The sequence below is a fragment of the Camelus bactrianus genome, chromosome 19, assembly GCF_048773025.1.
Source record: "Camelus bactrianus isolate YW-2024 breed Bactrian camel chromosome 19, ASM4877302v1, whole genome shotgun sequence".
Lineage (NCBI taxonomy): Eukaryota > Metazoa > Chordata > Mammalia > Artiodactyla > Camelidae > Camelus > Camelus bactrianus.
In genome coordinates, this window is record NC_133557.1 from 11,110,918 (window position 1) to 11,171,264 (window position 60,347).

General features: G+C 53.5%; 3 protein-coding genes across 6 annotated transcripts; all 3 read left to right on the plus strand.

The window, feature by feature from the left end:
• Positions 1–647: 647 nt before the first annotated feature.
• Positions 648–18,707, plus strand: BPIFB2 (BPI fold containing family B member 2). Its single transcript, XM_074347138.1, has 16 exons — positions 648–787; positions 1,578–1,711; positions 4,101–4,194; positions 5,284–5,388; positions 6,276–6,422; positions 7,875–7,935; positions 9,211–9,271; positions 12,949–13,040; positions 13,317–13,502; positions 13,709–13,762; positions 14,325–14,495; positions 14,994–15,061; positions 15,226–15,271; positions 15,986–16,049; positions 16,407–16,483; positions 18,424–18,707. Exons 2-16 carry the CDS (start codon positions 1,606–1,608, stop codon positions 18,463–18,465), a joined length of 1,374 nt encoding a protein of 457 aa, XP_074203239.1. The 5' UTR covers positions 648–787; positions 1,578–1,605; the 3' UTR covers positions 18,466–18,707.
• A 139-nt stretch (positions 18,708–18,846) lies between these two features.
• BPIFB6 (BPI fold containing family B member 6) lies at positions 18,847–37,048 on the plus strand. Of its 4 annotated transcripts, none has more exons than XM_074347135.1 (16): positions 18,847–20,179; positions 20,939–24,928; positions 26,181–26,280; positions 27,324–27,428; positions 27,914–28,063; positions 28,223–28,286; positions 28,738–28,798; positions 29,579–29,670; positions 30,488–30,664; positions 31,475–31,528; positions 31,890–32,063; positions 32,851–32,918; positions 34,335–34,380; positions 35,622–35,685; positions 36,096–36,172; positions 36,835–37,047. In XM_074347135.1, the coding sequence occupies exons 2-16, from the start codon at positions 24,829–24,831 to the stop codon at positions 36,976–36,978; spliced, it is 1,476 nt and encodes a 491-aa protein (XP_074203236.1). In that variant the 5' UTR covers positions 18,847–20,179; positions 20,939–24,828; the 3' UTR covers positions 36,979–37,047. The 4 variants fall into 4 exon arrangements, with proteins under 4 accessions (XP_074203236.1, XP_074203237.1, XP_010959258.2 ...); XM_074347136.1 differs by having other exon boundaries at positions 18,847–19,195; positions 20,047–24,928; XM_010960956.3 differs by having other exon boundaries at positions 18,847–24,928.
• A 7,052-nt stretch (positions 37,049–44,100) lies between these two features.
• On the plus strand, positions 44,101–58,698 carry BPIFB3 (BPI fold containing family B member 3). The gene is made up of 15 exons (XM_010960862.3): positions 44,101–44,218; positions 44,765–44,921; positions 46,426–46,530; positions 46,947–47,087; positions 48,544–48,607; positions 50,377–50,437; positions 51,219–51,310; positions 51,443–51,622; positions 52,851–52,904; positions 53,812–53,982; positions 54,848–54,915; positions 56,128–56,170; positions 56,957–57,020; positions 57,547–57,623; positions 58,443–58,698. Exons 1-15 carry the CDS (start codon positions 44,104–44,106, stop codon positions 58,470–58,472), a joined length of 1,422 nt encoding a protein of 473 aa, XP_010959164.2. The 5' UTR covers positions 44,101–44,103; the 3' UTR covers positions 58,473–58,698.
• Positions 58,699–60,347: the final 1,649 nt, after the last annotated feature.

Consider the following 60,347-nt stretch of genomic DNA (forward strand, 5'->3'; position numbering starts at 1 on the left):
CACATGTGGACGCATGACTGTGCACACACCACACACACACATAAACAACATACAACCCTCAGACACACACGCATATACACACCCCTTCAGGGGCACGCACAGTTCCCTGGGCCCCCACTAGCCAGGGTGGGAAGAGATGCTGGGCTCAGTCCTTTGTGAGTGGGATGTGCGTTGGGAGAGAGACTGAGGGTTAAGTAGAGGGACTGGGTCCTCCACACCCTCTCATCTGTCACCCTTTGGGTTAGGTCTCCATGTCTGCTGCAGGCTCAGTATGTGACAAGGGTCAGGGCTCAGTGTGCGACCCAGAACAGGGCTCAGTCAATGACTGGGGATGGGGCTCAGGTGGCTTCCTGCTCCTCCTAAAAGGCTGATGCTTCTCCGTGGAGGCCCCGGGGAGAAGGGATAACTGCACTTCGGGCATCCCCTTCCTCCTGGGCCTGGCCAGGCCTGGCTGGGGTGATGAGGGGACCCTCCTGTGACCAATCTTCCATCTAGAGATCTCCTGGTCGTCGAGGCCCCAGAGCTGCCCAGCCCCAGGGTCTTGCAGTGGTTGGCAGCCGAGCTCACTACGTGGCAGCCACAGTGCACACGTGGGATGAGACATTTTGGCAAAGGCCATATTTGCAGGGAAAACACTCACAACCGCAAGAAACCCTGCCCCTTCCTGGGTCCCTTCCCGGTGGGCCCTGCGCACTGGGGAGCCTCATAAAGCAGCCTCTGCAACTGCCTGGGGCCACAGAGGGCTTGGCTGGGGCTGAGAGTCAACTTGCCCTGGGAACCACCTGAGGTAGGAATGGAGATCCTCTAGGGAGGAGCCTCAACTTCTCCATCTGTTCAGTGGGGATACTGCCTCCAGCTGCCCTCTGCAGAAGGAACCATCCCTGGTCTGGCTGTGGGACTTTGGGCAAGTGCCACCTGGCTGGGCCTCAGTTACCCATCTGAGCAATGCCTGCCCTGCCAATCTCCTGCTGGGTCCCTTTCCCTGAGTCAGACACGGATTTGTCCACTCAGCTGGTCTGGGGCCTGAGGGGATGGAGCCATGTGAGAGGCTGACACTCAGAACATTCCTGGCCTGGCACAAGAAGAGATGAGGGCAGGAACTGCCCTGGGTCCTCCCCAGTTGGGTTTGGACAGCTGGCCACCAGGCCGGACTGTCTCACTGGGCTGGATTCCTGGCGTCAGGCGACACAGCTCTGGACCTTGGGGTGGTGGGCCTGGGTCTCTCCTTGGGACAGGAAGATGTTCTCAGTCTCCCCATCTGGGAGTCTCTCCATCCTCCTCCGGGTGGCTTGGGTCCGGCAACCGGCCCTGGTTTGCTGTGTGGCCTTAGACAAAGCTATGTCTTCTCTGGGCCTCGGGGGCCATTTCCAGACCAGATGCCCCTGTGGTTCCTAATAAAGCAGAACGGGAAGGCAATTCTTCCCAGTGCAGAGATGCAAAAACTGATGCGTGGGGTCATGGGCAGGACTGGGATCACCACTCACTTGTGATCTCCAGGCTGGGGTGGGATTTGAGCAGCCCAGGGTGGGGTCATTCTGGACAAGCTTCCTGATGCTTGTCCCCACCCTTGCCCACAGATACTGGGGGGCAGGGGCCAGGGCCGCCATGGCTTGGGCACGAGGGCTGGGCCTGCTGCTGGTGCTGCTGCCCGTGGTCGGTGCCTCCAAGCCGGGCATCGTGGTCAGACTCAACAAGGAAGTGCTGAGCTACGGTAAGAGACATGCCGCCAGGCTGTCCTGCGTGTGTCTGTGCACAAGTGTGTGCACGTGAGTCCATGTCTGTGTGTGTGTATACAACCCTAAGTGTAAACATATGTCTGTGAACTCAAAAGCCCCACAGGGACCTGAATTACCTCATCTGTCACTGTGTCCCTGGCCCTCAGACAGTGCTGCTCATCAAATATTTGTGAAATGAATGCGTGAGTGGGAGTACATGCCGTCTCCAATGTGCACATGCGCACACCTGATCGTGCTCCCGTGCCTGAGTGATGGGAAGATGGGCTGGTCTGAGTGGCTACTTTTGCTTGTGTGTGTCTGGTATGAGTTAGAAAATTCATAGAGATGTGCCCACTTGTGTACTCAAGTGTCGGGGAGGGTGACTAACCACGGGCATGTGTGTAGGGGCCAGGGTGCATGCCTGGACGTGTGTATACAGGTGTGGTCGCGCACGTGTGTAGGGGGTCTGGGCGCACATCTATGCTCGGAGAAGTATGTCTTGCACTCACTATACTAGGGAACGTTCAGGAGCTGGGCCCACCCTGCTGAGCTCACAGAGAGAAGAACCATCCCCTCTCTGGGCCCCTCTTGGGTGAGGCCTCATCCCTGTCTCTGTTCCCTCCTTCCAAGTCCTGCCCCATCCCAAGGTTGGGTGGGGGCAAAGTGAGGGAACCTAGGCTCAGGAAGGGGCAAAAGCGGCCTCCCCGCTGCCCCCGGGAGGCTTCTGTGGTCCCACCAAGACTGGGTGCGGAGCGAGAGGGAAATAAGGAGCTATTCCCGCAGGGCCTGCCCAAGCTCAGATAACAGTTTGAGGGACAGAGGTCAGAGAGTAAACAGGACTTTCAGTGGCCCTGGGCCACAAAGTAGAGGAGCTGGCTCAGGGAAGCAGCAGGGACCCTAGGGCACACATAGACTTCCGGAACCTTGAATCCGGGAAGATGGGCAGACAATGAAAAGGGGTCAGTGATCCGTGTTAGAGAGTGGCACATGGATGACTGCCTGCGGGGACAGGAGGCCACTGCCCTCCCCCAGCCACCTCCCTCTGCCTGCTCTGTGTAAGCCTCCTTTATCCCTGGAGAGCCCTTGTGGTGCACCTGACTGTTTGTTCTCAGTGGAAACAAACTGCCAAGAACACACTGTACACACCTCTTCCAAGGCTGGGCTGGTGGCTTCTTACCGTGTCCTCCCTGGCCCATCCCGCAAGCCTCAGGGTTTAAGCCTGTGTCAGGGGAGCACTGTAAGTGGAGTCCACATATCTGAGTCAGAGAGTCTCAGCTCAGCTGCAGAGAGTCAGGCTGGAGAGGGGTCTTGGGAACATGGAGACCACCCCCATCATGTCTTAGGGTCTGAGGAAACTGAAGCCAAGAGAGGCACAGGGACTTCCCCAGGCCCCACAGTGAGTCTGAGGGAAGATCGGGCCTCTGGACTCCTCCTCTGATGCTCCCTTCCAGCACTGTGACCTCTCATTTTAAGCTCCTGTTTAACTGTTTGCTCAGCACCTCCGTCAACCCAGCAGCACAGGCGTGTGAGGAAGTCCAGGGCCTCGAGGGCCAGGTGCCTGGGCCCCTACCCAGCTTCTCCTTGCCAGGGGTCCTCGGGAAACTGAGCATAATACCATACTGATGTCGTAGAATTTTGAGGAAAACCAAAGCACTCAGAACAGTGCCTGGCACAAAGGGAGCGCCATAGTAGTGCTAGCCGTTATTATTACAAAAACAACCAACCACGGGAGCTAACATTTGTAGCGCGCTGAGTTTTTACAGGCACCCTATGTGACAGGCACCATTCTAATGATTGCAGACTAATAGGCGGGGAAACTGAGGCACAGAGCAGCCACACCGAGAGTGGGCTGCAGAGCTGGGATTTGGACCCAGAATCTGAGGGACTCCAGAGCCCCCAGCCTCCAGGTCAGGATGCCCCCCATCCCCGACCCCGCAGGACTGGGAACTGCTCCTTTTGCCTGGGGGCTTGCGGAAAGCACCCCAGGAGGTGGGGCCTGATCGGAGCCTGGCGAAAAGGCCAAGGATGTTACTGGGTTTTTGTTGTTGTTGTTGTTAATGGAGATACCGGGGATTGAACCTAGGACCTTGTGCATGCTAAGCACATGCTCTACCACTGAGCTCTACCCCTACTCCCCCCAAGATGCTATTGTTTTTGAGAAGGTAGACTGGTAAGATTTGGAGAGGCAGAAGCAAGAGAGGAAAGGCCCGGTGGGGTCGTGCACCCAAGGAGGGCAAATCAGGAGCCAAGCGGCCCTCCGTGTACCCGTGGACCAGCCTGCCCTTCCAGTCTCTGAGCTCTCTCCGCCCAAGGTGTGGGGCAGATGGTGGGCAGTGTGGTTTCTCTCTCGGTGGCTCCTGACCTCACCCTGCTCTGGCCCCTCAGTGGCTGAAGTCGGGAAAGTCCCTCTCCAGCAGGCCCTGCAGGTCCCTATCCCACATTTCCTGGACCGGAGTGGACAGGTGATCCAGCCTACCAGGTGAGTGCTCTCGCCCACTGGGAAAAACGTTCCAGCCCACTAGGTGAGTACACTTATCATGGGAGAGTGCTCCCCCACCCGTTAGATGAGTGTTCCCCTCACCAAGTTAGATTCTCCCACCTACCAGGTGAGAGATCACAAGAGGATTTAGAAGGACCCAGACATGGGGGCCGGGTGCCTCTTTTAGTAGATTTCTCCCCTTAGGGGCCAAGGCTGTGGTTCCTGGGTCCCCAGGGCTGGCAGGGTTCTTGGCTACTTCCTCCAAAAGCTGGACATGGAATCTAGACACCATAGGGGTAAATTAGGGTCAGATTTGTGTCTAGATTCTGTGTCCAGCTTTTGGAGGATGTAGCCAAGGGTCCTGCTAGCTCCGGGCACTCAGGCCATACAAAGGACCCCATGTGGTTGTTTGAAAACAGTGCCAGGAGTTCTTGTTTGATGCAGGGACACATCCAGAATGGTTGTCGAGTAAAGAGAAGCAAGTTCCAGGTCAGCCTGTGTCGTAAGGAGAGTCACGGAAAGGCGTCACCCAAGTGCTAACAGAGAGAGTGTTTGAGGATGGCGTTTTGATGTGACTTTGAAACTTTCTACCATTTTGTAGTGCCCCCCACAACTAACTACTGGGCAGGGAAAAAATGACTTTTATTAAAGAAAAAAATAGATTAGCTGAAGAGCGTTTAGCAATCAGAACAGGCAGCTTTACAGAAGGTGAGTTTCCCATTGCTGGAGGGCTACAAGCCAAAGCTGTTGACTGAAGGGGATTTCTGACTTCTGTGGATCCCAAAGTCTTTCCCCATCTTCCCAGTTTTCCAGACCCCTATCAAAAACTAAAATCCCCCCAAGACCTGAGCAGTCATCTCACCCAACTCTTGCCCAATGCTGGGGTCCTCCCTGCATTTCCTACGGGCTGATTGGCTAACTTCGGCTTGCATGCCCCCTATGATGGAAAACTCACTACTGCTTCCTTATCCTGTGGTTCTAGTTGTCAGAATGTCCTTTATAAACTTCAACATATTCAGAGCACCCACCCCAGAGTTGATTCCATGGTTTAAAGGGGGCCACCCTGTCACTTTGATTTCTACCCTGCAGGATTCAGATTCTGAATGTCCATATGCCATATCTCCAGCTGAAATTTATTGCCGGTTTTGGAATACGCTTATCGGCAGCCACCAATTTTACTTTCAAGATCTTTCGGTGAGTGACTCTCCACTCCCATTGCGGGCAGGAGGATTTTCAAGGACTCTCTGAAAGCAGAGTGAGGGGAGAGGATTTAGCAACTCCCAGGACCCCAACTTAGACCTTCCAACTCTCTGTCTAGCGCCCCCTCTCCAGTGCCTTCTCTCCCACCCTCCAGGGGGAGCAAGACTGTGAGACAATTTCTGAGAACCCAGACCCTACTCAACAGCTGCGTAGCTAGGCAGTCATCTCACTTCTCCGCTCCTGAGTTTATCTTCTCTGTAAAACAACCAGGATGAAATGAAACTTTGCAGCATGGCAACACGGGTTGTCGTGAATGTATGCATTGCTATGATTAAAATTATATTACCCCTTTCACAGTGTAAGGCACATAGTAGGTGCTCAATAAAATATTAGAATTACTTCTGTGCATCAGTCACTTTACGTGCATTTAATTTTCAAACTGGGAGCAGGACACTCTTATTTTAACTCCTCTGTCCTGATGCTATCATTTTAAAAGTGCTCATTGTGGGCCAGGCTCCAAGCAGGATGTTTTCACATGACTGTCTCCTAGGAAACTCAGCACAGCAGCCCTGTGAGAGGTAACACCAATCTTATGTCCATTTTACAGAAGAAGAAACTGAGGCTTAGCATAGGGACTGAGTGGCCCAGAGTCTCACAGTAAGAGGGTCCAAGGAAGCCAGAGTTCAAAGTCATCTGTGACGATGTTTGTGACCCTGAGTGGAGTTTGTGGGTGTGCCCAGCATCCATCTCATGTTGAGGGGGGCCCTGCCTGTGTTAAGTGGACGGCAGGCTCTGGCTGGGGAGAGATGTGGGGTCGCACATTGGTCAATGTGGCCTCTGCTGGGCAGTGCCTCTGGGGCTCAGAACTGCTGTCCCTGCAGTGTCCCAGAGCCCCTGCACCTGATGCTGCCCGTGACGCTGCTGGCTGACACCCTCGTGGCCCAGGGCTCCATCGGGACCCCCGTGGTCAGCATCTCTGCCTGCTACTCACTCTTCAACAAGGCCGTCGTGTTTGATGGTTATAACAGGTGGGTGTCTGTTGGGGGCTCGGCTGCAGGACCCCAGACACTGAGGCTGCAGGTGCCATTTCTTGAACTTCCCACTTCATCCAATCACCACAATGGGACTCAGAGCCTCCCTCCACCCCAGTATGACATCTATTTCATGGCTGAGAACACTGAGACTCAGAGAGGGGGAGGGACACACCCGAGGTCACACGGTGAGAGTGTGGCTAAAGCCTGTGTCCCCATCACTGCCCCGCACCACGTGACTATGCGTACTAGCCACTAACTAGCCACTATTTGGGGAGGGAGCCTGGGCTGGCAGTCACTGTTAGGGACCTCAGAGGGATGCCCCACTGCAAAATGAGGAGTCTGATGCCCAGGGAGGGGATGAGACCCACCGAGCTCTCACTGTGAGTCAGGCGGCGGCTCCTGTTGGATCTAAAGCTAACAGCCGTGCCCACCTCCAGAGCACCTGCTGTGTGCTGGGCGCCTTCTGGGCCCTTTATGTGTGTCGTCTCGCAGGAGCCCTACCAGGTGGGTGGGAGTATTGTCCGCATCTCACAGGACAGCAAACAGAGGCACAGAGTGGTTAAGTGACTCACCTAAGGTCACACAGCTGGCAAACGGGTACAAACCCTGGCAGCCTGACTAACCCCACTGCTGTGAATTTCTCTGCCTTATGTCTATGCCTTCCCGCCCATTGGTGGGGGCTCACTGTCAGTTGAGTATTTTAGAGTCTTAAAAGAGTGCAACATTTACACAAAGACTGGACTTTTTCCCCAGAGAAGGCTTGGGCATAAATCTAGTCACACTTGAGTCCCACGATCAGCCTGTGTAACTCATGACCCCTCGCAGTCCTCAGGGGCGGGGGCTGCTTGTGGTTTATTGCTCGGGTACCGGAAACCCAGAGTTTGATGTCATTGAAAACTTAGATGCCATCCTCCCACCTCCGCCGAGAGGCCACTGTGAAGTTGGGTCACAACTAAGATCAACTTTTGGGAAACCAAGGAACCATAATTTCCCATGGATCCCCACTGAGAAACACAGATTTAGACCCATCCCTCAGCTAGGCCCAGTGAGGAAGGGACTTGGTAGGTATGTCCCAGAGAAAGGGGGCCCACATAGGAAGAAGCAGACCCAGGACCCCTGTCCTGCCCCCGTCTCCCTGGGCTCAGTGGCCACGAAGCCATCAGCCCAGGACATGGCCACTTACGGCTTTTGCAACTCCCTCAGTCTCCCCCGAGCCTGGCCTCATTCTCACATCTCAGCCACTTCCAAACCTCCAGGCTGTTTCCTCCCCTGTGGGGTCAATCGTGCTGGCACCGTGCCCGGCACATGGCAGGGGGTGGTGCGGGAGTTGCCGACCCCCTGGCTGAGGGAGGGGACAGACGTCTCTCAGGGAAATGTGGCTTTGCCGAAAGACAGGCCCCAAGGCACTGACCTGGAGCTCAGGCCCTTTGGGTGTCTCTTCCTTAGCACAGCCCCTGCGCTGCTGGCCCCTCTGCAGAAGCACATCAAAGCTGTCCTGCAGAACAAGGTAAAAGACTTCCTGCCAGGTCTCCCGAGGTGGGGGCCGTTCACATCAGAAGGGTCAGAAGGCATGTGAATGAATGGGAGATTGCAGGTGTCGGAGACTGAGATTTTTTTTTCACTAGAAAGCCCTTCGTGGGCTCCTCCAGTTTCCCCGTGAGGGCAGGGAGGAGGCTGGGGCAATGAACGGTCCAGGGCAATGAAGCGGGGGCCCAAACAGGGTGCAGTTGTGGGGCTGCAGCGGAGGGAGGCTCATCCTCTTGGACCAGCCCCAAGTCCATGCTGGAGGGTGGGGTGGGAACAGTGCTTGCAGGGCCAGGTAGCTTCTGAGAAGGGAACAAAATAACAGTGGGCCAGGGCGTGGGCACAACCAGGCTTCCAATCCTGGTTCTCCTCCCTCTCAGCTGGGACCCTGGAACAAGTCCCCCAGCCTCCCTCTCTCCACATCTAGAGCGCCCCTGGCAGGTGGCAGGGGTGGAGAGCATCAACAGCGCGGAGAGTTTAGGACAGTTTGGGAGAGTGAGTGTCACCGTCACTATTTTAGCTCTCATCGTTGTCTGCAGGCAGCTGACTTGGTGGGAGCTGGTGCCCTAGGGGCCAGGGCCCTACCCCACCGGAAGAGCCCTCTCTCTCCCTGCCCCTTCCCACTCCACCCAGCCTCCTTTAATGGGCTGTAGTGGAGACCAGATCAGCCCACTGTGTGCCATCCTGCACTTTCAAGAGGCAAGCCTCAACATTCCCATCTCGCAGATGAGAAAACTGAGGCTTGAGGGCTGAAGGCAGGACAGCCTGACCCAGCCCTCTTCTCTGCCTCCTGGCCTTGCCTGGCCCAGCCTCACCAGCTCTTCCCTGGACCAGCTGTGAACACCCCCGGCCTCGCAGCCTCTCCTCTGCCTCACCTTCTCTCACGCTGATCCCACCTTAGTCCGCTTCTCTGTGCCCAGGACTCCAGTCTCCCTGGCCTGGGCTGCTGACCACTGCCTGCCTCCACTGCAGGCCCTTCTGCCAGCTGGGCCTCTGTGCCCCAGGGCAGCAGGCTACTTTCCTTGGCTGCCCGGGGCCCAGCTGTGGCCACCTCTGCTGTGTCCCACAGCCCCTGCTTCCCCTCTGAATCTCGTGTCCAGAGGAGATGCTGGAAGATGCCCACTGGCTGGTGGAGGAAAGATCCCAGGCCTTGGCATCCGGGTTGGGAGAGGCTTCCAGACAGGGACTCTGGACCCTCCCAGCCTTGCCTCTCCAGTCCCAAGGGCCGCCCTAACCCAGCCGCTCTGTCTTTCCGCAGCTGTGCCTGAGAATCTCCAACCTGGTGCAGGGCCTCAATGTTCACCTGGGCACTTTAATCGGTAAGACCTGGGTGCCCAGGGGGAGGGGGCTGAGGCCTCTGAGATCCTCTGGGGCCCCCCGACCCTCCTTTGCATCAGCGTCGACCTCTGGGAGGTCAGTCACAGGCTGCCTGAACAATTATTGGTGGAATTTGAGACTCTCCAAATTCTAGAACTGAATCTGAATATCGTGTGTGTGTGTGTGTCAGTTTGTAATTGCCTCCTCCTCTGCCTGGAGATTCAGGGACCCCAGCCTCCCCCAGTTTTGCTGCCACAGCTCCCACATTCTTAGCTGGATTCTCTTCCTGTCCCCCACTTTCTGGGCTTAGGCCCTTATATTCCACCTCCTCTTGGACACCTCCTCCTGGAGGTCCCCCAGCCCCTCCAACTCAGCACATCCTTCACAGAACTCAAGCTCTCCTGCTCCCAAATGCCCCGCTCCCATTTCCCATTCTCAGAGGCCACCCCCCACCCAACAGGAGCCCACAGCCCAGGCTCCCTCTCCTCTGCCTCTGCCATCAGCCTCGTCTCACCCCGGATTTTTCCTCCTTACCTAGGGAGTACTAGGACTGTACTAGGAGAAGGTCACTGTCAGGCCAGTGTCCCCAGAAGCGGACCCTGAGATGAGGATCTCAGTGTAAGTGGTTCAAATGCAGGGTGGCCCTAGGCAGCACTAGTTGGGGAAGGGAGCCATCAGACAGGAAGGGAAGGTGTGTTAATGAGGGGTCCTCACTGTGGGCACCTGGGGGCTCAGCCCCACTGGGAGGCTCTTGGAGACTGAGTTGAACATCCCTAGTGTGGTCCTACCTGAGGGGCAGGAGCTGGGGTATGTGTCCACCAACTCCCATCAGTCAGTGGTCACCTCCCCACTGGCCCACACACCTTCCTCCACCCAGGGCTTCCCGGGGCTCGCAGCCCGACACAGTTCACTTAGAACTGTGTGTCCTGAACAAGGCTCAGGCAGGGCTTCAACTTACAACATGGGATTAAAGCTCTGAAAGTAGGTCGGCTTCATCTTTTTAGCGGTATTCATCAGCATTGAAGAACTACACTGGCAGTTACCCACACATCCCCAGACTGATCACAGAACACATCCTCTATTGATTCAGGGGGTGATATATTCTCAGTGAGTCCTGCGCATAATCCAGGGTTCCGTCTGTTTTTTCACGAACCTGTTTTGAAGCTGTTCCATTTTGAAGTGCACCTTCTCCTACTGGACAGAGGATTCTCATTGACTCTGTGACATCCAGAGCTGCAGACTGTTGGCAGCTGTACTTGGCAATCAGCTGGCTTTGCCTTTGAGTTGGGGGTTTACATCTAACTCTCACACAGCCTGGGTTAGGTGTGCAGGGATGAGGGTGGTGGGGACAGGGGTGCAGGAATGGAGGGTGTGGGGACAGTTACAGGGGGTGGTATGTTGGCATTCCATGTCCATCTCAGACAGAAGGGATGTCTGGCAGGGTCCGTGTTTACCCCTGGTGGCTTCTTTAGTGAATATTTTCAAATCAAGGTAGCTTTGGCTTTCTTGTGCAAACTGTTAACAACAGTCCTATAAGGTGACATCATTATCCCCAGTTTACAGGTGGGAAATCAGAGGCACCGAGTCTAAAATCCCTAGCATGGTGCTAAAGACCTGGTGAATCAGCTCACCCCAGTTTTCTCCTCTTCATGTGTCCACCTTCTGCTCTGTCCACACTTCACAGCCCAGGTCAAGGTCTGGGGAACATTCCTTGACCTCCCCTACTCCCCTCACTGCTTCAACACCAATATTACCTTAATAGGAGGTACCAAGAAGCCAGGGAAACTGAACTTGGAATCAAAGGATATGAATGTGAATTTTGGCCCAGTTGCTCGCTTGCTGTGTGATCTTAGGTAATTCATGCCATCTCTCTGAGCTTAGTCATTCTACCCAAAAATGGGAATCAGAATTTCTCCTATTCCCATGTGTTGCTGCAAGACAGCACAGGTTTCGTGCCTGGCAGGCAGTAAACTCAATAAACGTTAGTCTCTCCCTCCTTCCTCTGAGGGGTTGTTTCCATCAAGATGCCTTGTAACTGGGTTCATACCAGAGACCACCTCTTCCCCTTGTCTTTGAGGAATTAAGGAAAAAAAAATCTAGTAAAAGAAACCTAAGTGTCTAGTCCTGGGGGACTGTTTACACGAGTCACGTACATGTGGAACGTGGAGTGACAGGAACCATTTAAAAGCACAGTTTAAAGGAGTGTTTAATCACCTAACAACGTGCCCGGCCAAATACAATGTAAGAAGAGCTAATATTTACTGTAGGATTATTAGTTCCATTTTACAGATGAGGAAACTGAGGCAGCCCTCCTTGAGAGTTTGTGCTTTTCACTAAGCTGTCATGCCACTCGGTAAAGAAAAAGAGATGGACACAAAACTATATATAGCTAGGCTCCAGCTTTACAGGGAGAGAGAGAGAGTTCATTTCTGCATAAGAAAATACTGAAAAAGAAATACATTTAACATTCTAGGTTATATTTTTTCCATCTTTTAAAATCTTCCATATGCCTACAATAAATGTGCATTATTATTTTATAATTTTTAATGGTTTTACTCATTTAAAAACATATAACAATTATTTTTAGTGTCCAGTTCTATGAGCTTTGATAAATAAATGCATATGGTCATGTAGGAACCACCACACTTGAAATAGAGAACATTCCACCAGCCCCAAAATCTCTTGGTGCTGCCCCCCTCCTCCACCCTGATCTTTGACAACCACTGATGTGTAGAAATGGAGTCAGACTGCATTGCTTTTACAATCATAAATTTCCAAAATGCTAGAGAAAATAAAATTAAATCCAGAAGAGAGTAGAAAATCAGAATGGACACGCACACACACACGCACACACACACACTAAAATGCTGGTTATCCAGAGCCTTTCGGGGAGGACGCCTTGCTAACAGGTGGGCTCTCCTGACGGTGGGCCTTCACCTGCCATGCGGTCTCGCTGTGTCCAGAGGTGTGGTTCCCACAAGTGACTCAGCCTGTGCAAACTTCCCCGTGAGGGTATTCTGAGCTTTCAGAAAACTCACCTTATAGGACTGAGTTCTTAACTCACCTCCCTGGGGGCTTCTCCAAGGATCTGTGGGGGAACCCCCATTGCCCTGGGGCGTGTGCCTTCTGGGTTCCTGCAGGAAGCAGTGTGCTTAAGCAGAGGGAGAGTGGCTTTGGAGTCAGATGGATCAGGTATACAATCCTGAGCACAGCTGAGCTTACCAAACTACGTGTGTGTGTGTGTGTGTGTGTGTGTGTGTGTTTGTGTGTGTGTGTGTGTGATGGGCTCCTAACCCGACAGGCTGGTGCTGAGGATTGAATGACCTAGTGTAAGCCAGCAGCCTGGGCCTTGATAAATGGACACTCCCTTCTTTTTCTCTGGTTCCTTCTTGCCTTTGTCAGGGGGCACTTGTGCCTGGAGTGACCCTACTCTGTGCTAACTTGTAATCTCTAGTCTTCCACTGACTAGGAAAGCAGACGCCAAAACTGTTAGAATTGTGTCTCAACTAAGAGTCAACAGGTTATGAGTGGCTGAATCTTGGGTGTATGCTTTGCAACTTTAATTTGCTTACTCGGGGCCTTTTCTAACTTCTTTTCTTGGCCTGGGTCTGGCTAAATGAGGCATTGGTGGATAATGCTAAGAATACCATCTTCTCTTCTTCACCCCGGCCTTGTTTAGGCCTCAGCCCTGTGGGTCCAGAGTCCCAGGTTCGCTACACCATGATCAACGCGCCCAACGTCACTAAAGACTACATTTCCTTTGATATCAACGTAAGTGCCTCCTTGTCAGCCCAGAGCTGGGGATTTGTTTCCTCTGGAGTCCTTGGTGTTCTGGAAGATTCCTAAAGGAGCAGAAGAGTTGAGGGGAGAGGAGCTGGGAGCCTTCCAGATGGGAGCATGGCACATAGGCAAAGGCGTGAGGCTGCCAACATGGGGCACCCTGGGGTGGGCAGCATCTCACAGCCCAGGATCTGCCGTGGAGCTGCCTGCCTGTTGAGGCCCCACTGCCTCTCCCTCCCTCCTTGCCCCCACCCCCACCCCCCGCAGGCTGTCCTCTTCCTGCTGGGCAAGCCCATCATCCTGCCTATGGATGCCACCCCCTTCGTGCTGCCGTCGCACGTGGGCACCAGCGGTGTCATGGCAACCGTGGGCCTCTCCCAGGACCTCTTTGACTCTGCCATCCTGCTGCTGCAAAAGGCTGGTGCACTCAACATGGACATCACAGGGCAGCTGGTGAGGGCCGGTCCTGCTGCCCAGGGCACGTGGCCCAGCCTGGGGAGACCTGGCAGAGGCCAAATCATGGGTGGGTGGGGCAGCTGGAGCTTTGGGGCCACAGGGTGGCTGTTGGAAGGGTTAAATGGGGTGATCAGGAGGCAAGAAGTGGTCTAGCTCGGGGAGTTGTTGCCTTAACACCTACCATGTATGGGGGCTCATTTCAGAAGTTGAGTAACAACCCGCTGAACACCTCCACGCTGGGCCAGGTCATCCCTGAGGTTGGTGATGTTTCTGGTCATTCCAGGGGCTGAGACTCAGAGCTGGAGTGGGAGGCTCTCTGGGCTGTGGGATCTCTGTTGTATCATGTCTGCTCCAAGTGGGGTTCAGCACCTGCCCCTTTATCTGCACCTCCTCCACCTCCCGGATGGCCCCTCCTTCTGCCCAAAACTTGCTCTGTTTTCTCCTCTTTGCAGTGCACAAGAGGTGCCCTCTGCCCTCAGTATCTTTTCTCCTTCCTTTTCCTTATCCATCTTCAAGTCCGAGCTCAAGGATTACCTCCTCAGGGAGGATGAAGCCCGTCATCCGGTCCAGGAGCCTCCTTGTGCTCCCAAGCCCATCCCTCCCTCCTGGTACCGATTGTACAGGATGTGCCTGTCTTCACGCTACCACCATCCGACTGGGTGTCCCTGAGGGCAGGGGGCAGGGGTGGACCCACCTCTGTGGCCCAGGCATGTAAAGCACAATGGTGGCTTGATTGGTGTCTCAGGAATGATGAATAAAGAGTCCACCCAGCCTTAGCCCCCAGGTGCCTTCCTCCCTCTTGCCCTCTCTGCTCCCCAGGTGGCCCGCCAGTTCCCCGAGCCCAGGCCCTTGGCACTCAAGGTGCGGCTGGATGCCATACCCGTGGTCACACTCCATACCAACAATGCCACGTTGAGGATACAGCCCTTCGTGGAGGTCCTGGCCCCAGACTCCGACTCGGCTTTCCAGTCCCTCTTCTCCCTCGATGTGGTGAGTGAGGTGGGCTGGGCGGGGTTGGCCAGGGGGATGGGTGACTCTCAAGGAGACCCCACTTCCTCCCTCGCTCGCCTTACTTGCTCTGCTCTATCCACACCGGTCCCCTGGCTGTTCCTTCAATGTGCCAGGACATTTCTGCCTCAGGACCTTTGCACATGCCTCAGACATACTTCCCTTTGTTCTTGGCATGGCTGGCTTCTCCTCATCTTTTGGGTCTTAGCTTCAATGTCACAACCTTCCTCCCAGCAGCCTTCCAGGACTACTGGGAGAAAGATGGTCTCCACCAGCCTCTCCACACAGCTTCATGGCACCCACCACTCTCTGAAAGGATCCTGTCTGATTACTTTGGTTATTGTTCACCTCATCCACTGACCTGTGCTTCAAAACCCTGAATGAATAGGGGGATAGGTGGGAGGCTGGGGTAGCTGGTGGCCAGCTGAGAGCTCTCCCATGGCTCTGTGCCCTTTGACCCCGTTCTCCCCACACACCCAGGTAGTGAACCTGAGCCTCCAGCTCTACGTGTCTGAGGTGAGACTTCAGGGGACCACGTCTGTGTTGGGGTAAGTGAGGCCTCCTGGACCCAGCAGCCTCAACGTGTTCCTCTGTGCAGTGAGCCTGCAGCCACCCACCACAGTGTCAGTCAGAGGAGCCTGGGAGGCAGCAGGCGTGGTACGTGGGTGGCGGGCACTAGGCCCCATTCCTAACCCCCCTGCTTCCCTTTCAGGAATGTCCAGGTCACTGTGGCCTCCTCTAATGTGGGCTTCATTGAAGTGAGTGTGGTGCTGGGGTCTCCAGATACCCCCTCGCTGGGTGGTGCAGGCCTTGAGCTCGGGGAAGGGGAGTGTGCCCACGTGTGCTCACGTGCGTGTACATGCTGCCACCATCAGGCTTCCTTCCTGGGGTGCTTGGGGACAGTGGCCAGGCAGTGGCCCACCCATCGGACAGTCTGTCTTTCCCAGGCTGTCCGTCTGCTAGGCAGCCAGTCAGCCAGCCTCAGCGGGGTCAGTCAGTCGGTCTGTCCCTCTGCCTGGGTGTCCGCGGCTTGTCAGCCCCGCCCTCAGCCCAAGAATCACTGAGTCCAATAGTACGTTTCTATAGAAGCCAGCGTCAGACAGTGTCAGCTGCTCTTGCAGTCACATGGCTGGCCCACCAGCTGCCCTGCATCCCTTTGTCGAGTGGCCCACCAGGTCGCCCCATCAGTCTGTCCACCGTCAGTTGATCTGTCTGTTGGTCGGCACAGCAGGGCAGCCAGTGAATGAAAGTCAGTCAGGGGCTGGTCTCTCAGCCTCCCCTCAGGCCAGCATTTCCGGTGCCTGATGCCGACCCGACCCCAGGGGTAGCTGGCTCTGCTTGAAGCCCGGACCAGGGAGACCTGCCCTCATCCCTCCCCCGTGTCTCTACTGTCTGTGTGTCTGTCTGTGTGTTCACATGTGCCGGCCTGTCGCGGGGCTATGGTCACCATCTCCCTGGCTCCACGAATGCAGATGGAGCAAGTGCAGTCACTCATGGGTAACGTGTTTCAGAGGCCCCTGCTGGACCACCTCAATGGTGAGCTCTGCCCTCTGGCCCCCCTCCTGCCCCTCCACCTGCTCCAGGCTCCAACCCGGCCCCTTTCTACCTCCTAGGCTCAGAGATTAAGAGGGTGGCCTCGGGAGTCCAGCTGCCTGTGTGCGCATCTTGGCTTGACTGTTTAGCAGCTGGATGATCTTAGCTAAGCTCTGTGTCCTCCCTGAGGCTCAGTTTTCCCTTCTGTAAAGTGGGTATAATGATAATGGTTCCTACTTCTGGGGTATCTGTGGAACTCAGTGTCACAATGCACATGAGGACTTCCGCGCAGAGCCAGCTCCAGGTGATACTTTGTTATGGTCTTCCAGCTGAGCATGATTTCTTCTTGCCCTCCTGCAGCTCTCCTGAGCATAGGGGTTGCCCTCCCCAGTGTGACCAATCTCCGCTACATTGCCCCTGAGGTCTTTGTCTACGAGGTGAGAGCCTTTGGGTGTGATCAGAAGGGCCTCTTCCATCCTTAGAGGGAGGCTGGGCTTGGCGATGCGGGGGTCACCTCTCTCCTTCCCTTCCTGCTGGTGCACACACTGGGGTCCAGGGTCAGCCAGGCCTGGGAGTGCCCCCTGCTCCCACCCAGGTCACGCCATGAATCATCAGTTGCAGTGTGATGGACAATTCAGGATGTTGAGAGACATTGGAGCAAGGGTTTCACCCACTCTTTAGTCCTCATCAAGTATCACACCAGGCCACATTCAGGAGATTAGGGCCTTTGATTGTCCTGTGACTCTGTGTCCTGGGATAGGCACGGGCCCCTTAGAGTCTGGGGGAGGGCGGAGGAGGGAGCTCTTCCAGCTTTGTACACAAACCTCCACAGGCTGGATGTGGGAGGGGATTCTGACCCTTCTAAATGACTTTCCCTGGATCAGAAATTGTGGACCAGGGTGAAATTCAATCCCCACCCCCTAGGAAGAGATCCTACAACTTCTTTCTGTTTCACCCAAGATTTGAAAGGATAATATTCTTTCTAATTCACTCAATAAGACGTGCACAGGACAGAACACTTAACCAAGGTCCCTCAAGCCCACCATCTCCGTGTCTCACTCGCACTCCCTGAGTGGAACCTCCTGACGTCCTCCAGGGGGGACGCCCTCACTGTTTGAGAACTGTGGTCCCAGGCAGTTGGGTGCTCTACCCCGCTAAGCAGGAACAACCAGCTCACGCTGGAGCAGGACTTTTGGTGGGAATTCCCCCAAGACTTCCCCAAACAGACAGAGTTGGTGGCTGAGCCACCTTGGCACTTCCAAATCCAGCCACCTGGGTCTGAAGTCAAAGGTTCCTAGACCTATACTGTCCGATAGAACTTCCTGCAAGGATGGAAATCTGCACTGTCCGAGGCAGTGGCCACGATCAGCTGCTGGGCACATGTGGCTATTGGGCACTAGAAATGTGGCCAATGCAACTGAGGAGGTGAATTCTAAATTTTACTTAATTTATATGCACAGCAGTCCCCCTTCATCTGCAGGGGATATGTTCCAAGACACCCCCCTCCAAGTGGATGCCTGAAACTGCAGCTAGATTGTACCAAACCCACATATACTATGTTCTCCCTATACCCAGGGGCAGGTAGCACAGACAGTGTGGATCCGCTGGACAGAGGGATGACTCATGTCCAGGGTGGGATGGAGCAGGATGACGGGAGAGTTCATCACACTACTCAGCATAGCATGGAATTTAAAACTTATGAACTGTTTACTTCTAGAATTTTCCATTTAACATTTTTGGACTGTAGTTAAACTTGGGTAAATGAAACCATGGGTAATAGGGGACTACAGTAATTAGCCACATGTGGCTAATGGCTACTGTACTGGACCACCTATGAGCTACACAAAGGCAGGGACTGGGTCTGATTTTTTTCTCTGCTGGGTCCCCAGCACCTGGCACAGGGCTTGGCTCAGAGTAGAGGCTCAGTGAAGATGTGCTGAATGAATGAAAGGAAGGAAGGAAGGAAGATAGATCAGCAGGCCCCCAGGACGTTTCTGCAGTACAGTGAAGAGAGCAGGGGACATATGGGGGATGCCTGAATCTGCTGGGGAGACTTGAACTTGGAGAAGACACTCAGTGGTCTGGACTCCTGGCCATAAAACAGAGATGATCCTGACCATTTGCGGAGCATGCATCCAGCTCCAGCCCCACGCTGAGTGCTCTGCCTGCGCAGTCTGGCTGCATCCTTAGAGTAGCCTTTGCGAGGTGGATGATGTCACCACCCCAAGTGACAGTAGGAAACTGAGGCCCAGAGAGGCAAAGGACACACACAGCAAGAGTGACAGAATATGAACTCAGAGCCAGGCTGATGGGGCAGCTGGGGTCCTATGGTCCTCGTGTCCATAGACCTGACCTGATGGTTGTCTTTGCCCTTCAGGGCTACATTGTGGTGTCCGGCGGACTCTTGTACCAGCGCTGATGTGAGACCACTTGGAGTGCTGCTCTGGGGACCCTTTTGCCTCGAGCCACTTGGGAAACCTAGGCAAAGCCACACTTAGACATCACCAGCAAGCTGGATGGCCCGGCTAGCTGCTTAATCCCACCCTTTCCCCTTCCCCTCCCTGGTCCTGCCTTCATCCCTTCTTTGTAAGGAGCAGGTAGCTCCTCCAGGCTGCACAGACCTGTCTCCTCTTGCATTAAACATCTTCTCTTGAGCTGCAACTTCCAGCTAGGCCTGGCCAACTCTTTGCATACCAGAGGCCAGTGTTCCACATGCAGGTGTTGGTCCTGTCTGTCCTTGGAGCCACCAAAGCTGCCTGGAAGAGGAAGAGGACATGACCACATCCCTGTTGACCATACCTGTCGACAGCATCACCTCCTAGCCCAGGGAACCAACGTGGACGAGCTGGAAGTTACTGATGCCAGGGTGACACTCTCCTCACTGTGTCCTCACCTGGTGGCATTTCCTCTCTACAGTGTCATGTCCTGTCCTGTTCCTAGAACCTCATAAGAGCCCTTCAAGTCAGGCAGGCAGAATGTGCAGCTCCATTTCACAGATGCGGAGAGGAATGTGCCCAGAGTCTCAGAGCTGGATGACAGCAGATCTCTAGGACTGCGACCTTCCTAGAATCCAGACTTAAGCTCTCCAGTGCCCTCTTCCATCCCCAGCACCCCGATCCCAGGGTTTGTCCTGTGGTCACAAGCCTCAGGTAATGGTATTTCACTGCCTTCTCAGGCAGTTTCTCCATCTTTGGTTTACTTGGATCACAAGCGAGTTTTTGTTCAGAGGAGGCAGGATCTGCCTCCCAGGCCTTTGGCCTCATTGAACACATCCAGTTCCTCTTCCCACTGAAAGCTCTTTAAACCCACCACATCACACGTGACAAGATGGCCTAGGGAAAACCCAGGGACGCAAATACTGGCAAGACAAAGCCATGTGATTTTCTCTCTCTGATAAGCCAGTCTCTGCCAGAGATAGTATTCCTTCCTGCCTAGATACACAGGATTCATGCTCTGTGTATGTTTCCCTGGGGACCGGCTTCAGTGGCTGTTCTCCCATCCACACCGCTCACCCCAACCCCTCCAGAAATCACAGGAAGCCCCCTCCTCTACCAGGCCTCCCCTCCACCTCCCTTCCATGTGCCCTCTGGTTAGCATCCTGCTCATTCCAAAGGAGGCTAAAACGAATTCTGAATTCTCTCCTACATAGAGACTTACACAGAAGGGTGCATTCACAGCCAGCAACAATAAACTGCCACGACCTCTCAGGTCTGACGCCTTCATGAACCTCCAACCTGTCCATGCTCCGCCCGCCCTTCACCTTGAATGTGCACCCTGCATGTTTCCTCTCTAGCTCTTGGCCTTTGCCCTCACTCTTTGCTCCATCTGGGCCACCTTAATCTGAACCGGTTTACTCCCCTACACATACCCCCAGCTCAAATGCAGTCTCCCCAGGCCTCATGCAACCCTTCTGCCATGGTGACTCACATCCTTCAATTTCCGAGGATGGTTGTTGGTGCCTGCAGCTTCCCTCCCCAACTACACCTCTCTGACTTTCCAGAGCCCTGCATCCAGCAAGTGCATAATAAGTATGTGGTCAGTGAGCTGCTTCCATGTGTGGTGTTGGAGCTCTGGCCCAGCCTTGCCCAGCTCTGAGCTCGGGAAGCCGTGTGGAGCCCAATCCCCGTAGGCAGGTGGGGCTGCTGGCCTGGGAATCACCCTTATTGGATCCCCAAAGGGTCTGTGAGGAAGAAAAAAGATGACACTAAGCTTCAGGGCTGGCAGAGGTGGGGGAGAAGGGGGTTGGGAAGTTTCCCTGAAGGAGGAAGCCGCAGCTGGTCCTGGAAGGGTGGTGGGATTTGGAGCAGTGGCAGGGACCAGGCAGGGTGATGCTGGGGCCCCGGGGGAGGCAGGTCAGGCAGGTAGGCAGCACCCCTCTGGTGGTGCCTTGGCAGGTCTTAGTCTGGGCTCTGGAGCCCCTTGGATCCAGATTCAGCTCCTGGCTGTGCCATGACTCGCTGTCTCCCCTGGGCAAGTGGCTGTATCTCCCCGAGCCTCAGTTTCTCTATCTGTAAAGTGGAGAAATTTACCAAAGTGCCCGCCTCATAGGGTAGTCCTCAGGATTAAATGGACTTAAATGTGCGTATCAAACACTCAGCACGCTGCCTGGCTCAGGTCAGATGCACAGAAAGGGGCCCTCTGATTACCATTGTCAGCAGCGTTAGCAGCACCGGGAGAGCTGGGTCCGAGTGCTTCCAGTGGTTCCCATCACAAGCTGGCTGGACCAGTCTTCCCTGGGAACCCTGAAGCCATGTGATGACCCAGAGCCCCAGGAAAGACTCTCTGTTTCCTTAATGTATTTTTAGGGCGCTTGCCTCCTCTCTGGCCATTGGAACTTGGCTGGGGACACTTTACTTTGAACTCAGGGACGCGACTGTCCTTTTCCCTCTCAGAATTACTGTTATTATTCTGCCCCCTCATCATAAAGAGGATAAAACAGGGAGGTTGGAGGAGCCACAGCAGGCACACAGCTGGTGAGGGCAAGTGACTGGGACTGGGGCCCAGATCCCTGAACTCACACAAAGGGATGTCTCCAGGCTCCCCAACCCCATGTCCTTCCTGCCTCCCTACCCACCCACCCCCACTCCCAACCCCCACCCCGTACCTAGAATGGCCCTGGGGGAGACAGGGGAGGCTGGGTGACTGGAGGCACACTGGGGAGGGTTTGCATGTGAGGAGGAGGTGGGGCCTGCTGGTCACTCTGTCTGTGGGGGCGGATCTGCAGGGATAAAATGATGCTATCTGTAGTCTGGTTCCTCCAGCTCAGGGCCTGGATCAGGATGGAGACTGGCTGGGCTGACCTGGGTCCTTCTCTTCCCCATTTCAAGGTGGCTTCAGCCTTGTGGACCTCAGGCAGGTCCTCAGGCCCCCTCTGTGGCCTCAGCGGCTCTTTGTATACAATGGGCACAGACGTTTCCTTGATCTTCCAGACCTGTGGGCTTCCTGAGGGTGGAGGAGGAAAACCCCAGTCCTCCAGCAGCCCCCCAAGACTGTTCATCACCCTCAAGGTACCCCCAGCCAGGCCCCCCTGAGAGAGCCTGCTGGAGAGCAGAGCAGAGGCTGGGCATTCCAAGATCTGGGGCCTAGCCCCAGCTCTGTGGCCAGCTCACTGTGTGGACCTGGGGTCATCCTGCCTTCACTGCCCTCTAGATTTGGACCTTGCGAGAAAGCTCCTGCCCCAGCATTTATCACCTCTTGGCATCTCCTCCAGGAGGGTCTCCCCTGAAGATACTGCATTGGGCCATTAGCTCCTCATGCCCGCTGTGAATCTCAGAGGGATCCAGTGCTGATGGTCCAGCCCATGCCCCTGGGCCTTTGCACTTGCCTACTCCCCACCTGAAACACCTTTCTCCTGCCTTGCAGAGCTGGCTCTGCTCACCCCTCAGGCATCAGCTGCAACATCCCCCACTCCAGGGGTCTTGGGCTCTGACGTTACCCGTGATAACCTGGTTCTTCTCTCCTCATCCCACCCCTGGGTCAGTGGTTTCCAGCACCCTTATCTCTGCAGGACTGACCTGGCTCTGTGTTGTTGACTCGCGGAGTGCCTGTCCCTCTCATAGCCTCCAGGCACCCTCTCAGGACAGGAACCCCAGCTGCCTTGTTCACTGAGGCATCCCTAACACGTGCACAGGCCTGGCACACAGTAGGCCCTCAATAAATGTTTGCGAAAGGAATGAATGGATGCCAACTGCGTGTCCATCCCTGTGGGAGGCACTGAGTCTAGAGGAGGAGGAAGTGCGAGCCCAATGCCCTCTGCCCTGCACCAGCGACCGCGCCCCCTCCCCAGTGCCCGCCCTCATGCAGCTCCCAGGATCCCCAGCCACCCCGGCCACCCTCGTCCTCTGTGCTATTTACCTTGGAACAGACTGAAACATCACGTGAGCACCAGGGCTCCTGTTCTTTGGGCCTCTAGATAATTATCTGGGCCTTATTAAACCCTTAATTATCCCAGCAACTAATCAGGCTCCCAAATATAAGGGCTTCCTCATCCCAGGGTGGGGAGGCAGGGGCCAGTCATCGGCAAGACAACCCCAAGCTCGGCAAGGTAAGGAGAGGCTCTACCTGTGGAACTCTCCCCAGAGAGTGTCTTATTCAGCCTTGTCATTTTACAGATGAAAACACCGAGGCTCAGAGAGGGCAAAGAACTTGCCCGAGGTCACACAGCAACTGGGTGGCAGGACCAGGGCTTGGATCTATGTCCTTCACACAGGGTTCCTCACCTGACAGGAAGCCACCGGACATCGCAATCCTCAGATGCTGTAGGACTTGGTCAAGGTCATGGAGACAGCAGATCTGAGGTGTCTCTTTTGGCTCCAACTGAGGCCAACGGGAGACAAGGGAGGCTCTGCTTTGCAGGAGCTCAGAGCTGAGACGAGGCAATGAGGGGATGGTGGTGGTGGGGTAGGGGGCATCTAGGAGCATTTCTCAAGCTGAGGGCGGGGGAGGGGCACTCCAGGTGGAGGAAAATGTGTGAGCTGACGATGGGTGTGGAGAAGCAGGAAACACTCATTTTGGGGTGGGATGGATTAGGTATATAGTCAGATTCTAACTGATCTTTGAAGCTAGGGGTGGTTGGGGGTTGAGGGGAGGCTTCCTGGAGGAGGAAGCAAGGACTGAAATTGGACTTGAGAGACAAGCAGGTAGTAGATGGGTGGAGGAAGGGCATTGTAAGAAGGAGGGGAAGCTTAGGCAAAAGCACAAGCACAGTCAGAAACAAAACCCCAGCATTGACCACTTGCCTGGAAATACCTGCCCAGCAGTATACCCCGAGCCGCTTATTAACTGTAAGAGGGCAAAAAAACCTCGTCCAAGTGGCCTTAACACCTGGCATCTGTTCTGGCCTGGGAATGGGGGAACCAGTCTTGGGGCTCGGTCTCCCCAGCTGGGAGATAGGGTGGGGCGGGAGGAGACCTTTACCCAGCCCCTTCCAGCCCTGCCGCCCTGGCCCTGAACTCCACCACCTACCACAGGATGACCTTCAGAGATCTGGCCCTGGGTGTGCCTGTGCCTGGCATTCCCATGGCGCACGTGTATGTGTTCACGGGGGCTGAGGAAACATCAAGGTTGATTATTTTCAAGCCAAGGTGATATTTAAAAATTGGATGGGACCAGAGACAAATCAACCATGCTTTCATTTAGCAAATATTGATTGTAAGCGTGAAGGTCTCCCTGGCTTTTTCTGTGCTGATTGCTTCTTATCCTCTAAGTCTCAGCCTAAATATCTCCTCTTTAGAGAGTCCTTCCCTGGCCACCCCTCCCCACCCCCAAACACACTGTATCCCATTTAATTGCTTCCCTTCAAGATTCAGGAGGAGCAGGACTATCTCTGCCGTGTGTACTTTGTAGGCTGGTCTGCCTGGCATGTAGTAGGTATTCAGGAAATGCGAGTTGAGTGAATGAACGCAGGCAGACACGGGCTCAGTAGGCACCTGCCTCTGCAGATGAGTGGAGCCCTCGGTGGCCGAGCCCACTGTCAGTAGGAGTCCATCTGGAATTTTCCCTCTCCAGTGGCACAGGCTAGGCCCAGTGGCCACGCCACCCCCACCCCCCACCATTCTTTTCAGCCACAGCTAAAACCGGAAATAAACACTTGGCCTCTGGTTGAATTTCAGGTCTTGGTAAGTAGTAATTAAGAAGAAGGGGTGTCTGGGGATCCAGAGGTGGGAGGGGGCTTTCCTGGAACTTTGAAGGGTCTGGGGTTTTTATTCAAGTCCCTACTCACCAGCTGTGAGACCTTGGGTGTTTCAGACTGTGCCTCAGTTTCCTTGTTGGTGAGGCGAGGTCTCAAGGTGGCTTAAGGGGCTGTGAGCTGAGATTTCTAGAAATGGTTCTGAGTTGGAGGAGGTGGAAGATGCCACTGGCTGTCGTGCCAGTGTCGGGGAAGCAGGGAGTTCCCCCATTCCCACACTGCCATGGGAGTCCCTGAAGTCTGGACCAAGTTGGAATCTCTTCCATAGCCCCAGCATTGCACCATGAGCCACACTTGGACTCAGGAAAAACTGCAGCTAAACCTCCCACCAACCCCATAAAGCAAGCTGTTCAGAATGCATCACACCCAGAGACGCAGAAACCAAAGCTTAGAGAGGGAAGTGACTTGCCTGGGGTGACCCCTGAGGCCCTGTATTTAATCTGGACACTCTTTGGTCCTTCTGGAGGACGCGGTCCAAAACTCCTGGACTCCTGAGATCATCCAGGGGGCCCTGTCTGATCTGGAGCAGGGGAGGTCCCCAAGGGAACCAAGGGTGGGCTGCACCCAATTCAGGCCCTGTGACACAGGTGAGCCATGCTACGAATCCTGTGTCTGGTGCTCTGCGGCCTGCTGACCACCGCACGAGCGGACCCTGGGGCACTGCTGCGACTGGGCATGGACATCATGAATCGGGGTGAGCTGGCAGGCTGGGCCGGGGGCTGGGGGGCAGGGGAAGTGTGGGAAAGGGAGTAGGTGGTAGGTAGTGCCTGCTTGTGTTTGCATAGACTTGAGTATCCTATGATCCTCAAAATCAACTATATATATAGCAATGTTATTATTCTTCCATTTTACAGAGGAGGGAAACTGAGCCCCAGAGAAAATGGGCTGATTTGCCCAAGGATCCCCTGCAAGTTGGAGGCAGAGCTGGAAATCCTTTTTCTTTGGAACCTCTCCTTGGCCCTGAGGGCAGGGGTTGGCATCCACAAGTGGGCTGTAGGGGTGACAGACAATGAGCCAAATTCCAGCTCTGCCAACAATTTACTGTGTGACCTCAGGCAAGTCACTTACCCTCTCTGTGTTGCTGTTTGCTCATCTGCAAATGTAAAGTGTAAAGAAATGTAAAATAGGCTGAACAGTCCTTTTTTGGGTTGGATCAGATGATGTGTGAGATTAAAATGCCCTGGGGACCCTTTAGTAAAATGTATCATCCATCTCCAGCTCTGTGACCCTAAAGGAAATGGAGTCACACCCAGGTGCAAAGGGCTAATGACGTTCATCAGCTCAGTATTTGTCTCCTCTGGGAACTAGCCTGCGACCATTCTGGAGTGTTTCAGGCACATGTCAGTGTCATTTAGGATTGGGGGTCTCCAGTCCTGGGGAATCAGAATGTCTTGGCTTCAAGCACAGAATCTTCACTTAAATAAGCTCCCAGTTGAATTCCCTAATCAGTCGAGTTTGAGAGCGGCTGGGCCACATGATAAAGTTGACACTGCAGCTTGGGGTTCCAGGCCTCCATGATGTGCCTCCTGAAACTGCTCCAGTTTCCCTGTCCTGTCCCTACCCCCTCCAGCTACACTGTATTTCTCACTCCTCCTCCTCTGTGCCACCTCCTTCCCCTCTTCCCCATCTTTGCACTTGCTGGGCCCTCTGCTGGGAGCTGCCTCTTTTATTATCTTACTCCTCCCTCAAGGACCAATTGGCACATCACCTCCTCCTGGAAGCCTTACCTGTCTCTTCCTTTCCTGGCCCAAACCCCTCATGTGGTTCCTCCAGCTGCCTGGGCTTTTCATGGCCCTCATCACTCTAGTGACTCTGTCTTCTCCTCCAGGCTGGAAGAGGGCAGAGGCAGGCATGACTCATTTCTGGGATGCCCGAGAGACTGGCTCCAGGGCAGGGAAGAAGTGAGGAGCCCAGCTGAGTGTCTCTCTGACCCTCCCCCTTTCCAGAGGTCCAGAACGCTATGGATGAGAGTCACATCCTGGAGAAGATGGCAGCTGAGGCGGGCAAAAAACGGCCGGGGATGAAACCCATTAAGGGCATCACTAAGTGAGCAGGGGAGGGGCTTCAGAGTGGGGGTGGCAGTTAGGAGAGAGGGTGGCAGGGGATGCCTGAAAGAGCTGGTGGGACAGCTGGTGCAGGGCATGGGGCCTCTTCCCGGCCTTGCTGCTGGCTTGCTGTGTGACCCTGGGCAGGTCACTGCTCCCACCTGGGCCTCAGTTCCCTGTCATCCAATTTCAGGCCTGTTGAGAGCAGGGCCATTGAGAGGGGGCAGTGAGGTTGGAAAGTCAAACTCCAACTCCCTACATGCAGCAGGAACTCACTGAATGTACATGAAACTGAGTGCAAAATCCTCTGGAAACAATCATCTAATGACAGGGGCAAAATGGTTTCAGCGCAAGTGTCGTATGGGATTGATTGTTGGGCCTGCCTGGAATGATGTGCTGGGGAGGGTTTTGAGGCACTTTCTGGGCTTAGCAGGAAATAAGACTGTAATCAGTTAGCAATGTCTGCCAAGAGCTCAGGACAGGCAGGTGGAGACGTGCCACAAATTTGCTACCCTGGATCTTGACTGGTAGTTCTCAAGCAGGGGTAATTTTGCCTCCAAGGGGCATTTGGCAGTGTCTGGAGACATTTTTGGTTGCCACAACTCATGGGGTCAGGGAAGGGGAGTGCATCTATGCCTCTAGTGGGCAGAAGCCAGGGATGCTACTAAACACCCTACAATGCACAGGACAACCCACAGCAAAGAATGATTCTGCTCCAAATGTCAATAGTGTTACTGTTGAGAAACCCTGATCTGAGCAAACATCTCCATTTTGCCAATGGGGAGACTGAGGCCCACAGCAGGGAAGGAAGCAGCCCAATATCACAAAGCCAGGTGTCCCAACTTACACATGACGAGTGCTTTCTGTGTACAAATTGGTCCAGCCTTCTGTTTGTGTTTCACGATGGTCCCAAATGTGGCTTTATCCCCATGACATGGGATGGGGGATTTATCCAAGGCCTCCCATAAAAGGAGTAGAGGAGTGGGTTAAGGGCCTGAGTCTCATCTTTCCAGTTCTCATTGCTTGGTTGTCTGCCTCTCCCAGTCTGAAGGTGAAGGATGTGCAGCTGCCTGTCATCACACTGAACTTCGTACCTGAGGTGGGCATCTTCCAGTGTGTGTCCACAGGCATGACCATCACTGGCAAGAGGTGAGTATGGTGGGGAGGTGAGAAGGAAAGGATAATGATCTCTTTGTCTCACTCTGATATGCACACTTACTGAGTACTTACTGTGTACCATCTGGGGGCTATGGTCTGAGATGATGCAAAACTGGTTCCTACCTTTGATGGGAAACCGACCTGAACACAGATGATCACAGACTGAGGGACTGGCCTGGAACAGAAGAAGCATTGGCAGAGTGCAGGGGTCAGGGATTAGAAAAGGCTTTTGCGAGATGATGACAGCTGAGCAGAACAGGGTTTTGAAATATGTGCAGGAGTTCACCAAAGTAAGAGGGGAGTGGAAAGGCTGGTTGTGCGACCTTGGGCAGGTCCCACCACACTTTCTGTCCTGCGGGATGGTCTTCCACCCTTTCTCCTCTCTCAGAGCTGCTGAGACTGTGGGCAAAGAGGAGACAGGGCTAGTGGCCACAATGGCAGAGGTACCCATGATGCCTGCCTGCCCCCTCCTCCAGCTTCATGGGTGGGAACATGGAGATCATCGTGGTTCTGAACATCACAGCCACCAACCGGCTTCTGCAGGACGAGGAGATGGGCCTCCCCATGTTCAAGAGCGAGGGCTGTGAGGTCATCCTGGTCAGCGTGAAGACGAACCTGCCCAGCAAGTGAGGGGCTCCGTGGCTGGGGAGGAAGGCTGGGTCCACCTTGCCATCCGGGCTCAGCATCCCACTTCCCGAGCCACTACACTTCCTTAGCCATGTCCCTGCATGTCCCATGCCTAACTTCCTGCCATCTATTCCCCTGTCCCCATCCTCTGTGTCTAGCATGCTGCCTAAGGTGGTCAACAAGTTCCTGGACAGCACCCTACACAAAGTTCTTCCTGGCCTGGTGAGTGCCCAGAGCAAACCTCCGCCCCTCATCCACGGGAGTGCTTTGACCAGGGCAAGTGCATTTCATCTTGGGTCTGATCCTGATCAAAGGAGGCTGAGGGGGATCCTGAGGCTGTGGCTGGCTCAGTGGGAGAAAGTGATCAGCTAGTGATGTCTGCTGTGAGAGTGGGAGGAGGAAATGGCAGCCTGTACAGCACCACCTGCCATCTCTGCTTAGAGTACCAGTCCCTGGGGGAACGCGTCCTCACTGACTGCAGGCTGTCGTCAGGAGATCTGGCTCCTGGTCCAGGCTCTGCTGTTGACTTCCTGTGTGGCTTGTGGCTTTGGTTTCCTCCTCGAGCCCCTGCCCCACTAGGGCTCTTGAGTATCCCTGTGGAGTAACATTCAGCTGTAAGGAGTGAGGCCCTCCACACAGGGGCCTCTCTACCCAATGCCTTTTCTTCTTCCAGATGTGTCCAGCCATCGATGCGGTCCTGGGATATGTGAACAAGAAGTGGGCCAATGTGAATGGTGAGTAGCCCTAGCCATGCTTTGCTCCCACATGGGGATGGCAGGATGGCTGGACTTCGACGCCCGACTCCCCATTCAAGTGTCTGCTCCCAGCCCAGCCTTGGGACTAGAGGTGGTCTCAGGTCATGGAGTCCAGCCATCCACCCATTGTTCAGATGGGGAGCCTAAGGCCCTGAGGGACTCTGGGGTCCTTTCCTCTCAGCCCTCCATCTAGTGTTCTATCCATCACCCCCAGACTCTAAGAGCAGCAGCCTTTGCGGGCTCTTCCACAAACCTTGCACTGTGAATAATAACCCCAATGGTAATCTCCACTCTTTCCTTTGCCAAGGGGATCTGCTGCCTTCATCATCTTGGGGTCTCCAGGGCTCCTCAGGGTGGGGGAGAGGGAAGCTTAATGGCTGGGACTGAAGAAAACTGGCTCATGTGCCCAGCAGTGTGGCCTGGGACAAGTCACTTCACTCCTCCAAGCCTCAGTTTGTGCATGTGTAAAATAGAGCCAATAATCCTGGCCCCGCCAGTCTGTTGTGAGAACTGAGCTATGACAACCCCTGGGGAACAGCTCTGTGCCTGCTGAGGGATGTGATTTTCTAGGCCAGGCATCATTGCCTCCATTCTGCAGGTGAAACTACTGAGGCCCAGAGATGCAGTCTGCCTGGTGTCACACAGAGGGCCAGGGTTCCTGGTGTCCAGGCCAAGCTCAGGGGGCAGCTGGCTGGTGCCGGCTTCTCTGGGTTGGCCCCAGGTTGGTGCCTCTCTGAGTGAAACCTCCTCTTTACACAGCCCCCATGCCCGTGGGCCAGATGGGCACCGTCAAATATGTCCTGACGTCCATACCAACCACCACAGCCAGCTACATTCAAGTGGACTTTAGTGTAAGCAGCAGGCTGGGGTCTCACAAGCCTGAGCGGTGGGGGCTGATTCCGCCAGGGCAGGCAGCTGGACTGTGGCCGAGGAGGGTGGGAGGGTCCCTGCCTCTTTCTGCTCCTAACGTGGACCCTGAGTCCTGAGCTGATTTCCAGGATGCTGACTCCACACTCACACCTTCTCCCCAGGCTGCCTGCTTCTCCCAGTGCTTACCCAGCCGTACCCTGTCATTGTACGGGGGGAAGCACCAGGCCCAGGAGGGAGGCAGGACTTGACTAGAATTCCAGCGTGAGTTGGTGGCAGGGTTGGGTTCTCGCCCAGGAGGGAGGCAGGACTTGACTAGAATTCCAGCGTGAGTTGGTGGCAGGGTTGGGTTCTCACCCAGGTCTCCAGAGCCCTAGGTACCTAGGTGAATGCATCTTCCAGGAATGGGAAGAAAAACCTCAAGCGCTCACCCCTCTGTGAATTCTTCCTCCAGCGAGGTTCTTACAGGGCCCACCTTGTTTTCCGTTTACCTCCTTCTCCTGAGACTAGAAACACATTCTGTGTAAATGAGGGCTCCTACCACAGTCCGATTAACTGAGGTTACTTAAGCAATCCTAGGAGGGACTGCTAGTGGTTTAGTAACTGACTCCCTTATCCTTTTGGGCCTCAGTCTGCCCGTCTGCACACTGAGAGCGTTGACCCCCATAGCCTGCTCTGGCTCTACCGTCTTGGGACTTGCTGACATGGGGCCGGTTTGAGCGCCATTAGTACTACAGACTCAGCCCCAGCCCCAGTCCTTCCTGGCCAAAGCTGAGTGTCTCCCCGCTGGCTGTCCCACAGCCCGTGGTGCAGCAGCACGAGGGCAGCATCATCCAGCTTGCTGATGCCGGGGAGGCCCTCGGGTTCCCCGAGGACTATGCTGAAGGCTCCTCGCAGCTGCTGCTCTCGGCCGCCTTCCTCACAGCAGAGCTTGCTCTCCTGCAGAAGTCCTTTGATGTGAATGTCCAGGACACGATGGTGAGCTGCCCGTGGCCACGTCCCACATCTGTCCCCCTGTAATGACAGTACCTGCCAGAGCCGGCCTTCTGAGGATTATCTTGGGGTTGTTGGCAATGCTAGGGCTGAGAGATGCGAGGACTTATTTGGGTTTCTATCATCAGTTCACCCCACCATCCACCATCTCTGCCCATGTAACCACCACCTACTCATGCATCCATCCAACCCTCAGTCCAATTATCCATTCATTTATTCATCTCTGTTGATCCCTTTATTCATCCTCCCATCCATGCACCCATCATCCACCTGTATACTTTGCCATCCATCATCTACTCTCCCATCCATTTTTCAGACCATTTCACCATCTTCCCATCCACTCATCCTCCCATCTATTATTCCTATCATCCCTCCATCCACCCATCCACCTGCCCGTCTATCTATTATTCATTTCCCTACGCAAACACTCATCTATCCATCCACCCAAACATTCACCTACTTATCTGTTTATCCATTTTCCCCGTCCATCTCTCTATCCACAAATCCATTCACCTACCCCCACTCCTCCATCACATCCACCCATTCTCCCATCTATCTTCCTGCTTTTTCATCCAACAAAACTTTCTCAGCATGTGATCTTGTACTCAGAGCTATGGGCTTTGAAAGGTGTGAGCCACAATCTGGGCTACCCAGGAGCTCATTATCTACCTAATCAAAGAGCAAGGATTTGATGAAGGAATCTCAGAAGACATACCTTATTGAGTCAGAGGAGATGTCTGTTAGGAAGGCTCAGGGAAGTCTTCAGTAATCCTAACTTTGACTTTTATTTTGTAGATTGGCAAACTGCCCCCACAAACCACTGAGACACTGGCTCGCTTCATCCCTGAAGTGAGTGCCCCAGCTACCTGTGATCACCACGCCCTGCCATGTTCTCCAGGCGAAGGGACAGGGATTTTCAATACCACATCTCCTTTGTCCAGTGTGGAATCATCCCAACTTCTCCATAAATTACCCTTTGGACTCAGCACAGACAGCCCGGCTTTTTGCATTGTACTTTTTATGTCCAATGTAGAAATAGCCAGATTGTCTGTTTTGTTTCTTTTATTTCCTGATTGATGCATCCCAGCCTTTGCATATTGTGCTTCCTACATCCAAGGTAGAAATCACGTATTTTGTGATGGACTCCTGGTTTCAACTGAAGCCACCAGTCTGAGATTTGGCCTTGAGGGAAGTCTCCTGGTTTCTGTAGGTGGCTGAGGCCTATCCCAAATGGAAACCTCTGGTGACCCAGATCAGGATAAACAAGCCCCTCGAGGTCACCATGAAGACCGGCAAAAGCCTGCTGCACCTCCATGGCACCCTGGAGATGTTCGCTGCTCGGCGACCGGGAAAGGCCCTTGCACCCCTCTTTCTCCTGGAAACTGTGAGTGGAATCTGTTTCCCATTTAGGTCCAGTCTCATGGATATTCGAGGCTGGAGGGTAGGATTTTAGCTGATAGCCAAGTTTTGGATTAAAGGGATCTTAGTTAATCCCAGAGGTATGAGCCTAACCTGCTGGGCACTGTCACCGGATGTCTGATTTTTGGCTCTGCTGTTGAAACTCTGAATGGCTAGAGAGATCAACAAAATGAGGGTCAAAAGTTTAGTCCTTCCTTTCTTTCTCCTCCCTCCATCCTGCCCCCTTCCCGCCCTTTTTTCTTTCCTTCCTTCCTCCAACATTCATTAGCATCTATGAGGGTAGTGAAGGGCTCACCCAGGGAACTATAGGAGCCTCAAGAGATCCTGAATCTAGTTTGAGGAAATCACAGAAGACTTCCTAGAGGAGGTGATGCCTGAGCTATGTTTTGAAGGTTGGGCAAGAGCTGGCCAGGAAAAGGGTTGCTGTTGGACAGGCTGGTGATGGAGGGCACTCCAGATAGAGTCACAGGATGCGCAAAGACCTGGAGCAGTAACATGGTGTTTGTAGGGACCTACACACAGGCCGGGACTTTTGATTGTGCTCTCCTGGGCTAGGTACAGGGAAGATGAGGACCCTGGGCTGGGGGCATGGGGAGACTGCTGCGTTCAGTTCCTGAAGGAGGGATGGGCAGAGAGGAAGACCCCTGCTTTGTCTTGGCAGTGGTGGGGATGCTGGGGAGGTGGTAAAGCCTCTGGTTTTACCAAACCTGATGGGGAACCCACTGCCTTCTCCCTGCTTCCCCCCATGTCAGCACTTCAACCTGAAAATCCAGTACTCAGTTCGTGAGAACCGACTGCAGATGTCCACCTCTCTGGACAGGTAGGCGTCTGCTGCCCACGCTGGCATCCCTGTATCCTTGCATGGGCACTTCCAACACCACTTGTTTTCCTGCTTCAGGGTCTCCCTCTGATCCATCCAGCATGGCCCACACTGCAAGGCTACTCTGGTCACTATCCCTGTTCTAGAACCCTCAATGGCTCCCCATTGTTTGTATGATTTTTTCTCAAATCTTAGCCTGGCACACAAAGCCCTTCTCAAATTCTTCCGCCACTGCTCCTGCGGTTCCACTAGGCTCTTGCACAGTGAGTCTGATCGTGGGCCCATGTCCCCTTTGCCATTAACAGGCTTTTACCCATGCCATCCAAATGCCTCCTGCCACTCAGCACCCACCTCAAATGCCACCTCCTCCATGATTCCTTTCTTTATACTAATAACAACTAACATTTATAGAGTTCTATGTGTGAGGCCAGTTTTCCATTCAGTTGTTCATGAATTTTTGTATTTGTCCTGATTTTTTATCTGACTTGCATTAGGCCAGGATTCTTTCAATTGTAGAGACAATTCCAATTTTAACTGTCTTAAACCCCAAAGGGAATATTTAGACTCAACTAAAATCTCTAGAGATAGATATTCCTTTCAGGCATGGCTGGATCTAGCTGCATGGAATTCTCATAGTCTGTCTCCTCATCCCTTGGCCTTTGCTGCCCACTCTGTTGGCCATTCTCAGGCAGCCTCCCCTCAAGTGGTGGCAAAGTGACCCCAACAAGGAGAGAGGCCTCGTGTTTGATAGCTCTGACAAGATTCCCAAGGCTGCTTCTCACTGGCCTAGCATGAATCGCATGACCAACCCTAAGCTAATCACAGTGACTCAAGAGATATAATGCTCTGATTGGCCAGGCTGGGGTCATGTGCTCAGCCTGAGGTCTCTGGGTTCAGGCCCTCCTAAGTGCCTTGGAATGAGGGTGGAAAATCGAGGATGTGTTACTGGAATAGAGAATAGATGTTGGGAAGATAGAGCCACCAGATGACCATCAGGTGGCCTGTTCTGGTGCCAAGATGTATTAGGGCCCACTGGAGGCTGTGCCAGGGAGGGGGCCATGTAGGGGGCCTCAATCCTACGTCCTGCAAAAATCTGGGACTGACTAGTTGAGCTGCAAACCCTCTGCCTACCTGGCCTTGGGTGGGAGCGGTGGACATGACTGGGGTCCCAGAGGAAAGAGTCAGGAAAAATGAGAGGAGGCAGTGGTTTGTGCTGTGGGAAACAAAATGTCTGTGATGAAAGGTGGTGAGTGCCCCATTATAGGGAGCATGTAAGCAGGCTTCCAAGCACCTGGTGAGAAGCTGTAGAGGACTTCTTCATCAGGGAGGGGCTAGGGGGGTTGAGATCCCTTTTCTCCAGGGGCAGGGGTGTGCTCTGACTGCCCTTCCTCCTCCTTATTTCCCTCTCTTCTGCAGATTACTGAGCCTATCTCGGGGGTCCTCATCGATTGGTGCCTTCAATGTAAGTGTCTCAAGTACTTCTGCCGGGTCTGGCTTAAAGGCAAGACTAGACCTATTCTCCCTTGCGGCTGCAGGGAAAGGCTCTGAAATGGAGGCAGAGTGAACAGACTAGATCACTGTGGGGCTTGGGGCCCCTGACTGGCTGTGTGACCTTGGAAAAATTGCTTAGCCTCTCTGAATCTCTGTTTTCTTTTCTGGATAGAATCTGGACATCTCCTTAGATTGATCTGAAAAGCATTGTCACACATAGCAGTAGCCTGAACTGGCTTGGTTGGCCCAGCTGTTATTTTTATTAGTCTCTGTAGCCTCGGGCCTCAAAACAGAACCTGACCCAGCAGTCGCTAATCATCACCATCATCATCATTAAAACAACACCAGCGGCTCTACTTACTGACCACTTACTCTGTGCTGTGTGCTTTACCCAAACTCACAGAATCCTCATGGAAACCCTATGAGCAGCTGCTATTATATTCCTCTTTCACAGATGGGGTAACTGAGGTGCAGAAAGGCAGGGAATGAATGACTCATCAAAGCTACTGAGTTTTCTGTAGGAGTAAGGGTAGGGTCCACAGGCCACTCTGTGTCTCCTGAATTCTGCCTACCTTCACCATGACCCAAGGTCCACATGTGACGGGAACAGGTGTTACAGAAAAATCAGCCTCTGTACCCCAAAAAGCAAATTCAAAATCAGAGGCAGAGTTTTGGGATCAAAGAAAAGAGCAGCTTTATTACTTTGTCCGGCAAAGGGAGTCACAGCAGGCTAGTGACTTAAAGACTGCGAGCCCATCTTGGGGTTGGGGTCTTGAGGTTCTATAGAAAAACTGGATGGAGCAGAAAAGGTGATAATAATCAGGGTGTTTTACTGGGTGCTCCACCCCTCTTCACGTCAATGAATCTTCAAGAGGAACTCTGGAGGGTCTGTCCATTCTTCCAAGATTATCAGCCTGTTTTCTCCTTCCTGTAGCATAGCCTCTGGGTTAAAGTTATTCTCAGTAAAGAACAAATCAGCAAACTGGTTCACATCAGGGAAGCCAGTTTGTTAGTTTGCTTTATACTCCTTCACAGGGACTAAGCAGAGGTGAAGGGCATCGGTCTACATTCTAACAGTCAGACACAGTTGTGATTCGATTTGATGTCTCTAATATTCATTCCTGTGGTCCCCCGATCCACGGAGCTGAAAAAATCTGTAGAATTTAATTGAACGATGGATGAGGGTGTTTTCTCTTGCTCTCTCTCCCCCAGGAGAAAGAATTGACAGGCTTCATCACTGATTTTCTGCAAGAAGCCTACATCCCAGCCATCAATGGTGAGGGCTCCAACAGGCTTTGATTTTGCTGGTGCCAGGGAGCATTCTGAGCAGGAAGAGATGCCACCTGAGTGGTCTCCAAGCCTCTCCAGTAGCCCCAGATGGGGGAGGCTAAAAGGGAGGGGATGGTCAGTGCTGAATCTTTGAGGCTAATGTCAGCTGAATGTCACTTACCTGGGGACAAAGACCCCCTCCTACAACTTGGACTCTGACCCTTGACTCCACATGGTGAGTCAGATCTTGACCTAGACCCTGTATATAAATATATAAATCTAACATGCACTCTAGGCTCAAGCAGCTGGCAGACATCATGAATCGATCACTGCACTATTTCCCACTACTCTGCTCTAGGCAGCCGCTCCTCAGTTGCAGAGCAGGCTGGCTGAAATGACTCTTCCTGTATTCCTCAGATGCGCTCCAAGTCGGACTCCCACTTCCAGACTTTCTGGACATGAATTACAACCTGGTAGAGCTGAACATAGTAGAGGTGAGGAAAGGAGTTGGGGAAGGCCATGTCAGCCAGTATTTTCGGCCAATGAATGATGAACGAAAGCTGGCTTCTGTCCACCTGGAGGGAGGAGCGCTGAAGGGGGCAGGGGCCATCAGTACAGTCCTGCCAACCCCTTGAGCCAGACCTTGCCCCTCAGAACCGGGGGTTTCCTGGGCCAGGGGTCCCCAAGAGGAAACTTGAATTCTGCTACTCTCCTTCGCTGCCACTTTGGGAAAGTAATTTCATCTTTCTCAATGCTTCTATTTTCTGTGCCTAAAATGGGGGTGATTTTAGGGTGTCCACTTCCGAGAGCTATCTCAGTGATGATTCACTGAGATAATTTGCCCAAAGGCAGACAGTAAGTACTCAATAAACATTAGTTTTGTGTTGCATGCCAAACATTGTACTTGGAGCACTCAGTGGGCATTTTTCTCATTTTATCTCTCCACTCAGGAGGTAGGGGTGCTTGTCCCCACTTGACTGTCGAGAAAATTAAGGCTTAGAGAGGTGAAGGGTCATAAGGCCAGCCTAATTCATCCTTTGCTCTTAAACACCACGCTGATTTCATATCCTGGCCACACTCTGGCCCATCCCATCCTGTGCCTGGGTGGTCCTATCACAGCTGCCATGCCCCAGCCTGGCCCTTTGTCTCCTGCCAGAACGCCCTGGTGCTGGACTTGAAGCTGCACCGACCAGGGCAGGATTTGCCTGCCAGCTGCCTGCACACCACCAACCGGCTGCACGCTGTGGGGGAGCCCACCTGGTCCCCCACCACCAGGGCCGCTTCTCTTGATGAGGAGTGAGCAGGGCAGGTCTGGGTGGGGGCTTGGCAATAAACAGGAGAAAGGTCCTTACAAACATGTGATGCTTTGACTTCTTTATTTGTAGCCAATTGATGTGTCTTTTTCTCCCCTACAGTGGGCTTTGGGGACTAAGAGCAGCTTGGGATCTGAGGGGCAGGCTTGAGCATGTATTGAGTAACTGCTGAATGCCATGCTCAGGGCTTTACTTGTACCATCAAATTTAATCTACACAATAACCCTAGGAGAGGAGGGCAACCACTGCTGTCCCCACTTTACAGAGACAGAATTGAGGCCCAGAGAGGTCGACTCCCTTGCCCGTGGTCACACGGTTTAACAAGCTCTTCCCACTCCACCTTAGCTGCTTGCCCCCAAATCTTGGTAACTTGAGGACGACTGATTCACAGGGAGCCTGTAGAAGGCCCAGTGTGCTCCCAGGAGTTCTCCCCACGTCACTTCCTCTCATCCTCCCAACAGATGAGGGAGATGTGTCCACTTCACAGATGAGGAGGCTGGGCTCAGAGAAGTGGAATCTAACAATTCAGGGGATACAGCTGAGATTGGAATTCAGGCTCTAGAGCCAGTCTGTCTGGGTTCAAATCCTGGCCCAGCCTCCTCGCTGCTGGGTGCCCTGGGCAGGTCACTTATCTCTCCGAGCCTCAGTTTCCTCACCTGTAAAATGGGAATGATGACAGTCCCAAGCTCAGCAGGGTTGCTATGAAGATGAAATGAATCAAATCATGAAAAATGCTTAGCACAGTGCCTGACACACAGTAAGTGCTCAGTAAGCCACAGGTGAGTTTGTGAGGCTGAGCAAGATGTGAACAGGCATGTCTGTGCTGGAGTGTCTGTGGAGAGTCACTGTGTGTGACCACGTGCTGGCGTGTACATTTTGGAACACGTGTCGGTGTATAAATGGCCTCTGGCTCAGGGCAGGCCAGGGCATCTGTGCAGACGTGAGTGTCCAGTTGTGGAGAGACCTCTGGTGTCTGTCCGTGTCTGCGTCTTCCCACGTCACTCGGATGCCAGCTGCACTGGGGTGTTTCCACATCTCACAGCCAACACTCATGTGAGGATTGGCTCCTGCTCATATCCTACCTGCCCCATCACCTCTGCTCATATCCTACCTGCCCCATCACCTCTCCTGGGATTCACACTGATGCTATTCTTCAAATTAACTCTTTTTAAAGTAAATGTATGTTTACAAATAACTAAGTTAAAAATACAATTTAAAATAAATGTATTCCAAGTGGACCCTGAAAAATCAGTATCATTTGCTAAAGCGTTAAAAAAAAAAACCAATAACAAAAACAAAACACATAGCTTTGGGAAAAAAAAAATATATATATATATACATTGGAGTCCTCCATGATTGGCTGGTGCTCCAGCCCTGAAAATTATGGGGACGCTGGCCTCACGTGTCCATGTGTCCTTGTGTTGGTGTGTGCATCTCTCAGAAGGTCTCTGTTTCCATCAGAGTGGGTCTGTGAGGGTAGAGGGTCCGTGTCTGGCCTCATGCAGTGTCTGTGGGTGGTGTGATATGGCTAGAGGCCTGGTCAGAGCCCACGGGGCCCTGGCAAGTGAGCCGGGCCTAGCCTGGCCCAGCCTGGCCCAGGCCCATGTCGTAGAGGAAGGAGGGCCCCTTCCTGGCCTTGGCCCGGATGCCAGGGCCATCCCCTCTTCCCTCACTGTCGGCCCTAATCCCACCACCTCCCAGCTCTGGGACAATGGTGGCTTTGAGATCTGCCTGGCAGATTCAGACACCTGGGTAATCTGTGGGTGGCTGATGCCTGGCCCTAGGCGTGCCAGAGACGCCCCCTCCACTCCCCTAATCCCGTCTGTGGATGTTCACACAGTAAATTCAGGGCCACCTAAAACCACACCACTACCCTCCCCAGGCCCAGTGCACAGATGGTGGGGAAACCAAGGCACAAAGCTTGAGAGCCAGAAGGGCGAGGACAAACCATAGCTCCTCTCTGGACCTCAGTTTTCCCATCTGGGAAATGGGAGAGGGGTTAAATGCTCTAACCTCTAATCTGATTTCAACATTCTTTGAGTGATCAGTTACCTCTGCTTTACCCTGGGCATAAAATGAGGGCTGGGCTGGCAGGGGGAGCCCTGCGCTGTGACCCCAACTCCTAGGGAGGTAGTGGTGGAGATTCTCTCCTCATGAGCATTGCCTACCCTCTAAGCTTCACTGTTTGAGGAAGTGGAGGCTCTGAGAGATGCAGCCAGTGCCGAAGGGCACACTTGCATGTAGTGCTAGACTTGAACCCTCTCTGCCTGAGTCCATGTCTCCTCCTTGCTTTTTCACACAACATTCAGCAGCAAGACGCAGCATCTACCTTTAAAGAAAGTGAGATCCAGAGAGGGTGTGTAGTCTGCTCATAGTCACAGAGCAAGAAGGGAGCAGAGCCAGGTCTTTGATCCTGGGGGCCTGCCAGGATGGTGGGAAGGATGAAGCCTACACACCATTCCCCACGTTTGTGTCCACACCAGTCACCACTCAGCCTGCCTTCTCCCTCCCAGCCCACTTCAGCTCCAGTACCTTCGGGGGGACCTCCAAGGGACCTTGCCATCCCCTGACTTTCTCTGGCACCTCTTCCTTGATGCCTTACAGTTCATCTCCTGGATACCGTTCTCACAGCCAGACTAGTCAGGTGAGGGTGAGGACATGTAACATCAGCCCATTTTGCAGCTGGGGAAACTGAGGCCCTGAGATAGTGATGACCAGAGTCGGGATTTGGACCCAGGAATTCTGGTTCCAGACCTTCACTCTGGGAGCTAATGCCTAGGAGGTCTTTCTCCTCAAGTCCTTCTCCTGCTCTAATCCCTTCCTTGGCTCCACATCACCCAGGGTTCTCAAAAGTGCTGCACATCAGATTGCCCCTGGAGACTGGTTAAACACGCCAGTTCCCAGGCCCCGTACCCCAGGCCTGTTGAGTCCGGGTTGCAAGATGGGGCCTGGAGATATGGATTTTCATTAATCCTTCTCATGGGCCGGCCCATCCCTGACTCGACTTCAGCACATGAAGGTGGGTAAGTGGTGTCCTCTGGAGTGGGGTGTGCAAGGAATTGGGAAAAAAAAGGCCAGAAACTGGGTAGCATCTTCCTCCCTTCCAGGGGGCTGGGCCAAGCGGTGGCTGAGATGATGACTGTCACAGTTAGACAGGTGGCTGGGCTCTTGTGTGACTTTGGGCCAGTGGCTTCCCCTTGGAGAACCTTGGCTCCTTGAGGGTAAGATGGGGAGATACTCACAGTGCTAACCTTCCTGTCTTCGTGGTGACCGTATGGATTCCCACATATCAGTGCTTGCAAACAATAAGCGCTCCATAAATGTTAGGTGCTAGCTTTTCCTTCTGCTCCTTCCAAAAAATGTCTTAAAAATATTGGCAACACCCAGTGCTGGCGAGGATGCGGAGCAGCTGTGACTCCCAGACTGCTGGTGGGAGTGCCAGTGCAGAGGCACTGGGAGAGCCCTGGCGGTTCCCCAGAAAACTCGCCAGGCACATGCGTGTGCAGCACCGTGGTCCAGCAATCCCGCTCCTGGCTGGCCATCTGAGAGAAGTAGAAGATAAACCCATGTTCACAAAAAAGACTCAACAAGGATATTCAGAGCAACTTTACTCTAAGAGACAACTGGAAGGTCTGGGTGCCTTTAGACAGGGGAATGGATAGCAAACTGGGGGTGTTCACACAATGGGGTAGCACATAGAGAACAAGAACAAATCTTTGCCTTGCACAACGTAAATAAATTGCATAGACACAGGGTGTGAAGGGGCCACGCAGGAAAGAGTACACACATGCAGTTCCGTTGACATGAGCCCAAGAGCATACTGGGCTCATCCATTAAGGTCAGGACTTGGAGGGGATCCCAGGGACTTCTGGTGTACTGTTTGTAAAAATTCAACAAGTTGTACGCTTAGGATCTGAGCTTTATATTTCAATAAAAGGCTTATTTTTTAAAAAGTGATGTTGAGAAAGCTGGCTTGGTGTCTTCAGTCATAAGATGAACACTATATGGTTAGCGGTTCAGAGATAGGGAGGTGAACCAGGCCAATACCATCCCTCCTCCCCAGCTCATCAGCAGGGCCTCAGGGCCCCGGGCAGGAGACCATGAGCACCAGAAACATGGTTACAGCCCTGAATGTCACCGATTCTGACAGAGGGGATCCCAGGAGGCTGTAGGATCACAGCCAGCTTGGGAGTCAGGAAGGCTTCCTGGAGGAGAGGATGCCTGAGCCAGGACCTGCAGAAGAAGTGCCAACAAAAGCCAAAGTCTGCCAAGCCCCTACAGTAACCTGCAGGGCCCCATCCCCTCCTCAGCCCCATGTCCCACATCCCTCTAAACGCACAGACTTCCCTGATGTTCCTGGAACACAACACCTCAAGGCCTTTGGACTTGCCCATCCCTCCATCTGGTGGGCTGTTCTCCAGACATCCACCTGGCCCACTCCCTCTCCTCCTGCAGGTCAAAAGTCACACTGGCTCTAATAGGAGGCCTCCCCTGACACCATACTGAAAATTACACCCCTTCTACTGCTTTATTTTTGCATCAGCCTCTGACTTACTGCATCATGTGCTTACCTGTTCCCTTCAGAGCTGTGCTGGCCCATATGATGGTCAATGGTATATGAGGAGATTGAACACTTGAAATGTGGCGAGACCAAATTTGGTGTTCAGACTTAGTATGAGAAAAAGTGTAGGGTGAGGCATTAAGAATTTTATATTGATTAGACAGTATATGATAATATTTTGGATATACTGGGTTAAATAAACTCTACTATGCAAATTAATTCATTTGTTTCTTCTATATATATATATATATATATATATATATATATATATATATATATATATATATATATTTTAATGTGGCTACTAGAAAATACTTTAATTGCATGATATTTCTATCAGTTATCTCCTCAGGGCTGCTGATTTGTTTCTTTTGTTTGTAGTTGTATCCCCAGCACCCAGCAAACAGTATGGGGTTCCCCAAATGCCAGCTGAAGAACTAACGAATGAATGGATGGATGAACGAATGAATTTTTCTCCACTGCCATCTCAGGAGGGGGAAAAGGCAGCCTGCTCTGGAGCACCGGGGACGCTGGGTCTCTGGAGGTGGGGGTGGGGTTGGTGCCCCTCCCCGACATCAGCCCAGAGTTCTTCTCTCCAGGCCTCATGTCTGTCCCCATGGCTGTCCCCGACGCCAGGCCTGGGGTGGGGGTGGCAGAGGGTCAGAAGACCCAGCAGCCCTAAGCTCCTTCTTTCTCTCCCTGGGCCTCAGTTGGGGTAGGAGGGGAGGCAGGGTGGATTCTGTGCCATTCGGGTGTGGCCCTTCGGGAATCCCGGAGGGAGACCCCATAGGTGGGCATGTCTGGGGGCGGGGCGCGGCTGCCTCTGCAGCCCCCATGCCTCCATTCCCACCCCTGGGCACCGACCCCAGCCCCTCCTTCACTCTCCCCCAAGAAGGAAGGCTTAGCTTAGGTCCGCGGTGAAAACCACAATTTGTTTCTGACGTGACACCTTGACGGGTTTCTGGCGGCTGTGCCCCCTTTGTGTCCCCAGAGTCATTGTAGGGATATAAGGGCCGCCCCCGGGCCCAAGAGGGTGGAGGAGCTGACAGGAGGCCGGGAACCCCCACCCCACCCCTCGTGGAACTGCAGGAGCCGGTAAGGCAGCCTTACTGGAGCCCAGGCTTTATCCAGATCCTCAACCCTTGACCCTGGGACCACCCCGCTGTCCCACCTGAATAATAGGCACAGAAGGAATTCTCCCTGGGAGGGCTCTGGGGGCACCTGGAAGGTAATGGGAGAAAATGTCTACTTTGCAGATGGGAAAACTAGGGCTCAGAGAGGGCAGAAGCAGAGATGGGTGGGCTGAGGTCAGAAATGTCCTAGACTCAAGGGGTGCCCATTTTTCTCTAAGCCACAGACTCTGACTGGTTTCCCACTGTGGGAGTATTTCCTTCTGTGAGAGACCCAAGGTTACAGGGAGCCACTCTGAGACAAGTCCTGGGGAAAGAAGACAGACAATGCTGGGACAGCTGCTGGTCCATACAGAACCTGTATGCACCCCTGTGCAAATGAGAAAAGGGGGTCCTCCTGGGTAGACATAGTCTGTGCCAGGGCAAACAGTTGGCGAGTGAAGTGGAGCTAAATTTCCATCCACACTCACCCCCTCAGCAGGCAACCCCTCCAGTATACAACCGTGCATGGAGGCCCTAGACACAGTCCTGCCCTCATGGAGCTCAAAGAGGTGGCAAACAAGGACACAAAAATGATGCATAATAGCAAATTGCTTTAAAGTAAATATTCTGGGTGGTGTTTAGTGAAAGATGGGCTTCTTTATACAAAGTAAAAGAGGGAGGCTTTTCCTAGCAGGTGACATTTATTCAGAACCTGAAGGATGAAGAGTCAGTCATGCAAAAAACCAGAGGAAGAGCCTTCCTAACAGAAGGAACAGAATGTGCAAAGGCCCTGAGGTAGAAGGAGCTTGTCATGGTTAACACCGAGAAGGCAGGCAGGGCCCTTGTGAGTAACAGTAAGGAGCCTGTGTGGGGGACCCCAGAAGGGTTTAAGCAGGGGTGACATGAGGGGATAGATGGGTATGTGATTGGGCTGGCAGATATGGAACTGCATGCAGAAAAGTCCCATTCTATGAAACTAGTAAGTTAGCTATGCTCCCACCTCCCACCTCGTTCTTTCCAACATCATTCAGAATAAAGGAGGGCAGGAGGAGAGAAATGAGGAATGTTAGGTCTAGTACTGGATGTCTCCAATCAGCCACCCCTTCTCAAACGACTTCATGAGCCAATAAGAAAGTGGTCCAGGGAATAGAGCTCCCATCCTGCTGTCCCAGAAAGGAAGGCCCATCTGTCGCTCTCCTTCAGGGACAGCTCCAGGGCCACTGGGGTCACAGAGGACTAAGACTTTTAAGTCAGATGTGTTAGCCTTTGCTTGCATTGGATGGAGAAGGCTTTCTTGGGAGTGAAGCTGGACTTGAGCTGGGCCAGGTGGGTGGGAGGGCCCCAGGTTGGTAAAGGGGCACAGGGAGGAAGAGGATCCTGGGCACCAGGACAGGATGGCCTCAGGGTTCCCGCTTCCGCCCCTGGTAGGTGTGACGCCGATGATGCTGGGTGTGTGGTCCCTGCTTCTCCTCTGGGGTCTGGTGACTCCGTGCCAGGGGCTGCTTGAGACAGTGGGCACGCTGGCTCGGATTGACAAGGATGAACTCGGCAAAGGTGAGCCCAAGGTGGGCACTGTGTGAGGGGTCCGCTGCAGCCTCAACAACCCCATTGATATGCTTACACTGCAGGAACAGACGAGGAAAGGTTTTGATTCCCAACCACACAGAGTTCAGGGGGTTAAAGGCTTGCTTGCAGGTTCCAATGCAGGATTAGTTCACTTTCTTCTGAGAGGTGAACTGGGTGGTATGGGCATGCGCGGGCTGTGTCTCCCTCAGGGAGGGGCAAGTGGGGTTGAGGAGGTCCAGGGGAGGGTGCTGGCTGCCCCACATTTCTGGAGCGGGGGGACTCTACTAGGCATTTGGGGCTCCAGGCCTCAACACTCTCAGGGTTAAGATAGAATAGTCATGAATAGCAAATGCTACAGGGAGCAAATGCTGCATGCTCCCTCCTTTAATTCTGCCCTCTCTTCTGGTGCTACTGGGTGGCCCAGGGTCAATCCCAAACCAATTTGCTGTGTGACTTTGGGCCAGTCTCTACCCGTCTCGGGGCCCTAGTTTCCTCATCCAAAAATGAACCTTCCTACCCCTGCCCTCTTTGCAGCCATCCAGAACTCACTGGTTGGGGGGCCTATCCTGCAGAATGTGCTGGGGACGGTCACATCGGTGAACCAAGGCCTCCTGGGCTCGGGGGGCCTGCTCGGAGGAGGTGGCCTGCTGAGCTACGGAGGGGTTTTTGGCGTCGTCGAGGAGCTTTCTGGGTAAGTCCTCACAATGTGGCCATTTGACCTACTGTGTGCCCTACAGAAAGGCTGGTCTTTGCTTTGGGGAATAAAGAAGAGGTTGACTCTTTAAAATTGGTTGGCAGGCAGTGAAGCAACCTGCCTGAGCTCATCCTAACCCAGCGAGGGAGGGCGGTAATGGGGCCGTCTGGGTGTTTAATCACGGCAATGCTGCCTGCCTCAGCTGGGCAGAAACCAGTCCATGGCTGGTGGTGGATCAGGGATCCTCAGGAAAGGCTGAAGGCCAGGAGCTGGGGGATCAGGAAGTGTCCCTGTACAGGAGGAAATGGGGTGCTGGGAGCAGAAAGGGGGATCAATGTCCACCTCCCAAAATAGTAAATGGATGTCTGGAAAGGGAGCTGGTCAGGGCTGACTGCCTGGAGGATCACTAAGTATCACTCTGTGGTGGACACTGTCATTATCCCTATTTTACAGATGTGGAAACTGAGGCATGGAGCAGCCATGTGATTTGCCCAAGTTAATGGTAGAGCTGAAATTGGAACCATCTGGCTTTTACCGGCTGCACCATGAGCAGCTGCTTGTGGGGTTGTTGCCAGGATGGTGACTATGTGTCAAACAGCTAAAATAGAACCTGGCACATAGTAAATGCTCAATAAATATTAGTTATTATTATTATAATATTATTATTAATAGATCTAGTCCCCCTCCCACTGTAGACTACCCCCTGCTTGGTGATGCTGGGGCCTCAGACATGAACCAGACATTGTCCTGGCTTCAAAGAGCCGCCAGTATGAGACTAGGCCCAAGAGTCATGATCCTGTGAGCTCAGGGCAGTGACGGAGACAGTCCGGCCAGGTGTGGGAGCTGCTTAGAAGAAGGCATTTGCCTGCATCAGAGAAGCAGGAAAGAGAGCTTCCTGCAGGAGGAGATACCCTAGCTGAAATCAGGAGAGCTGTCAGCTAGCTGACAGTGGATTCAGAATGGAAGGAAAGTCAAGGAAAGGATGTTCCAGACTGAGAGAACAGCTGAGGCAAAGGCCCAGAGGACAGACAAAATAATGAACTGTGGGGAGCTGTGTTTGAGAACCCCCTTGGGTTGATATACAAGCCTAGGAGGTGGGAGTGGGAGGACAGTGACTTAGGCCAGAGACGGAACCAGGGTTGTGGCCATGGGGATGGGGTCGGAGGGGCACTTTAATTCATTGAGCCTCCAGTGAGGATGATGGTTTACAGTTCTAGAGCATGTGCTTTACCAGCTGCTGCACCTACCTTATCTCACTTGTCTTTGTAACATGCCTCTGAAGTGAGTACTTGTATTACCCCCCTTCACAGGTGAAGAAACCGAGGCCCAGAGAGGTGAAGTCACAGGCCCAAGGGCCCACTGTTGGTTTTATGGGTTAGAGGTGGGATGGGAGACACACCGGAGAGAGGCTGTAGGTGCTTGCTGCCTGGTCTGGGATGGTCCAGGCACTAAGGGAGTAGCGCTGGGGGGTGTCTGGTAGTGAGTGGCCTTCTCCACGCAGCCTGACGTTTGAGGAGGTCACACTGCCAAAGGTGTCTCTGAAGCTGCTGCCGGAGTTTGGGGTGCAGGTGACCCTGCACACCAAGGTGGGCCTGCATGGCTCTGGGTGAGTGTGCCCCTGGGAACCTCTACCCTACTGCTCCCCACCCCATCCCACTGCCCCACTGGGGACCCCCTACCCTATTGTCCCCCAACACCCACCCCCCTGCCCCCTATTTTATCCCACCCTACTTCCTTCCCAAGGGACTCTCATTCTCCTATTCCCTCCCTGGATCGCAACCCACTACCCCTCCCCAGGGATGTTCAACCCACTGATGTCTGGGACTTCCATCTCACTCTCCCTGAAGACCCCTACCCCACTGCCTGGAGCTCACCGGTGGGGTTGGGGGAAGGGGGCTTGGGGACTAGACCGCTCGCAGGGCTAGCCCACCCACCTCTCGACAGAGCCCTGGGGTGGGCGTGGCTGAGGCGACCTGGTGGGTGGAGCGTGGCCAGGCCAGGTCCCAGCCTCTGGTCTTGCAGCCCCCTGGGGGGACTCCTGCAGCTGGCCGCCGAGGTGAACGTGTCGTCGCGGGTGGCACTGGGCGTGAGCGCGCGAGGTACGCCCATCCTCATCCTCAAGCGCTGCAGCACGCTCCTGGGCCACATCAGCGTGCTCTCGGGGTGAGTTCGCAGGCTTGAGCCGGTGCTGGGCCGTTTCCCGCGCCCCTACCTGCCGGGTTCATCGCGCCTGCGCGCACGGGCATCTCCTGGGTCTCCTGGGACCGGCCCGCTGGGCGGGTCCTGAATTCACCCCGCCTCCGCCGGTCTTGCTGGCTTACCCCGCCTCACAGAGCCGTAGACTGAGGCCAACACCGTCACGAGCTCTGGCCCAGTCCGCGGTTTGCCATATCCACTCCTGAGTGTCCCCTTTCTCCTAATGTCCCTTCTTCCAAATAGAACAAGGGTCCCCTGTGGTCCCTTGACCTGTGGACATCTCAGTCCCTTCTCTTAGCAAATCAGACACCCAGCTCAGCCCTGACTTGCTGTGTGACCCCCACAGAAACCCCCACCCCTCTCTGGGCTTCACTGTCCCCATCTGTATTACGAGGACCTAAATTCAATGATCTGGAAGTCTCTGGCACTTCTGTATCCATTTCTTCCAACACAATGGCCCTTCCTATACTTGTTTGAATCGTCACTCCCATGGGACAGCTGAGGCCCAAAGAGGGCAAGGAACTTGTCAAAGGTCACACACACAGATTGAGGCAAGCATGAAGATGCGCTGGCTCTGGACTCAGGTCCAAGGCTTTCTCTCAGCACTCTACACAGACCCCCAGTGGCCCCTGCCCCAAACTTTGAGTCAACCCCTGTTAGTCTCTCTGTTCCAGGCCAAATCCCATACTTACACTCCACCTGTGCTGGGTGGCCCTGAGCAGTGATGGGTGATCAGGCAGCTCTGTGTTAGCTCCCAAGAAGAAGGTACCTAGATTGGTCCTTCTGCAGAAGGGCCTTAATAAGGGGTTTCTGGGCAGGGTCTTTGGGCTCCATCCTGCTCCTATGGGCTAGAGGGGGCTTGGAGGAGGTGGAGCCCAGGAGGGTGTTGGTGACCTGTGGTTGTGGTCCTGTGGTTGTCACCCCTCCCTCTGTACCCCCATGGTCTCCAAACAGACCTAAGCCCATCTGCATGCACTTCTCATCCTCAGGCCACCCTCTCATGCGTTCATTTATTCAACAGATATTTATTCATTCAACAAATATTCATTCATTCAACGAATACTTATTAAACCCTCACTCTAAGTCAGGTGCTGTTCTAGGCCAAATGTCACTTGTCTATACTTATTGGAGGAGACAGGGTATCAGATATTTATTGAGTACAGACACATAAACACTCCCATTTGATCTCAGCGGCAACAACTCTAAGGCAGGCACTGTATGGATGGGGAAACTGAAATCCTCCTCTGGGTCCCATGTTGAGACAGACCCAGAATTTGAACCCAGGTCCCCAAAGCCCCAGCCAACCCCACCAGGAAGGAAGACAGGAGATGTCCAGAGCCCCCAGTGCCCAGCCTGCTACATCATCTGGGTTGGCACTGTCCCTGTACACTGACCACACCCTCACGCATCTCTCTCTGCCCAGGGTGCTGCCTGCACCGCTCTTTGGGGTTGTGGAACAGACACTCTTCAAAGTGCTGCCAGGATTGGTGAGTGTGGGGGTCATAGGCTAGTGGCACCCCTCCCCCTGGGCTTGCCGCTCCTTCCCCAGCTTGGAGTAAATCTGGGCGCCAGACAGGATTAGGCTGTTCTTTCCTTTCACGCCCACCAGGTAATCCCATCCTGGCCTGCCCACGGGACTCCCAGGTGCCACCTATCAGTCTGGAGGTGGCCTGGCACAATGTGTCCCCAGAGTTCCCAATCCTAAACTCACAGCTTCAGGTGACCTGAGTCCCCTGCTCCCAAATCCAAGTCCCTTTCTTATCCCCTGCTCTGTCTTTGCCACGTGTATTATATTATTATTTATATATTTCTTTAAACTAGCTCTGAATTAAAATTGGGTCACTCAGTGATTTTAAACTGAACCCTGTGCTTAGCCAACATGTCCAGAAAATCATGTACATGTATAGTAATGCATCATATGTTAAGCACCTCACGATTAAACTGCTCCAGGATGCTTGTCCCTGGCCTGCCCCTGCTGTCCCTTGAACTACACTTGAGAAGAGCTGGTCTGGCCAAGACCCCACTTCATCGAGGACGGAGAGGGGAGGGGCCTGCGGGGGACACACAGCCTGCAAAGGGCAGTCAGGCCTCCTGATCCCCGGCAGGACCTCTCATGTGAAGAACACCCGTGGAAGCGGCAAAACTGCCCTGGGCTTGAAGAATCCAATCAGAAAAGCAGCTCAGGGGGAGAAGGGAAGTTCCCAGCAGCAGAGACCCCAGCCAGGCCTGACTCAGCTGGATTTCAACAAGGGGGTGTGGGTACATTTCAATTGTGGCCCCTAACTGAGGCCTCTGAACAATTGGCTACAAGGCAGAATTTATGTGACTCCAAGAGGTTTTAAAAATAAGACTTAATTGCTGGCACTTAGAGATTAGAAATTTCTCTTAACAATCCGATTTCTGGCCTCTCCTATGCAATCAGCCACCCCAGCTGCAGGTACCTCCTTCCTGCAGGTCACACCTGGTTGGCGCCCAGGGGGTCCTCCCTCCTCCCATCACAGCCCTTCTGGTCTCCTCTCATGTCTGTAACGTGCCTGACCCCAGAAGCCCTAGAGTCTGGGGGTCCAAGTTTAAGTGGAAAGGCAGCCCTCTCTCGTCTCTCTGAGAAGAGCTGTGACCTTGGGCAGGTCGCCTGTCTCCTCCGGCCCCAGCTGTGGACTGAAGGCTCTGTGCTGGGTCACCTCTGGGGTTTCTGCTCCAGGGGCCTCAGCTTTTGTGACTCCCAGACTCAGGATTCTGGAAGCCGAACTGCTTGCTCTCTGTTCTCACAGCCCAAGGGTTTTCAGGAAACACAGGGTGGTGTGTGCAGTGGATGCCCTGGGTCCAGGCCTGCCTCCAGGTAGAGGCAGGAGGTGCCCTTCTGTGGGGTCTGGACTGTACATCTCCCAGCACCCACCTGGGTGGCAGGAGGGCCTGAGGCCTCAGAGGGAAGAGCCACTCTGCCTCCCCAGGGGAGGGCCTGGTCCCCACGCCCCCAACTGGTCTCTGGAATGTGTCTTTCCATCCCCGCAGCATCCTCCAAGGATTTCTGAGGGGGCCCTTGTAACTTGTCCTCTGTTCCAACCACTCTGCCCTCTGACACTTCCAGCTCCTGTCCCCTCCCTCTGTGTGCCCCTCCCTGCATCCATCTCCACATTCTGCCTTGCCTTGGTCCTGGGACCACATAGCAAGTCATTTAAAGAAAGTGCAGCTGTTCCCTGTGCCAGACTGGGGCCCGCTCTTACTTTCCTGTAACTCCTGTCTCCTCCGGACACAGCTGTGCCCCATGGTGGACAGTGTGCTGGGCGTGGTGAACGAGCTCCTGGGAACTGTGCTGAGTAAGTTGGGGTCCACCCCCTCCTCTTTGCACCTCCTCTTACCCACTCCCCCATTACCCCAGTGGGTGGGGTACCAGGGAAGAGGACAGGTCAGAATTCTGGGTCCTTTCGTGTGTTCCTCAGACTGACAAGGCCACCCCTTTGAGGAGGCCTACTGGTGGAGTTCTGGGCAGAGGCCGGTTCAGCAGGGCGTGGAAACTCGGAGCCATCCAGGTCCCCATCTGCCCGGGGCTTCAGGTCACATACTGAGCACCGGTGGTGTGTCCAGCACTGGCAGAAGCATGAGGCAGATGTTATTATTATCTGGACAGACAAGATGATCCAAGTCCAGAGCTTATGTTAGGAACCCCAGGCCCCATAGCTACAGTGACCCCCAGTCTCTCTGAGCCTTATGGAGACACAGATGCCTTTTGTATTCACAAAAGGGCCTTGAAAAGTATAAAAGTGCATAACTAGGATAAGGATAGAAAACTTGGGGGCAGCTATGTCTCTATACGTGACGTTATATGAGAGAGGCAGGGCAACAAGGTAGTTAGTGGTACCAGCTCTGGAAAACAGGAATCCTGGCTTTGCTGCTGTGGGGCTTGTGTAGCCTGTGGCTGGTGACTTCCTCTGTTGGAGCCTCAGTTTCTGTATCTGTAAAATGGGGATTATAGGAGCGCCCAGTGCATCTTAGTAGAATGCTAGGCATTCAGCAAGCACTCAATAAATAGAAGTAAGGCCTGTAATTTTGGGGGCCTGGACTTGTGGGGTCCTTCTCCCTCCTCCCCTCTCCATGCAGGCTTGGTGCCCCTTGGGGCTCTTGGGTCCGTGGAATTCACTCTGGCCACACTGCCTCTCATCTCGAACCAGTACATAGAGCTGGACATCAATGTGAGTGCCCACTGTGGCCCTGCCCACAGCTGGGGGTTGAGTACCGGTGGAGGCCAGGTGGGGAATGCTGAGTCAAAGGGAGGTGAGCAAGCTCCCTGAGACCCCGTCATGCCCTGTCTCCGGCCCCTGAAGCCCATCGTGAAGAGCATAGCAGGTGACATCATCGACTTCCCCAAGCCCCACCACCCCATCAAGGTGCCCCCCAAGGAGGACCACACATCCCAGGTGACCGTGCCTCTGCACCTCTTCAACACTGTGTTTGAGCTTCTGCAGACCAATGGTGCCCTTGACCTGGACATCACCCCTGAGCTGGTGAGTGTGGCTCCCTGCTTTGCTGTGCCTTGGTGATGCTAGTGGTGACCTAGTCACATCATCACTGATCAACCTTGATGAGCCCTCTTCTTCTAACTGGAGAGAGTTAGACAAGTTTACAGCACACACATGCCCATTCTTGTCCCTGTGGCAGATGTTGATATTTGATGGTGGCCCTCTACTTGGCTAAACCTGAATGGGACTTCTGAATCCTTCTCAACATGATACTTCAGAAAGTCACTTTCAGTTGATCCAAATTGGCATATGAAATGTAGCCAACTTTCCATCCCTGTGCCAGATGAGCCCTTCTTGAGTCAAAGCCCAATTTTACACTAAAGTGTGAATGACTAACATTTCCACTGCTTCCTCAAGAGCAGATTTGAGTTGGAGTGAACAGTAAGGTTGGGCTATACCAAGGTTACTTGGACATTTGTTCCAAAGCTTCTTAGACCTCTCTGTTTCCATTCTGGCCCCTCTCGTGCCCTCACAGATGTCTGGAAGGCCAAGCCCTCAGAAACCTTACCCAGAGACATTTTCTTGATCTCAGCCCTGTCTAAAGACAATGAGCTCTGAGCCACTGGGGCCCCCCCATCTGCAGCTCAGCCCAAGGGAGCGGGGATTGATCACTTATTTCCTGCAGGTTGCGGCCAGAGAGCACTCCAAAGGCCTCTGGTTGGTTGAAACAGACCTCTGAGCTGGGAGGCAGGTGTGACCAGATTTTCCAATTTTTTTAGCCAGAAACTGGCAGACTTAAGTGAAATGTCCTGATTTGTAAATACTGGAAACAAATTCATAGTTTTTAAACATACTTTTTGGGTGAAAGGCAAAAATGTCTAGTGTCAGATTTCTGGGCCTTCAGATTGTGTGCTCTGGCAGGGCAGTTTAGAAGTTCTAGAATTAGCCTACTCAGGTCAAAGCCTGGTGCCACCACTTACCAGCTTATGACCCTGAACAGGAGCCTTGGGTCTCCCATCTGTAAAATGAGAGTAATCATAGCACCCCCTTCTTGGAGCTGTTGTAAAGGTGAAATGAGCAAAGGCACACAAAACCCTTAGCATGTGCCTGGCACATAGTAAGGCTTATCATTGACCAATTGAAGGAAAATGAGTGTCTGTAAGAGATGTATGTATGTAATTGGGGGTTGAGGGGGGGAAATATTTTGTATGTGCTGAGGGATCCCTATCTCATCTCTGTATTTACCCTCCATCCCATTTGGTCTCGGGTCCAGGTTCCCAGCAATGTCCCATTGACAACTACAGACCTGGAGGCTTTGGCCCCTGAGGTGAGTGACCCTCTCATAGGCTTTGATCTCTGTAGTCCTTTCCTGATGACCCTGAATGGACTCTAGAATCTTTCTCAATACAGCTCTCCACAGAGCTGTGATTGAATGTTGAGTCCAAATTCACACTAAAGTGTGATTGACTAACACCTATCTTTTCTTGATAGCAGATTTTGCTTAGAGATGAAAGGACCAGGATTTAACTGCCCCAGAAGTCAACTGGGCATTTATCCTGTGACTGTTACTCCTCTGTCAAGCAGAGGACAGGAGATTCTTTCCAAGTGACTGAACCTCCACCCTTCAGCTGCCTTATTTCATCTTGGTTCTAGTCTTTCTTCTTTGTCCTTGGAGAGAAGACTCAGGGCAGTGGCCTTGGGAAGGGAATTGAAGGGAGAAGATTCAGAGACATTTGACCAGTGGGCATCAATCAGTACATGACTACAGAGCCTGGCCTTCAGCATTCCACCCCTTGGCTGGGGATGAACCAGCTTCTTTCCAGCTGTTGGACTCTGATTTATACTGAAGTTGAAATGACTACTACCAGGTCTTTACAAAACAGCAGTTTTTGATAGAGGTTAGGAAGAAACTGGCAAGGTCTGGATTTCCACCAGAAAGAGTGGCAGGGGCAGCTGAATCTGGGGGCACAGACCAACTCTGTGAGCCTTCTTGAAAGTAATGATTCAAAGCATGAGTGGGGCCTCTGCTTATTGGAGTCTTTGGCTAAAGGGCATAGGAGTCTCAGGCAAAGGAGGAGATTGGAGCTAGACACGCAGCAGAGCCTCTTTCTTCTGGGGAGTTTTAAGATGGTGGAGAGGGGCTTCAGGGAGGCAAAGGTGGTAGGAGCAGGGACCCCTGATTCTATTAGTGGGGCTGCCCTCACGCCCCATGCTCGGCCCCTGCTTCTCTCCAGGGCCTGAGGAAGTTGCCCCCTGGTCAGCAGCTCCTGCTCTCACTGCGGGTGAAGGAAGCACCCATGGTCACGCTCCAGAACAAGAAGGCCACGGTCTCCATCCCAGCTGACATCCATGTGCTATCCTACCTCCCTAAAGGGACCCCTGAAGCCCTCTTCGAGCTGAACGGGGTGAGTAGCTGAGGGGTGGGAGCTGGCACTGGGGTTCTGAGTAGGCCAACCCTCTCCAGGATGCAGATTTCAGGGTAGGAGGCCCCACATGGCATAGCACACACAGGAAGTCCCTCCCCAAGTGTCATCACCTGAGCTGAGATCCAAGTGCCTTTAGACGCCTGCCTGCTCCCGCATCACACACGTCCATGCTGCTTCCTCAGGATCTCAGAAATTGCCCCCATCTCCCCAGCCTCTCTGCTCAGATATCTCTGGGATCTCTGGGATGACCCTCTAGTTTCCTGCTGGCCCCCTACCTCCAGTCTGCTCCCCTCCACCCCACCTCTGCTAGTTTTCCCTAACACACATCTGGGCAGAGGCAGGTCCCTCTCCTGCTCACTTGCTCCCATGACCACACACCATTCAATGCCCTCTGCCTCATTCCCTTGCCTTTCCTGTCCTTGCGCCCTAAGCCTCAGTTACCCGGGACTACCAGGTCCCACCACCCTGTCTTTGAGCAGCACCACCACCTGGAGTGCCGTTTCTCCCCTTCCCTTGGCTCACTCCTCACCTTTCAAGATTCAGCTCAGGTGTCACCTCGCTGGGGATCCCTTCCCTCACCCCACCGCAGGCTGGATTGAGGGTTTGTTCAAGTTCCTGCAGCCCCAGGACTTCCTCTCATATGACACTGGTTGCCCTCAGTACTCTGTTTCCTGAGCACCAGAACCTTCAAGTTGCCTCCTCATAGACCAGCATGGACCCTAACAACACAATAGGGCCTCAGCAAGGGTTAGTGGAGGGAATGGATGGTGGAAATTCATCCATTGGCCAAGGCAGGCCTGTCCTCAAACTCCTCCTGCTTAATCTGCCTGCTTTTCCTGTGCAGGTGATGACTTTAAATGCCCAGCTGGCTCCCTCGGCTACCAGGCTGCACCTCTCCCTGTCTCTGGAACGGTAACGTGGGATCCTAGCCCTTGTCTTTATGAACAAGAATGAAGGACCAACAGAAACCGCCTCTTAGATCTTGAGCATCAACTAAATTATAGGTGTTTTACCAGAATCCTCTTTGCCTTCAGGATCTGTGGGGAAGGGGTAGTGTTGGCCCATTTTATAGATGAGGCAACTGGAGCTCAGAGAAGTGGCTCCAGAGCAAGCATCTTCCACTGTGGCTGCTCAAAACCTGGCCCTGGAGAGAAACCTACTGCTGGGATATGGAGTCCAGACTCCTGAGTTATGAGCCCTGAAGCGGGCCACGGAGATAACTGTCCTTGTTATTCATGTGAACTAGTTATTTCTTTAGTTTCTCCACCCTGTGATAATCATAATAACCAAGATCATGAAGTTGATGACAATTCTTCCTTAGACACGCACAGCACTTCACAGCTTGCAAAGCACAACTTGCACAGTGGGTTGTCCCTGGAGGCAGGTACACAATCTGGGCCTCCACTCTCCAGGCCCAGTGCCTTCACCTCGGCCTGGGGCCTGGGGCCAGTCTGTCCCGCCCCTGGATGCAGGGGTTTTCCCAGGGAGCTCTGGGATCTGACTGTCCTGAACCATAGGTTCCCAGTGCTCATCTGACCCCATTTTGGGGTCCCCTGCAGACCCCTTTGGCTACTACTGCCCCCCTGCAAGTCTCCACCACCACCCTATTTCTAAGCTTGGCAAAGGCCTCGCCCACTACCTCAGTTTATCTCCCCTTCCTGGTGGTGGTTGACGCCTCAGGCCTCAGGAGACAGAGGTGTATGTCTGGGCTCTGGCCCTGGACCTCATCTGGGCCAGCTGTGATCTGTTGGTGGTTTACTGCCTTCAGTGAGCAACTGCTGAGTGCAGGGTGCCCTGTGTCCAGGGCTCAGTCTGTGAGAGGGCCACTCCTTAGAGAGCTTTAGTCAAACAGTTGAGAGTCAGACCAAGGCTCTGGGGCCATGGAGTCAGAGGTGGCGGTCATGATGTCTCAGAGGGAGGTTAGATCCCTCCAGGTCTGTTTCATAGGTGGGAAAACTGAGCCTCTGAGCCAAGGCTGGTTAGAGGCAGAATGGGGCCTGGAATCCTGTTTCTTGATCCTGAGGAGCTGGGGGTGGGGCAGGCAGGGTGGGTGGGGCAGAGTGCCACTCAGCAGGTGGGGTGGTGGGTGCCAGGGCCCCTCAACATCTGTCTTTTCTCCACCAGTCTCAGTGTCAAGCTGGCCTCCCCCTTCAGCCACGCCTTCGATGTAAGTTTCTGGGAGGGTGAGCAGCTTGGCGGTAGTGAGGGTCTATAAGTCAGGGTGGAAAGGATGAGTCATGGGCCCTGTGACTGAGCTGGCCTTGGTCGGAGCTCTGCCCCAACAAGACAGGGTGGGCAGACATCAGGGCAGGTGTGTATGTGCGTGTGCGTGTGCGTGTGTGTGTATGTGTGTGTGTGGGCGCACGCACACACATGTGCACGTGTGAAACTGTCATCTTGGGAACGTGAATCTCATGATCTTCCAAAGTCTTGGAACCTCACAAAATTGTAAATATCTCAAACCTTACAAGGATTCAGAATTCTGGAACTTTACATAGGTAATAAAGTTTCTGAACTCAGACAGTTTCAGTATTTCAGAGGCGCACAGAGCCCTTAGTTTGCTGCTTCTCATAGAGTTCTGATGTTCTGGAATCTCACGGTGGTCTCAGGTTATGGATTGTTCTCAATGTTCTTAAACTGACAGGAATCTAAGAGCAGACCACACAGAGTTACTGGAGACGGGCACATCTCCTTTCTCAGACACGGGCCTCTTCCAGGACCCACAGACCCTTCCTCCAGGAGAGCAGCTTTTCTAAGCTCATGGGGCCCAGAGTGAAGCCGACCTAAATCAGAGTCCCCTTTGGGGTCCCTGGTGGACAGCCCACCAGGAACTGCCTTCAGGCTTGGGACAGTGAGGCTGGGGCAGCTGGGCCTCTGGGTTTTTCTCCCTGGGAAGGATTGCGCCGTTCCCTGTGGGGCCACACCTCCCAGCCCTCCGTGTGCTCTGTTGCAGGCATCCCGCTTAGAAGAATGGCTCAGTGATGTGGTCCGAGTGGCTTATGTGCCGAAGCTCAACGGTACGGGCCGCCTTCACTGTCTTCTTTGGACACGAGGAGTGTCTGAACTCAGGATTTCTGAATCATTGCCTCTCTCCATTGTTCTTAATAGAGACACTGAGGCTGGAGAGGGGTCTATCCCTATTTCTAAGACGCAGAAATCAAGATAATTTTCACTCAAACAACACTGATTAGCTCCTGCATCACACCAGACTCTGGGCCCCGAGAGCTATCTGACCTGAGTCATGTCTTCAAGCTCACAGTTCAGAGGGAAATAGTCATGTAAATGAGTAGAATATAGATGACCCAGAGCATGCAAGGCACTGACAGAACTTCAAGGAGGCTTTGCTGAGGGGAGCTGCTTACAACAGTACAGAAAAGGGGAGTTTTCATTTGGGTTTAGTAGAATGAGTAAGAGTAGGCCAATAAGGGAACCTGAGTCTCCAAGAAGAGAGCTGGCCAGCTCAAGCAAAGTGGTGGAATAGGGTCAGCAGGTCCCACCCAGACCCCACACATATCTTTGTTTTCAACCACCCCCTCTTCACAGTGAACCTGGATGTTGGAATTCCCCTGCCTAAGGTTCTCAATGTCAATTTTGCCAATGCAGCCCTGGAGATCATAGAGGTGAGTTTCTCATGCAGATATGGCCTAGATGGACCTTAAGATTGTCTCTGGAGAACCCTGCTTGAAACTTATGACGGGACTGCTCTGCCTCATCACCTGGTCTGTTCTGCACCATTTGCTAAATTGCTCAGGGAGTTATAAATTACCCAACTTGGAAATGGCAAATATATGACATACCTGCTACCATTCCTTCCTTACTTGCCCATGGCAGACATTGTCAATCAATCACAGAGTTCTTTCCTGTTGAATTCAGACACATGACTGGCCTATAGGATGGACTCTCAGATTTACTCACAGAATCACAGTTTCCCTGGCCCCAGGGTGGCAAATACATATTCTGTCTCTGCCTTCTGCTGTGCCTGTGGCAGGCATGGCTAATAGATTGACCCTTTTTCTTACTGAATATTGACATGGCCCCACAATCCTTTTCAATCTAGCACAACTTTCTGAGCCTTGGAACAGCTGGGAGTGGGCAGATCAGGGAGTTCTGAGTCCATTTCTCAGATGAGGACCAAGGCTGGAGGAGGCCAAATTTCTGGCCCAAGTTCACACAGTAAATTAGTAGGAGAAATGGCACTTTAACTTAGATCTCTTAAATCCTAAAGTCAGTGACCTTTCCCACACTGAATGTCGTTTAATCATCATTCATTTGTTTGTTCATTCATTCATTTAATGAGTGCCAGCTATGGTCCAAGTGCGGTGCTAACCCCAGGGTGGTAAGGGAGGAACACGGAGATGGCTGCAGGGATGGGGGGATATGGCGGGGGTGTTGGGCACAAGGACTCAGGGGACCTAACCTAGAACTGTCGCTCCTTGTAGAATGCCGTTGTGCTGACTGTGGCATCGTGAGGCTGACAGACGGCCGCCATCCCTCCCTGTTGACTGCCAGATTCCTGTCCACCTGCCTCAATTTCCCTCCCAGGTCTAGCCTGTGTTGGTGACAGTTTAAGTGTCCCTTATCCACCCAGGCCCACCCAGGTGCTCTGGCCCTGCAGCTCTGCCCCGAATCTGGGGAGGAGACTGCAGGGTTAGCCATGAAACTGCTTTGGAGAAAGCTCTGGGGCCTCCCTGGCAAGTCCTGAGCTCCCAATAAACAATCCTCTGTCTCAGCACCTCCCTGCAGGTTTGTTCTCTCGTCACACAGAGGCTGCCTCGCTTTCTGCCTCTGTTGCCCTCCCCAGCCTCAGGCAGGGCTCCTGGGAGGCGAAGGGACTGGGACCTAGTCGTTGTAGCTTCGTGTTACAAACTTACCTGGTTGGCCTGGCAGCCTCTGTGTCTTGTCCTGCCTTCCTCCCCCTCTGCCTCGAGCTCCCTGTGTCCCCCTCTCCTCCCCTCCCCACCCCTGCCCTTCCCTCTCCTCTCTCTGTTTTTCTAAATATCTCCATCTTTCACTCTGCCTGTCTGAGTCTGTCTCTCTGACTTTGGGACACTTCTCAGAAATGATATCTAAGCTGAATTTTGAAGGGTAAATAAGAATTTTCCAGGGAGAAGAGGAGCCAGCATTCCAGGCAGCAAAGATGAGTGAAACCCTGTGCTGCTCTGGACGGGTTCCTACTGGCTGCACACCTTGCTGTTAACACACCTGAGGACAGACCTCAGAACAGAGATACGCTGGATGCTCATAGTGCAGGTGGGGAAATTGACACCAGAGAGGAGCCTAGCTGGCCCAAGGCCACACAGTGGCAGACTGGGGGCCTGCATCTCTTTCCTGGGCTCCTCTCCACTGCTCAAGATGGGTCTCCTTAGTTCCAGGAAATGGCCCTAAGTTGGTATTTATGGGTGGGGCTAAGTGAAAAGGTGCCAGTGAAGTTTTGGGAACTGGCTCAGAGGATTTGAGGGGACAGAGGAGAGTTGGAACCCATCTAGAGGTTTACCCACCAATGCGAATGATCCTCTGACCATCCAGCCATCCATTCACCATTCGCCAGACATTGTTCTGAATACTTTAAATACATTATGTCATCAACTCCTTATATCAACCCTGCTTTCAAGGAACAGTTTTTGCCCTCATTCCAGAGTTGTGGAGACTGAGGCACAGAGAGGTTGAGTCTTGCCCAAGGCCACATAGCTAGGAAGTGATGAAGTTAGGACTTGAAGCCAGGCCCCCTGACTCTTGACCCAGGTCCAGGCTCTGAACCTCCATACTTAAAAATGGGCGATAGAACAAGACATGCAGGAACCCCCTCCCTTGGCAGCCCCCCTGCAGGCCTGTGAGCTGATAGTTCATGAGAAGGACAAGGGCTGAATAGTGGGGCTGGTTCTGTTTCCTGGTCCTGACAGCTCCCTGCATGAGCCCCTCACATGACCCCTGGCCTGGCTGAATCACCTTCGGAGTGGGTCACCTCCCAGGGCCTGGTCCCGCCAGTGCCAGACAAAGGTGCCTTTTGGACGCTAAGCCCAGGTGATCTCCCTGGCGCCAGAGCTACACTAATCCTCTTGGGGCCGAAGTGGGCAGGCCAGTCTTATGGCCAGCAGGGCCTGGCTGGTCTCAATACAAAGGACAGGGACAGAGCCTTGGTGACTGACCTTCGTGTGTGCACCGCCCTCTACAGTTCACAGTGGTCGTTGATCCCTGACCCCCCAGTGTTGGAGAGGGGCCAGTGGGGAAGGCACAGTTGTCTTCTTTGCATTGTATTTCAATTTAAAAAGGTAATATTTTTGTTTCACAAGCATTTATGTCACACTAAGTACCAGGCAATTGGGAGCCAAAAAGGGGGATTACTG

What these genes read in the sequence shown, in the direction of transcription:
- BPIFB3 (XM_010960862.3), top strand. Translation starts at nt 44,104, where the DNA reads ATGATGCTGGGTGTGTGGTCCCTGCTTCTCCTCTGGGGTCTGGTGACT. An exon ending in CAAGGATGAACTCGGCAAAG is followed by an intron (nt 44,219 to 44,764) that starts GTGAGCCCAAGG and finishes CCCTCTTTGCAG; the next exon opens with CCATCCAGAACTCACTGGTT. An exon ending in CACATCAGCGTGCTCTCGGG is followed by an intron (nt 47,088 to 48,543) that starts GTGAGTTCGCAG and finishes CTCTCTGCCCAG; the next exon opens with GGTGCTGCCTGCACCGCTCT.
- BPIFB6 (XM_010960956.3), top strand. Translation starts at nt 24,829, where the DNA reads ATGCTACGAATCCTGTGTCTGGTGCTCTGCGGCCTGCTGACCACCGCA. An exon ending in CCCTCTTTCTCCTGGAAACT is followed by an intron (nt 32,064 to 32,850) that starts GTGAGTGGAATC and finishes CCCCCATGTCAG; the next exon opens with CACTTCAACCTGAAAATCCA. An exon ending in TAGAGCTGAACATAGTAGAG is followed by an intron (nt 36,173 to 36,834) that starts GTGAGGAAAGGA and finishes GTCTCCTGCCAG; the next exon opens with AACGCCCTGGTGCTGGACTT.
- BPIFB2 (XM_074347138.1), top strand. Translation starts at nt 1,606, where the DNA reads ATGGCTTGGGCACGAGGGCTGGGCCTGCTGCTGGTGCTGCTGCCCGTG. An exon ending in TTTACTTTCAAGATCTTTCG is followed by an intron (nt 5,389 to 6,275) that starts GTGAGTGACTCT and finishes CTGTCCCTGCAG; the next exon opens with TGTCCCAGAGCCCCTGCACC. An exon ending in GGGACCACGTCTGTGTTGGG is followed by an intron (nt 15,062 to 15,225) that starts GTAAGTGAGGCC and finishes CTTCCCTTTCAG; the next exon opens with GAATGTCCAGGTCACTGTGG.